At 37.5% G+C, this 72,089-nt stretch overlaps 2 protein-coding genes across 4 annotated transcripts; both read left to right on the forward strand.

Annotated features, from left to right (window-relative positions):
• Nucleotides 1-11,301: 11,301 nt before the first annotated feature.
• On the forward strand, nt 11,302-34,569 carry AADAT (aminoadipate aminotransferase). Of its 2 annotated transcripts, none has more exons than XM_087724587.1 (14): nt 11,302-11,483; nt 13,817-13,937; nt 15,049-15,217; nt 17,522-17,654; nt 18,397-18,471; nt 22,681-22,890; nt 25,136-25,201; nt 25,910-25,992; nt 26,437-26,533; nt 27,318-27,379; nt 28,893-28,957; nt 32,366-32,472; nt 32,578-32,679; nt 33,732-34,569. In XM_087724587.1, exons 2-14 carry the CDS (start codon nt 13,871-13,873, stop codon nt 33,771-33,773), a joined length of 1,278 nt encoding a protein of 425 aa, XP_087580713.1. In that variant the 5' UTR covers nt 11,302-11,483; nt 13,817-13,870; the 3' UTR covers nt 33,774-34,569. The 2 variants fall into 2 exon arrangements, with proteins under 2 accessions (XP_087580713.1, XP_087580714.1); XM_087724588.1 differs by lacking the exon at nt 11,302-11,483 and adding an exon at nt 11,773-12,070.
• Nucleotides 34,570-43,788: 9,219 nt separating this feature from the next.
• Nucleotides 43,789-58,460, forward strand: MFAP3L (microfibril associated protein 3 like). Of its 2 annotated transcripts, none has more exons than XM_014066645.2 (3): nt 43,789-43,999; nt 50,972-51,364; nt 55,587-58,460. In XM_014066645.2, the coding sequence occupies exons 2-3, from the start codon at nt 51,094-51,096 to the stop codon at nt 56,447-56,449; spliced, it is 1,134 nt and encodes a 377-aa protein (XP_013922120.2). In that variant the 5' UTR covers nt 43,789-43,999; nt 50,972-51,093; the 3' UTR covers nt 56,450-58,460. The 2 variants fall into 2 exon arrangements, with proteins under 2 accessions (XP_013922120.2, XP_013922118.2); XM_014066643.2 differs by having other exon boundaries at nt 43,793-43,999; nt 55,584-58,460.
• The last annotated feature ends 13,629 nt before the right edge of the window (nt 58,461-72,089 follow it).

Raw genomic sequence — 72,089 nt, forward strand, 5'->3', positions numbered from 1 at the left:
TTGATTAATAGCAAATATGCTAGAGCCAAATTTGTTTAGGATGAATTCCAAATAAATTGCTAATTGTGCTACCTCAGCTTGGTTTGATATCTTTACAGCCATTATTCAGCCTTTCCATTATCATAGAGCAGACACACCACACCAAGGAGTCCAGGTAATTGGTACTCAAGGAAATTGTCATATCATACTGATTAAATTCAAACTATTTTATGTTAATGTTTTATTAAATGCACCTGTCCAAAACACATTTTTGATCTCTGGTGTATGTATAATATTTTATTGATAAAAGCTTTTCTGACAGCAAAATTTCTATTTTGAATGCTGAGGAAGTTGAAGACTACAAAGCACCCTCTTCAACAAAATGTTATCTAAATGTGTTGGACTACAAGCCTCATCTTTCATGAGCTGGCTGAAAATATTGTAGGTTCTAGACCTACAACATCTGAAGTACCAGATGCTATACCCAGCTTGGACACAAAAGATTTAGATGCCAAGGAATCTGTTCTTGATGCATCAGATGAAATCAGTCTTGGGAAGTAGCAAGCAATCACCTGAGGCTGGTTTTGCCAGCAACTACCTGGAACAGCTGGGCCCAGATTCAGATGACAGGAAACTAGGCAACTGCCTGGTCCACTTTCTGTACCAAGCCCAGCAGATGCACTGAACGGTTCTATCAGGTGATGGCTCCATAGAAGACCATTACTACCCAGCCAATAATCTTTCTGAAATTCACTCTGAACCCTGAGGCAGCTGGCATGAACAACTAGACTATTGACTATGATTGGATTTGTCAATGCTATTGATGTACACTCTCTTCAGAAAGAGAGATTATGGATAAGAAATTCAAATAACGAAATATATAAATCAGAGTATGGACCTTAAAAAGTTTGCAAAGATATAAAGATATGGAGAACCATAGTGAAAAGCATTGGCATTTAGCTGTATTACATTTACTTTTATTGCCTCCTGCTGTGAACTATTTTTCTTATTAATTCTTATACCTTTTTCACTCTGCATAATATTGATTACTCCAAAATGAAACAGCATGATCAGTATGTATATAGCACTTGATCAGATCTTAACAGTAAGTAATTTATTGATATAGCAGAGATGTTACTTGTGCATGGCAGATGGGTCGTGCTTTTTATATAAAGTTGTGCTTTCTACAAGAAAATTAAAATTAGTAGTCATCTTATTATAAGCAAGCATAAATATATCTTTGAAAATATCTTTGTTTTCTCCCTGCATATATACCATTAGATCATTAGATAAATAGATAAAGAGCTCTAGAGGTAGTGATGACCAAAAATATCAAGTCATACTGGATGTAAATAAAATATTTTGAATGCCATATGCAGAGATGGGTTCCTACCAGTTTGCACCTATTCGGTAGAACCGGTTTGACAAATCTACCGAACCGGTTAGAAGAGGTTCTACCAGTGGACCCGGAAAGCAGGCCACACCTACAGAAGAGGTTCCAAAAATTTTTGAAATCCACCACTGGTCCTTGGATATGATTATTCTACACTATCCTGCTCATATTTATAAAACTCAGTGCCTCTGTGAAAGGTAAGGATGACTACTGCATTTGTGGTGCAATCAGAACATTGTGTGTGTTGAAGTTGTTTTAACGCAAACCAAAGATGCCTTTTAAAAAACAAGTTTACATCATATTCTTATGCATGCCAGTGCTGTGTATGAGGTAATTTAAGGTGGTTCTGACAAGTGTCATTGGCATCTTCATATCCGGTCACATGGGTCGCAAGCAACTCCCATTCGGTCACATGGGCAAGCTACTCCCATAAAGGAGGCCACACCCACAGAGTAGGTTCGAACAATTTTTGAAACCCACCACTGACCATATGTATATCTGTGGGATTACATTCCCTTATGAAGCAAACCTGAACCAGCAAAGAAAGATTGCTAATTTCAATTTGCACTCCACCTAACCTAATTATTTCTTAAAAAATACTTTAATTAAAAAAATAAGTAGGAACCTGGCATGCTTCAAAGTAAAGCATCAGCCTCTAGTATCATATTTACTTGCAACTCTTTCTAGTACTCAAAAGGTCTTTCCAGAATGATTATAAGCAATCTACAAAGCTAGTTCATCTTCTGGTAAATGGATAATTTGTGATGATATGTGCAATTGCCATTTGTTCTCTAAATTCCAGATGTGCTCCCAGTCTAAAAAATAATGGCCTACTTCTACCTTAGTAGGACATGTCAACCCAAACATTATCACTTGTCAATCCTAGTTTATAAACTTAAGTCAACTGTTGGTTAGTCAACAAACAATTGTATAGGTAGAAAATATGTAGATCCAGCTGCTTGCATCCTAATAAACAGAGTGAAATGTAGTGTAATTCCAGGGAGACATAGGTTGAAGATCACCTTAGTTGTGGAAACTCACTGGATGACTCTCTTAACCCAATCTTTCTCAGAGATTTGCCAGTGTGGGTAAACAGAAATAGTACTGCGTAGGAAATAAATGCAGAATATAAATCTAATAAATTCAATTTATTTGGTCTAAAGTTCAAATAATTTTGTTACGTAGTTTAGTGCCCACATACTTCTAATGCTCTTTCAACTTCCTGAGTCTCACTCAGTCACTGGTTTCATAATATATCATATTGTTGAATGTTCCTTATTTCCAAATAATGAGAATTTATGAGACCTTCAGTGCTATCGAATTTACGTTAATGAAAAATTATAACAGCTTCAATGCGATTGTGTTGGGTTTTCTTTTGTCAAACCATTGAAAACACTGGAATTTGTCTGAGCACACAGGGAGCAATTAACTGTGCCTCCAGCACATTTCAGATTCCCTGAGAACAATTTGGGCAGTTATTCTTCCTGAAATGGTATTCTTGCTCCAAGTCCAGCTCACTTCAGTTAAAAATGCTCCTATCTGTCTCTCTCATGGCCTCTAACCAAATGCATCTTTCTCTCTATCATCCTTGCTGTGCAAGTGAAAACATTTTCTCCTGTAAAAGCTGATGGGTATCTTATTTCCAAAAACCTGATTGTTTCTCTGTTATTGTTCTTCATCTCCACTAAAAAAAAATTAACTGATCATCCCTGATGGTTAAATAATAGTCACTGTAACAAAGAACTGTTTCAGCCAGGATGCATTATATTCTGCAGCTGTGTTCAATTTTGTCCTCACTGTTCATATTCAAGAAAAACCATTAATATAAGAATAGTGTTAATGCACATTAGAAACATAAGGAAGGTCCTTCATTTATAGTTGTGAATAGTTATGTGCATTTAGTGATAATTTAAGTTACAATGGCACTGAAAAAAGGGGACTTAGATAGGTCTTCGTACTGTGGGAAGTTATCATCCAGCCCTCTCCCAGAAAAATGAAATATCCTAGGAAATATTGAAAAGGCAGAATATTTGTCTGGATATGAAAAGAGATAAACATGTTTTAAAAGACAGTATAGTTGCCTGTAGCTTCCTGCCCATCCCCACTGTTAATGGGCCATTAAGACAGCCAGGCTAGTCCACTTTACATAATAAAGACTTCACCAGCAACTACAGAAAGGCATGATAATATTGAAACTTTACTCAACTGACCACATGGCATCTGAGAACTCATCCATACCTGGATTCAAAACACAGCCTAGAGAGTAGCCCCTGCATGGTCCCATGGGAGTCTGACAACCAATCAGAATACATTTCTTACACAGGAACAGGAAACAGAGAGGTGGGACTAAACAGGTTATAAGAAGCCTAGCAAGCCCCTCCTTCAGCCTTCTCTTCTTCTCCACCAACACTGAAGCATATGATCACCTTTTCTGTTCAGGGCTCAAGCCATGTGGCCCTGTACACCAATAAACCATCTTTCCAAGCAGCCTCCATGTCTCCAGTGTCTTTTTCCCCACTTGGAGCTGAACCCAGAAGGACATTTCTTTCATCAGTACTTATAACCATCATCTCCATACCCACAGTAATCAAAATTGGGGAGCTTGACAACCAGCATGTACTTAAAACAGTTACAGCCTTCTGGAATCCTATGATCACCATTTGTAGCCTTCCCAGTCAGCTCCCAACAAGCAAAGTTAATGGGGAAAACAATTTGCTTAACAAGTGGAAGATTCATGTAACAATTGTCATGTTTCTCTTTTAATTAAGGCAAAAAAGGCATAAAAGTAGGTGCAATTCACATAACCATCTCCTTGGTTAGCTATAGAAATTCTGGTCCCAATTACAGAGTTAAGTTGAGAACTACTTGTATAAGCCTCAACCTCACTCCCGAAGCTCAGTAAAGTTTGGCTTCAAAGACACAATTTATTTCTACACTTTTTTCCTTACTTAATAATGGAAGGAATGCTTATTAATATAACATAACCATAAGGAAGAATCTTGAGGCTGTTCTGAATTTAGAAAATGCTCTAAAAGAATACCCCATTGTCAAATCGGCCTCCCTCAGCAACCAAGAAAGAAACAACTTCATTTTGCAGAATTAAGAGTACTTTTACTGGTTATGAAAAGATAGCTGTCAGCATTCCAAATATCATGCAGAATTAAATCAGAGTCCAAGGCAGAGCTATCCTTAAGGTTCCAATTTAATAAGAAAGACATGTTGGCATCATGCTGTGGAATCCCAATACTGGAAATGACATCAGAATTCCACCCAGTTAAAAGTTCATGATCTTGTCCCCACACCCACAATCCATCACATGGTCCAATCTTCTTCTTCCACGCTGGCATCTGCACCCAGCTGCTTCCAGTCAGGTGTACTGGTGCGGAGACAAAGGATGACCTTGGCTTCTAGTAAAGAATGAAAACAATACATTCCACACTCCTACTCCTTCTATTCCCCCCTCCCATTGACTATACTAATGAAACAGCATAATGAAATAAGAGAAAATGTGGCAGGCCAAAATTCTAAAAGGAATATAATTTCAGCCTGACAATAGCAGCTAAGCAAAGCAAGGTTTGAGGTAAAAGCACACGAAATCATACATATCAATATTTGTCCAACCCCCTCCCCCTGGTAACCCTCATCCCATTGTCCAATCTGCAAATCCCTCAGGTGTCATGTGGGTTTCATCTCCAAGGACCATCATCAGGTTGGTATGCAAGACGGTTAGCCTTGACCAACTCTAAACACCAGTCTTAAGCAGTAAGATGGTGAGAACAAAACTCCCTTTTTACAATCTCTCCTGTACCAAATCTTCCCCTCCCAAATACCAGGCCCCCCTCCCCGTTTCAATGGCAGCTAAAAGCAAACAGTGAAGCAGAGGCTGACACCCGTCTACCATAGGAGGAGACCAGGTGTCCCCAACCCTCGCACTGTGCCGCACTACCAACCTGCAGCCTGTTTGAAAGTGGGCAACGCGAGGAGTGGGCAAGCGCACATGCATGCTGTCAGCATTCCAGATAGCATCCAAAATTAAATCGGAGTCCAAGGCAAAGTACTGCTCAAAGTTCCAATTTATTAAGAACCCTATGCTGGCACATCTGGGAAAACCCAAATCCGGCGCTTCTCAGTTTTCCCCACCCAAATTAAAGTTCATGATCTTGCCCCCACACATGGTCCAATCTTCCACTGCCATGCTGGCAGTTCCACCCATCCAGTTCTGGTCAGGTTCTGAGGTGCCATGACAAAGGATGACTTTGGCAATCTGGAAAGGAATTTTATTTTGACTACATAACATTCTACTCCGTACTATCCTCCCTCCCAATTCCCCACTATAGAAACACCATAGTAGAATAATAGAAGTGTGGCAGGCCAAAGATCTAAAAGGAACATGGCTGCAGGCCTGACACATACAATGCTCCATTCACATAGAATAGAGCTTCGTGCATGAGCACAAGTGCCCTCCACTTATGTTCGCTCTGCTCGTGTGAGTGGACCTTTGCACATAAGTGCAAGTGCCTGCTGCTCATACAAGTGGAGCTTTGCACATGAGCGCAAGTATCCTCTGCTCTCGTGCACAGCTCTATTCACATGAGTGGAGCCGTGCACTGCACTGTTTGCACAAATGGAACTATGCACCCGTGTGTGTGTGTGCACCCGCCACTCACACACAACCCCTGCACGAAGCTGCTAAACTGGAAAGGTTGGGAACCACTGCCAATGTTATAGAATGCAAACCAAGAGTAAAAAAAAAAACCTTCCCAAGAACAGTTGTGGATCAGTTGTAGCTGAGCTTTTGATCATATTCCCAGTATTATAGATCATTAATAGTATTTAATTCCCCAACAACTTCCCAAAATCAAAACTGGGGAAAAGAAAATCTATGCAAATCTACAGCAAAAAGGTGTTTTTTATATTTTTTTAAGATAAACCATAGAAGAAAAGACTATCATATCAGGAAAGAAGAGTAGAGAGGTTGCCTGTACAGTTCCTAATAATAAAATGTCAATCCTTTTCAATATTAAAGATGCCAAACTTTTGCTTAAATTTATATTTTAAAAGGCCAAATTATGATGAAGATTGGCTGCATTTTTTTTTCCTTTTCTTAAAAAAATGGAAGTATGTAATTCAATGTGCTAGAGCACAGGACACGATAATAATAATTGGGTCTTTGCTAGAGTTCATAGAACACAATGTAGATAATCTCTCTCTCTCTCTTTATTCAATCATCCATTCCCAAATCATGATGGTTTATGCAGGCAAGTTCCTATGAATTGTAATCTACCATCCTGGTCCACTTAGTAGGTAGATTTTTTTTTTAACTTCACAAAGCTGAGAATAAGTGATCATTAAACCATTCTGATGCCAAAGACAGAAAGATACCATCCTACATCAGCATTTTCTAATGAAACCTTAGTCAAAAATAAATACAATTCAGTCAAGATGATTATTTAGGAATAAAGTTTTTAAAGCCTTATTTTCTATAACTCACAAAGTGATTTATTTCCTATAAACCCCTGGGTTAATTCAGAGTATATCAATAATTTCTAAACTGTTGTTATTCAAGGGATGATTTCAAGCTTTTTTTAGTATTCTATTTATGTAGTCTTTTATTTAAAGGAAGGGGGTTACTTAGCTATACATGGTGCCTTTGTGGTGTGATCATTATTTCTACTTGATCACAAAATGTCATCTATGTACTTTTGTAAATGTAAATTAGGAAGAAAATACAATTCCAAGCAGGACTGTATTAGCTTATAGCATTTTACAGTAATTATTTCACTCCAGGCAGTTTGTGCAGCTGGAAAAAATGAGTCCCACTTGAACCATTACCAATGTGAATTTTACTGAAAGAGTTAATTTCAGTCAGGACCCATTAACAGTTAGTAAAATTATAAACTAAGTGTAGAAAGTTACATGATTTAGTTAACTTACAAGTGCACATTATATGCAATGTTAACTTTGATATAACAAAAAAGTTAATAGTAGGAAAATATACTTTTATATTGTTGGAAGAAATGTCCTTCTGGGTTCAGTTCCAAGTGTGGAAAAAGAAACTGGAAATGTTGCAGAAAATGACAGGCTTTAGATTTCTCAGGATACAGGAAAAGTTTATTTGACAGCCAGGTTCAGAAAGTTAGCACAATGGCTAGCATTGCAAATTCTGAACAACCTTCATTATCGAACCACACCTTCTTATACATTCTCAAAGGCAGCGTAACTTGGAAACACTTAACTCATTTCTTAGTGGTTACCTTGAGGAGAAAGCCTTATAAGGAGATGGGGGTCTTACTTCTCCTTTTGTTATGGAGTACGTGTCATTAACGAGCTTTAATTGAACCTTGGACTTTTGACATGGGTTTTGACATAGGGACATCGGCTAGAACATCTTGTGGTTAGGCACTGGCTTCCTGTTCTTTTGCAAGCTCCAACTCTGTCTATGTGGCTTTTCATATAGAAGTAAAGGGTCCCTGAGAGGCTGTCCAGCCTGACCCAGTAGGTTTCACACTTAATGTCCAAATCTCACTTTATGTCCTACTGTAGAAACATGGAGGCTGCTTGGAAAGATGGTTTAATCATGAACAGGATCATATGACTTGAGCTCCTGAACAGTTGCAGGATTTGGGTTTGGCTAGTCTAGAGAAAAGAAGGACTAGGGGTGACATGATGGGACTGGAGGCTAAAACATATGATAATAATACAAATTGTATTGTATTGTATTGTATTGTATTGTATTGTATTGTATTGTATTGTATTGTATTGTATTGTATTGTATTGTATTGTATTGTATTGTATTGTATTGTATTGTATTATTGTATTGTATTGTATTGTATTGTATTGTATTGTATTGTATTGTATTGTATTGTATTGTATTGTATTATTGTATTGTTGATAAAAAGCCCTGAAATGGCATTGGTACTAAATCCTAAAAGTTGCTTTGGGAAAGCTCTTTGATAAAGTAATAGTGTATACCATCATTTCTTCTCACATCAAAACAAAACTCAAGATGACAATTCATAATTAGAGGAAACATATAATCATATACATATTGTGAGCCCTTGGGCTGCCATTTAGGGGGGAGCCTGTTCATCGCCACACCTGCTCAGCCATGCTTACATGCCACTAACACTGCTACGTTGATGTTGACTCTCTGATGTCGGCGGAGCCTGTAGCTGCATGCGGCTCTGCATGGCTTCCCTCACTATTCTACAGGCATGCCTCCTGGACAACAGCTGCACTTCAGACCCTTCTCTGACATAATTCTTCTACTCGGGTGCACCTACCTACTCAGAAGTAACTCTTCTACTCTGGTGCAACTGCCTACTCTACAGTAACTCTTCTACCTTTGTATCATAGTCATTTAGGGCTGGTTATCTCTATCTAATATTACGTGATAACGAGCACTAAATGACTAGGATACAAGGTAAGCAAATCCAAGTCAGTTCTAACCAAGTTAACACCATCACTCATATATATCTCATTACCACATCCAGTTCCACCCAACCACCAGCACCGATCCTTGTGACCCACAGCTACCCTCAGCCACACACCCACTCAGTGTCATTATAACCTCCTTCCTGGTCAGCTTCATCCAAGCAGAAGTTACATCAGAGTAGGTAGTTGCACCCAAGTAGAAGAGTAAGCATGGCCGAGTGGGTGTGGCTATGGACGGGCTCCCCCCACCCGAGGGCTGAAACCAGTGGTGGTTTACAACTGGTACGTACCGGTACAGGCGTACCGGTGCCTGCCGGGAGCACCAAGTACCATTCCAGTACGGTGCTCCAGAGGGACAGCCCGCCCGCCCACACTCCTTACTGATATTTGAGCTCTTTGGGGCTTCCACACATGCACGGAGCGTACATGGCCTGCGTGTAACACTCTGCCGGGAAGCTGGACCATCGCGGAGGGATCGCGGAGGGATCACAGAGCATTGCAGGCAGTAAGTATGCATGTGCGTGCTGCGCACGTGTGCACGTGTTCATGTGGTGGACGCCGGGCCCCATTGTACTGTACCAGTTGCAACAAGATCCGGAACCCACCACTGGCTGATGCATACTAGGCATTCCTATTGTTATCCTTCTAAGTTTCATTTGCTTCAAAGTGGTTTATAAGAAGTCAAGCCTACCATTTTTAAATTCAACTGATATTCAGTTGATGAGAGATTAAAGCAATATCTTTCTTAAAGAATTCACAAACAGCATTGTGGTAAGAATAAAACTGGTTAAGGAGGAATATGTATTGTCTTGTAGACATAGCAAGATGCCATAAAAATAGTAATTATTCAACAACATGTTGCATAACATTTAAACACATGTGGCTATATTTAATATTGCCCTATATAGACTCATTGAAATCAATGGGACTAGATAAAGTAAGGCCCCACTGATTTTAATGGGTTTGATGCAGTGTCCTGCATAAAGACAGCATGATGTAGTAGTTAAAATGCTGCAGAAGGAAAGGAGAGACAGGTTCTAGTCATCCTGTGGTCATAGGTCAGCTGATAAATCTTAGGCCACTTTTTTGGCCACTAGGGTGCATTGCAAGGCTTTTGAGATGTAGGCACGATTCACTTCTTGGCCACTAGGGTGCGTTGCAAGACTTTGGAGATGTGGGTGCATTTAACTTTTTGGCTACTAGGGTACATTGCATGAGTTTGGCTTGAAATACTGGGTTCTATTTTGTAGAGGAGCCACCAGAGGACTCTGTTTGTGACTAATGTCTGGAGTAACTGGCAATGGCGCTTTTCCTTGTTGAGGATTGTAAGCCAGCCCTCCGATTCTGCATTCCCCTAAGGGCTTATTTTCCTTTGATTGGGATTTCAACTTGGACTGTACTAGCTTCACAACCTTCTAAAGGTTATCCCTGTTATTTTCTGCAACACTTTCTTTGAGGTTTATAAAGCTGACTCCCAGTTTGGGGGTTCCGGTTCCCATTTGGGCTGTGTTAGCTTTCTACTCTTAGAGGGATTTGCCTTTTAGACTTAGTTTTCAAACAAGAGTCAATGAAGCAGCTAGTGACTTTTTGCTATTTGGAATTTGTGGCCTTGCTTCTTTAGCATTCCAAAGCAAAGGTCCTACTTCCTGTGCCTGGCTTTTCATATGCAAATTGACCTAGCCAGGCTGGAGGAGCTGCTTGTATAATGCAAATTCTGCTTCCATGGAAACTTTTCCATGAGGCAATTTCAGTTAAGTTCCCATGGAGTTTCTTTTAAGTTTGCAAAGCAAAGGAATCAAAACCTTTAGTTTTAGTTTCAAGCAGTTCTCTTATTTTGCGAGATCCAAACATGTTTTGCGGATGCAAACATGCTTTACTAACTGCTTATCAGAGGAGAAACAAAGAGTCTAGCCCAGTGTTTCTCAACCTTGGCAACTTGAAGATGTCCGGACTTCAACTCCCAGAATTCCCCAGCCAGCATTCGCTGGCTGGGGAATTCTGGGAGTTGAAGTCCAGACATCTTTAAGTTGCCAAGGTTGAGAAACACTGGTCTAGCCTATAAGCATTCTTCCACAAATGAAAACAAGCTTTTCAGAGCAGAGTGAGCCAGCTAGGTTGCAGAGGCTGCTTTTCTCATGCACCTCTTGGCCCCCTTTTAGCACATTTTCTTAATCACAACAAAGTCCTTCACCGCAGGAGAGTTAATCAGCCTTTCCCAATGAAACGGGGTGGTCCTCTGCTCCATGAAGGTGTGGGGGAAATCCCAGCAGCTGTTCTCAGTTAAAATGCAAATAGAGTTTGGGATTCAATTACACCATCTTTTTACTGTTCTCCCCGAGCTTCCAAGGTTCAAAGATGACCTGCACGCAGGCAGAATGCCCCAGCTGCCAATCAGAAACACGGATGTGATCACATGTCATGGAACTACATTTCCCATAAGGCAGTCTCTGCCTACATTTCCCAGGAGGTAGTTTCTTAAAGGAGACAGCTCTTAATTCCTACACTATTTACTGTTTATACTGCTGGGGCAGCACAGTTTGCCTGGCTCATGGTTTTTTGTGTTGCCTTCTTTAAAGGAAACGTGGTGGGCAGAATAGAGCAGCGTGGCTTTGCTCAATTTTCCTCGTCCTTCCTGTTTCCAGATAAGCGGCATCACAAATTGCGGTTGGAGTCACAGGTAGGGAAAACCTAAAGCTATGCTTTCTGCCCACGAACGGTGCCCCAATAGTTCTCTCTCGTTTTCTAGAACAGTGTTTTTCAACCACTGTGCCGCGGCACACTAGTGTGCCGTGACATAGTGTAAGGTGTGCCGTGGGAAAATTACTTTATATATAGTCAATATAGGCACAGAGTTAAAAAAATTTAACATTTTCTAATGGTGGTGTGCCTCGTGATTTTTTTCATGAAAAAAGTGTGCCTTTGCACAAAAAAGGTTGAAAAACACTGTTCTAGAATAAGCTTCTATTCCTGTGTGGCTGGGGAGAGAATGAGAGAGCACGAGGTGGAAAGTGATTAAAGAGAAACATTCAGCACCTGTTCAAGAAAACAAGCATTCAGGGTACATATCAGAGAGAATTCTTCCTCGCTGGTGCTTGGTCCACCTTATATGGATTACTGTGTTTAAAAAGCTGAACAACCACTAGATGGCAGCATAGAGATACAGAAAATATTCTTTGCCAGTTTATAGTAGTCATCCGGAAGTTTCAGAGTAGATGTGGCAGATACAGATGCCTGGAATAAATAACCAAACAAAATCCACATAAGGTATAATTGGCCGAATGTTGCCTAATATCTTCATACAAACCCAATCATTCTAATTTGTGGGCAGGGAGCCAGTTTGGTCTGGTGGCTAAGTAAGGTACTAGTTTAGAAACTAGTAGGCATGAAAGCCTACTCTCAACCTGAACAATAGGAAGACAATATGTGGTTAGTTCTAACAATGTTAGAACAATATGTGGTTAGTTCTAGTTGAAGGTATCTCTTATGAGTTATACAGCTGAATTTTTTTCAGAATAGTGGTGCTCTCAAATATATTTCTAGACAAATTGTAATAGGAAGAAGAAAAAATAATTGAAATTATATTCCTCATATATAATTCCTGAGAAGTGTGTAGTAAAAATATCTAGTCTATCAGTGGGCTTACATGTCATTTATTGTAGTTGTTAATATAAGAGGGGTTGTTGCTTATTGGAAAAATACATTTCATATATAGAATAGAATTCTTTATTAGTCAAGTGCGATCAGACGCATAAGGAATTTGTTTCCAGTACATAAGCTTTCCGTGTACGTAAAACAATAGTGATAGATTATTATCATAGTCATTGTAAAAGTAATTGTAAAAATAGATCATAAAACATTAGATACAACACTTAGTGATAGTCATGGATACTAAATAAGCAATCAACATAAATCATACCAGGGTACTAATTGATTTAAATCATAAGATACAAGCAACAAGTTAGAGTCATAAAAAAATAAGGTGATAGAGAATAGGGAAGATGAGAATAATGATGATAAAACTGTCTTTCTAGATAGTTTGATAGTGTTGTGGGAATTAGTTGTTTAGCAGAGTGATGGCATGTGGAGGGGGAGAATTGTCCTTATGTCTAGTTGTTCTGACATGCAGTGCCCTATAGCATTGTTTTGCAGGTAAAAATTGAAACTGTTTATGTCCAGGATGTGAGGCGTCTGTAAATATTTTCACAGCCCCCTTTTTGGTTCGTGCAGTATATAGGTTCTCAATGGAAGGCAGGTTGGTAGCAATTGGTTTTTTTTCTGCAGTTCTAATTATCCGTTGAAGTCTTTTGTTTGTCTTAATTGGTTGCAGTGCCAATCTAGACAGTTATGGAGGTGCAGATGACAGACTCAATAATTCCTCTGTAGAACTGTATCAACAGCTCCTTGGGCAACCTGAGCTTCGTGAGTTGGCTCAGGAAGAACATTCTTTGTTGTGCTTTTTTGATGATGTATTTGATGTTAGATATCCATTTTAAGCCTTGAGATGTTACAGAACCTAGAAACTCCAGTTTTGAAAATATGGGTAAAAAACAAGATTTTTAACTAAATGGACATTTTTTTTAAAAAAAATCAGAATAGTTGGACAATGTCTTTTGTTTGGCAGTTCTAGAAAATCCTAGGTATCCTTAAAAAGAGCCAAAATAGTGAACAGAAAATGGTGGTAACGTAAATAACAGGCTTTCAACTCTATGACAAACAGCATGAAAATTATCATTAATTTTAATATTTCATATTGTATATCTTACATTGAATGTTTACTATTTCATGCTCTGTATCTTTGCCTTGAATATTTGGTAACATTTTTTCCAAAATTATATCTTAACAGGAATGTTTTTTTGAAGAAATTTTTTTTGAACAAATAAAGCTTAAGTAATGAATGATAGATGCGACCCATTCTCTTTTGAATGTTACATTTCTTTAAATGCTTGTTGCAGGTAATAGGATTTTATACCATACATTTTGTGTGCTTATGTTTATTTGTCTTGATTTTAGCTCTTATTATCCAGTTTATTTTGAAGATTGACTTTGCTACTTGGTGCATTAAGCATGAATTATTCACGATTCATTACTGCAGTAAGTGCAGCAAGGAAAGCATCTCCAATAAGAGTCCTCAGTAAGTATATATTTTGCAATTAATTCTTCAGACTTTCCTCAAATTCTAATTAGGGATTGTCATAGACATGATTATTAAGAAAACATGATATATGGAGATGGACACTTCTGGGATTTCTAAACTGTTGTGATTTCCCCACACACACAAACACAAAATAGCTGACCTAAGAGAACTTCCCATTCAGAAGAAAGAGTGCTATAGTATCTTTGGCCACTTATTTCCAAGAAGACAAGTGAGGGGATAACAATGCTCAGAAATTACATAGGAAACAATTATTTGAGCTTCAAGTCTTCTTGGAGTTTTTTGTTCCAAAATTTGTTTCATATAAAGTGCAGAGATTTATTATTTCTGAAAATGTGTCATGGAAGATGGTACTTTGCACAATATCAGCTTTCTAGATAAATTAGTAAATAAATATTTTTTTAAAATTCTTTCAAAAATCCACAAAAAAATCAGGAGGATGCTAATGTACTGCATCCAGGCAAACTTCATAATCTCCCAGAAGCCTGGCTGACATACAATCAATTCCATCAGATAATGAATGAAGGCCTGGATCACAAATGGTTGATCTCATGATAGAGCCAAGGTGGCGCAGTGGTTAAATGCAGCACTGCAGGCTACTGCTAGATCAGCAGTTCAGCGGTTCAAATCTCACCGGCTCAGGGTTGACTCAGCCTTCCATCCTTCTGAGGTGGGTAAAATGAGGACCCAGATTGTTGGGGGCAATATGCTGACTCTCTGTAAACCGCTTAGAGAGGGCTGAAAGCCCTATGAAGCGGTATATAAGTCTACTGCTATTGCTATTGCTATCTTCCAGTCACCCAAATGAGAGTGGGGCCAGCCAAAACTGTTGTAACATTCCTCTTCTGATATGTTTCAACAATGTTCACAAAATCATTCATTTAGTGCAGAAAACTAGGCAGCTATTTTAAAAAATGTCCACACTGGCTACCAGATTTGGCAAAAATCTAGATGACACCTAGGAGACAACAAAGCATTGGGGGATTTTGTTGCGATTTCATAATAGTCTAGATTTTTGCAACTCAGACAGGTAGTACTAATCATATCAGGTATGATTTAAGTTTTGTTTTTGTGTATTCTTTTACTCTAGCTGAATTGATGCAGCAATCTCCCACATCGTTAATTTCTCTGGCTGGAGGAGCACCAAATTCCAACACATTTCCTTTCAAAAGTGCTACCATTATCATTAAAGATGAAACAAGAGTTGAAATCAAGGAAGAGCTGATGAGGAGAGCTCTCCAGTATTCTGCTTCAGCGGGGTATTTTAATGGCAAATAAAAGTGGTGATTTTGAAACCACAAACTCCATAAAAAAAACTTCCAAATGTGGGGGCAGGAGAAATAGTCTCCTTTATCTACTGCAGAGCTTTCTTTCCATTGTTGACCTCCCTGAAAATGTTTAGTGTAGGTAAGATAAGGAAATAGGGCAAGAATGGATACTTTACTTATCCAGAAAGCGGTTCCACCACAAAACCACGGTAGACAAAAGCGCGCTCGATGAAAGCGCATACGTGACATCATCACAGCGCGATGAAAACATCCCGCTGTGAGCGGTAAATTTAAAATTAAAGCGAAAACCTTACCCTAACCCCCCCAAACCTAACCCTAAACCTAACCCTAAACCTAACCCTTAACCTAACCCTAAACCTAACCCTTAACCTAACGCTAAACCTAACACTAACCCTTAACCTAATGCTAAACCTAACCCTAACGCTTAACGTAACCCTAACCCTTAACCTAACCCTAACCCTAACCCTTACCTTTATGTGAATCGGCTTGCTTTAATTTTATTTTAATTTCAATTTAATTTTTTTTTAATTTTTTTCGTCGCGCTGCTGATGACATCAGGTACGCGCTTTCATCGAGCGCGCTTTTGTCTACCGCGGTTTTGACGGGTCACACCAGAAAGCAGCAGATTGTCTTGACAAAACTGCATTCTCTTGGAGTAACAGGTCTACAACTTGGGGAATCCTTTTAAACCAAAGTGGAAAATGTAGCTAGGGGGGGTCTTTGTCCAGCATAAGCTAGTACACCAGTTGCAGATGCCTTTAGAATGGGAGATTTTAATGATAATCATTATAATTAGAATAGTCTATTTCATCAAATGTGATTAGACACACAAGCAATTTGTCTCCAGTGCAGAAGCTCTGTGTACATGCAAAGCAACAGAATAATAGTAATCATAATAATACCAATAAGAGGGTGTAGTAAAAAATATAAGGAGAATAATAATGCTACAGCCATACAACATGGGTAAATGTACATAGACATTAGATAGTACTGTGAGAATTAGATGTTCAGCAGAGTGATTGCACAAGGGAAGAAACTGTCCCTGTGTCTAGTTGTTTGACATTGTTCCGACCACTCGATATAGAGATATTCTATGGAAGGCAGGCTGGCTGCAATTGTTCTTTCTGCAGTCCTAACTATCTGCTTGTGTTTGGTTGCTATATCAAACCAGACAAGTATAAAAGTACAAATGACAACTCAATAATTTCTCTGTAAAAATGTATCAACAGCTCCTAGAGCAGTCTGAACTTCCTGGGCTAACACAGGAAGACCATTCTTTGTTGTGGTTTTTTTAATAATGGTTCTAATGGTAGGTGTCTATTTCAAATCCTGGGAGATTATAGAACCCCCAAACCTGAAGGATTCTGCTGTTGATACTGTGCTATTGAATATAGTAAGAGGTGGTAGAATAAGAGGGCGCCTCCTAAAGTACAGTCTCATCTCATTTATTCTCTTGTCAATTCAAACATGAACAGTTGAAACCTACTCTGATTGAATTTGCTCTTGAAGACAACGCAGGTGATACAAATGCAATGGCCTATATGGTAGCAGGTGAAAATCAGTATGGCAGAGCTACACCAATATTACAGAAGTTGCATTAGTTATGAGAATTACTTGGGTTCAGGGTATATGTAGGGCATTCTACGCATGCTATTTGATCTGTTCTGAAGGCAATGCTCCAGCTTCTTCTCCCTGAGCAAATCAGGGTAGAATGGCTCCAAAGAGCTTAAAGACTTTTTAAATTTGTCCCCATAGAACATTCTCCTGAAATCCATAGTGCCCCTGTAGACTCATTTTTCAAAGAGCAACTAAGACTTGATTCTTTCAAGGAACATTTGGAAATTAAGAGATGCATTGTTGGATTGGATTGGATTGTTTTTAGCCATCAGACTTTTACTGTCACTAAATAGTGATAATGAAGGTAATGGTAATGACAACTGCAAGGGTAAGTCTAAGCTAGGATGTATTTTAAGTAAACAGCAAAAGCTGGTGTGATAGAACAGAATGTTTAACCAAGATCTAAAGGAAGGTATTTGTTCAGATTAGTGACTACATAATAAAAGAATTAAAAGGTAGATTAGATATGTCTAAGAAATGCAAAAAGAATGGTTAAACAGAATGTTTAACCAAGATCTAAAGGAAGGTATTTGTTCAGATTAGTGACTACATAATAAAAGAATTAAAAGGTAGATTAGATATGTCTAAGAAATGCAAAAAGAATGAAAATCTTACGAAGAAATGCATAATACACCTTACTAATGTAGTCATGTTTAGCATTCCAGAACTGTTGTCCTGGTTGAAGGATATGCAGAAGACTATTCATAACCCTCCAACGGTTGACTACAGTCCTAAGGAAGGACAAATGGAAATGTGTATCACTACTGGAAGCCAAGAAGGGCTATGTAAAGTAAGAAAAATGAACTATAATGTACAGTGAGTACAGTGAGCATAATTATATAACTTCTGTGAATCTTTAAAAAGTTGCAATGGCCTTGGCTTTCAAATATGTAGGATTTGTAGGGATTATACAACACATCAAATTGCTTATCCTTGCAGCTGGGTTGTCTTTAGTTCCAGATTATCCTATTTTCTTCTTCCTATTACAGGTATCACTAGTATTTACTACAAACTTTACAAACATATCTCTGTTTAATCTCTTCCTTCTCAGCTCACATATTAATGAATGAGTAGTAAGAAGCGATACTTAGGTAAAGCAGTTGTCGATCCTACTTATTTCAATGAGATCTTCCCTTAGAGAGAGGTGCCTTTTCACAAACTTGTGCAGAAGATAAAAGTTTATTACATGTAATCCCATAAAAAAATTAAAATATGAAGTAAGCAGTTGTATAGATAAACTATGAAGCCATTTACCAGATACATTTACATCCTTAAAGAACCAAAAATGAATTGCAATGGAACAATGTTTTAAAGTTCTTTAACTTTGGTATGTACATAATTGGTTTTGGTTTTTAAACAATTTACTGCAATAAACAAAGTTTTATTTCCTCTTTATGCTTCCCCTTCCCCTTGTATTATGTATTACTGTATACTAACCTTTTTTTAAACTTTTTGTGATTTAAAAATCTCTGTTATTATCAAAGGTCATATTTGTCTGCAGCAGGAAAAATTACTGTCCTGTATATTTTTAGGTGTTTGAAATGCTTATTAATCCTGGAGATAACATTCTTTTGGATGCCCCAACTTATCCTGGGACATTAGCTGCTGTAAGTATTCCACAGATCTGGAAGACTGTGATGGTAAAAACATATAATTTTGCTTCTACATATTTAGGTCTGGCTTCCATTTATACCAGGCCATTTCTTAGATTTTTGCTGAACTAGGAAAGAAGGGGGAGAAATTATTTCCAGTAAATTGATTTCCAAATTACCGGTAATTTAATTTGCATTTCCTGAACTAACCTTAAAATGGTGAATAATTATCCTTCAGTTTTGTAGCTTTTCCTATTCTATAACATGATTTTCCAAAAAAAAAACCTATGAAGAGGTTTGTAATTTGGTAAACCATTTAGTAATAGGAAAGTGCATGCAAAAATTAGAAAAAGTTGAAAATATATTTCTTGCAGTGTTTTTTCATTATACAATTCAAATAAAATGTAAAATTCATTTATAACTTAATAAATGGATGGCTACTTGGTATAGAAAAAGAAAAAAATTCTTTAAACTTTTGCTGTGATTGTTTACACATTTTATTTTTCTTTAATCACTCCATTAATATTATTGAAATTATGATTTATTGCTAGATATATGAGACAGATGTCATTTCTTTTATTGAGGTAAATCATTCATGTTTCACCCGGTCAGAGATGAGAGGAAGATAATAACAGCCTTCCCTAATACTTCTACCACTACTTCCAATCAGTATAGCTACATTTTAACTGAGAAGCCTGGGAATTGTAGTCTCAGCATACTGGTAGCATACCAGACTGGGAGAAATGGAACTAGGAGCCTTCCTATACATTTCAAAGGAACAAATTTGAATGTTTGTGCATCTGTATCCAATCCTGATTCTCTAATGATCTCATACAGTGCAGATAATGTTATAATTTACATAATGACATCTTTAATACATGCTTAAATATATCATATAATATTAAATATGATGTAGGAAACCCATTTAACATATTATAGTAGCATATATGATGTAACCAGGTCACATTGACATTGCATACAAATAAAAACAGGGAGACTTCAGCTGCAATGCCACAACTTCCGTCTTGTTTTGAACTGCCCCTGCAGACATCATTATGTGCATATAATGTAATTCTCAAAATTAAAAAGCTGACCTGTTCCATATAAACAATGTCCTGCATAATGAATATCACCACACAGACTTCAGTTCCCAGAATTCATACTCAGCAATCTCAACATATTTGGAGAAGGCCAAATATGTCTTATTTGGATAAGATTAAAGTAAACTAACTTCATATAACCTTTGCCTAACCAGATTCCACACTACAGGGCGGGGCATAACCTTTTCCTAGGGGGTCACAGCAACACTTGTAATAACAACACAAATAATTCATACACCATTCGAAAGCCCATCAAAAACTGAGTTTATTGACACGATTTAATAGTCAGTATGACCACCATTAGCCCTTCGAACAGCATTCAAACGAGGTGGATAAGAACACAACAAATCTTCAAACAGTTCCGTTCGATTTTCCAGATTTTTCAACACAGTTTCCAAATTCATTCTCAAAGTTTCAACCGAATATCGATTTTGACCTTGCTCCTGAATCATCAGAGCTTCCACTTCATCCTTAATTATGGCCCCAATGTTCTCTGCCGGATTGAGATCTGGCGAATTTCCCGGCCAGACGTCATTGCCCCAAAATTCGACATTGTTTTCCTTTAACAATTGCTGAGTCGCATTTGCACGCATGCAAGGAGCTTTGTCATGAAGAAAGACAGCCTCACCAACCACCAAGACATTGTCTGGATCACTGAGAAATGGAATGACATTCTCCAATAAAATTTTCTCACGGAAATAACTGCCATCCCAGGATTCCCCTTTATCCTTCAAAACCCAATGCAGTTTCTTGGCTGTGAAAATGACGAAAATCCCGATGCAAGTCGGATTGCGAACGATTTGTCGATATCGTTCATGTTTGGCGATGTCGTCGACGTCTTTAGCCCAAATTCGATCGTTCTGGAAATTCGGTTTTCGAATGGCATAAACGAAGAATTCGTCAGATGGCGCCAAATGAAGAAAATCTTCCTCGGTCCATTCAGACAATCAATCGCACAACCAAAGCCGATCTTGAACGTGTGTTTGAGTTTTCAATGGTTTGCAAATGACGTGGAATGGCTTCAAACCTTCTCGTTCTCGATATCGGCCGATTGTCCTTTGATCAACTCGTTTTCCACGAATTTGAAGGATTTCTTGGGCCACTTTTCGGTTTCCTTTTCGTTGTTTGCGACTGCCAGTTGCAATGATGGCTTTGCTTTCTTGGGACAGTTGCAGAGGACGCCCTTCTCCAAATTTTGTGAAACATTCTTGGGCTGTTTTGTTCCAATTATCAGTAACCCAATCCGGATGACGTTTCAATTTGTTTGCAATCCATTTTCGATTGATAAACGTCGCTCCAGCATCGCGAGCCTCTCGAAAGGCAATGCATATTATTCTGTCAATGATCCTTTGTTCTTCCGAATCGAATTTTCCAGCCATTCTTAAAGCAAATTTAACATTTAATAGCTCATTCAATTCAGTTTTTTATGGGCTTTAAAATGAGGTGTCGCGGAAGTTGTAAACTGCTGTCGATCTTGCTGTGACCCCCTAGGAAAAGGTTATGCCCCGCCCTGTATATTGTCTTGCCACATATCTTGTGAACCACCCTTTAGAAACCCAACAGAAAAAAAAGACAAATCGCAATAGGAAAAATATATATCAGAGTTGAGCAATTTTTCTAATGTTTTAAGATGATGATAATGATTATTATTATACAATTGTATCACAGCGGCCAGTTGTTTCGCCGGATTTGGCATTGATTACTAGTGGGGCCCACTCAGGAGCCTAGGACGTCATAATGTATTTTCGTAATATGCGTGCAGATCCAAGCAGTGCGGTTTTTTGCATTTGACTGATGGTGATTTTGTCAATTTTTAACTGTTTTAAATGTAATTCCAGTGCTTTTGGAATAGCACCCAGTGTGCCAATTACCACTGGAATTACCACTGCTGGTTTGTGCCATAGTCGTTGAATTTCAATTTTTAAGTCCTGGTATTTCACAATTTTTTCATATTCCTTCTCGTCGACCCTGCTATCACCTGGTATTGCGATGTCTATGATTGTAACCTTATTTTTCTCAACCAGTGTGATATCTGGTGTATTATGCGCCAGTATTTTGTCTGTTTGTATGCAAAAATCTCACAAGATCTTGACCATCTGATTTTCGGTGACTTTTTCAGGCTTATGTTCCCACCAGTTTGTTACTGTTTTAATATTATAATTTTTGCACAAATTCCAATGGATCATTTGTGCTATTGAATTGTGCCGCAATTTATAATCAGTCTGCGCGATTTTTTTACAGTTTCAACAGTTTCATCAGCTTCTTTGCAAAGTCTGCATTTGGCATCATCAGAGGATTTTTCGATTTTGGCCTTAATGGCATTTGTGCGGATAGCTTGTTCTTGCGCAGCCAGGATTAGTGACTCTGTTTCTTTCTTTAATGTACCTATTGTTAACCATAACCAAGTTTGTTCACTGTCCACTTTATCTTTTATTTTTTCCAGAAATTGGTCATGCAGTGCTTTGTTCTGCCAACTCTCCATTCTTGATTTTATCACATCTTTTCTGTATTCTTGTTTCATCTGTTGGGCCTTCAGTAGATTTTTGTTCTTTACTTCGATTAATAGATGTTATTGACTTTCTTTAAACGATCAGCCAGTGCATGTTTTTCTTCTTCAACTGTTTGCTTCACTTGTAATAATCCTCTGCCACCTGATTTTCGGGGCAGGTATGAGTATATCAGTATCAGTATCACTATGTGGATGTAAACTGTAGTGCATTGTCATTAGTTTCCTGGTTTTTCAGTCCAAAAGGTCCAAATCAGCTTGTGTCCAGTTAACTATACCAGCTGTGTATCTTATAACTGGTATTGCCCAGGTATTTATGGCCTTGATTATATTTCCACCATTCAATTTAGATTTCAAAATTTTCCTAACTCTGTTGGTGTACTCTCGCCTGACAATAGTTGTTTTTTGTTGTTATTATTATTATTATTATTATTATTATTATTATTAGTAGTAGTAGTAGTAGTAGTAGTCACAAGATGACCAATGATATATAAGAATGGATGATTTAGTTTACAGGAATATGAGCACGTTATAGCAAGTTTAGACATTAATTTATCAAAAGCTGAATAGAATGCATATGTACAATAAATGCTTGTGTCTCTTCTTTTATTAAAATAGCTTAGACCGCTAGGTTGTAACATCATAAATGTGCCCAGTGACCAGCATGGTATGATTCCAAAAGCTTTGAAAGAAGTTCTTTCCAGATGGAATCCCGAAGATGTAAAAAAGCTCAAGAATGATACCCCAAAATTTCTATATACAATTCCTAATGGTGGCAATCCAACAGGAGCCTCATTGACAACAGAACGCAAGAAAGAGATCTATCAGGTATAATCATTCAATAAATGACGTGGTCTCTATACACATTTTTATATCATTTAATCTTGTAATGGCAAAATCAGGGTCTGCCTTTCTACTTACGTAAAAGCATGAGACGATGCCTTTTTCCCAGAAAAGAAAGGTTTATTATTATTATTATTGAATGCATTCAAGAGACCAGTAGATTTCCACCTAACTGATCTGATCTTAGGTACATTTTGACAGAGGTTTTATACCTTTGAAATGGTTATTACAAATCATATAGACGTCATATAGGCGTGCACTAATCCAGGTCATAACTTCTCACCTAAGTCAGCACAAAGTTATTTCGGGTGAATTACAAATATTTAAGGAAAATTACAATACATGATTCCCAAACCACAATAGGGAAGTAAAGTGAAACTAAAAGAGAAGTGAATCTTGGTTACTCATGCAGAAAAAGGAAAAAGTCAGAACGCCACTCAGAGATATTGCTAAAAATATGGTTAACCTATAGCTTGTTTACAAGGTGAACTTTGCCTTTTCATAAGCTGTGTTCTATGACTAAGATACTGTGGTTACTTGCCCACCCAGTTTCCCCTACTTGCGAAAACCTGGCTTCCTGTGTTTCAAGCAGAAAGAAATATGTTCCTCATTCTTGTTCGTTAGGTGAAAGAGCATAAGCAGAGTTTTGATTTTTGAAGTTTTAGAATTAGACAAGTAGCCTGATTAAGTATTTAGGGGTTCACTGGTGGACCCCATGCTGTTTCAATCTAAGATGCAAGTAAACGTCAGTCTAAAATAAATGACTGTTTATTATCATGGGAAAGGCTTGCTCAGAATGTCAGAATAATAATATGCAAACAAAAAAATACAATTCAAAAAGTAATCTGTGATGTAGGTATATGGTAGATATAAAATAATGTTTCCTTGCTTATTTGTGTATTCAATGAGAGAACAAATGTATTCCATAAGATTACTTATTTTTCCAATTTATATTTTTTAAAACCTGGGATTAAATATTTGATAATTAAACATGTAATTGAAATATGATATTGATTACCCTTTTGGGCTCATATCTATATCTATCTATATTTACGTCTGTCTGTATATATACCAATATATATCTACAGTATATATATCATATCGATCTAGATATATAATTCTTATATATACAGATCCACATTAATTTTTGGGGGGGAAATTAACATTCATATGCTTTTTTGTTTGTGTTAATTGGTTCTTTCAATGAAACAATTCTATCTGATTTCAAAGGTTGAAGTTGTGAATGAGAATACTTTTTAAATCAGGCCTGGGAAATCTGTAGTTCTAGATCTTTTTTCCAATCCTTCACAGTAGTTAGGATTATCAGGGATTAAAGAGTTCATCTGGACAATCATCAAAAAACCCACAGCATCAATTTTGCCATAAATCCGTCCATAGTATTTCTATTGTTCAATCATATTTCCTACTATTAATTTGAATTTACTTCTTTTTTTTCTAATATTTATACAATTACTTTTTTCAGAATTAGCTAGGTTGAACTGTTCTTAATCAAATTGTATTTGAATTTACATTTGTTTTCTAACTTGTGCAATAATGTGCTTTGCCATTAGTGGGAATCTCTATGGGATAATTCGTAATTCATAATTTAATGAGCTTATATGCCGCCCAATCCCGGAGGACTCCGGGCGGCTTACAAATACGAGATAAAATAAAATAACAAATAGGGGAAAGAAACAAAGACAGTTTAAAAAAACACAACATACATTTGGCTTAACTGGGGGTTGGACCTGATTTAAAAATCAGCAACCCCAGGCCTGTCGGAACAGCCAGGTTTTGGTGGCTTTTTGGAAGGCCACGAGAGTGGGAAGGGTCCGGATCTCTGCTGGTAGCTTGTTCCACAGAGCCGGAGCAGCTGCAGAAAAGGGTCTCCCCCGAGTGGTCGCCAGCCGGCATTGTCCGGTCAACGGCACCCGGAGGAGGCCTAGCCTGTAGGTTCTTATCGGACGTTGGGAGGTATGTAGCAGGAGGCGGTCTCTCAGATATCCATCCATGGGGATTCCCATTGTATGCCTTGACTGAGGTTCTGGGAACAATGTTGATTTCAGTAAGAAAATTGAAACAGACTTCAGAATTTCCCCAACCGAAAATAACTGATTATTTAACAATAGAGCAGAGCTAATTGGTAACCATAATATATCATTGTGAAATAATTGTTTTATTTTATTATTTTGTCTGTGTGTATGAATATAGGTGTATATATTTCTTTCAGCTTGCAAGACAATATGATTTCCTTATAATAGAAGATGATCCATATTATTTCCTTCAATTTAACAAGGTGACTTTTTGTCAATTGTTTTTGAATCAGAAGGCACAGCAAAGAATGTATGAATTTGAATTCTTTGGATACAAATTTATAAATCGTGTTACAATTTGTCACTACTATTTCCACAGTCAGTAGAATATTTTGTCCATTAATTATGATGCTGTTTTCAAAGCTACAGACATGAAGGCATACCATAGACTTCTTGTACATATGCATTTCAAGCCACAACAGTATACATAAGAGAGTATCATTATGTTTATAGACTTATATGCTGAGCAATATCACAGTTTTTATCAGTTATTAAAAATATGAGTAGCATACCTGTGATTTCATCTACACACATTTCAATTTAAGGAAAAAAACACTAGTCCAAAACATTCTGTTTAGAATTTTTGTATCTTAATAATATATTACGGTCAAGAGGAATCATTAATGATGGTAATTCTCCATTGCCAAATATGCCACTTCTTGTACATACCTGGTTATACTTTAAATAATTGATGGATGTTACAGAATAAATTTGGGACAGATATTGAGATGGACAGGAATATAATGGGAAATCCTGATACCTGAATGGAAATGTTGGATGTAGCCCAGTTTTGATGCATGAATATGTTTCATAATGCATGTACACTGTTTTTTAAAACTTTTTCATAACATATGAGCCACCATGTGCAAGTATTAGTTACTAACAGCAAACCTTTACTTTCTTTCCCAAAGCCTTGGGCACCAACTTTTCTTTCAATGGACATAGATGGGAGAGTAATCAGGACTGACTCCTTTTCTAAGATCCTGTCATCCGGGTAAATTCAATTGCACCATAGCTGGACATAGAATTGCCTGGCCAAGCACACACTTGAAAATCCCTAAAGCTACTGGTATACATTTAATTTGAAAAAAAAAAAGATATTTTTATTGTAGTCTTCCTTGAAATTGACTTATATGGTTTAACAGTCAAGTGCTGTTCCATGTATACATCTTCTGCTCTTCAATTTTCATGACACTAATCTTTTTCCTGAAACAGTATCAGATATTTCCTTTGTCTTAATTGTTCCATAATACTTAGATTCCTACTTCATTAACTTTTATAAAATTGGTTTGTTTTTCTCTTTCTGATACTTTCATAATTCCCTTTTGTTGCCTCAAAATCACTATGAATATTAGGATATATATTGTCTTCCACAATTTTGGACATGGCATTTTATGGGTAGGTAAAGTATTTTAAGTATATTTTTATTTTTGCACAGGCTACGAATTGGATTTCTAACTGGTCCCAAGCCATTAATTGATAGAGTTATTCTACATATACAGGTTTCCACAATGCACACCAGTACCTTCACCCAAGTAAGAATTATCATTTTTCTAACTAAATATAAAAATATACTATCTTAACTTTTAGACACAAACATCAATATAACATCCACGTATTTACAGAATTGTTTAAAACTGAACATACTAAAAAAAGCTCTTCATTGTTTATAATTCCTCCATACTATATATTATGTATGATTAGCATAGTTTTAATAAAAAATAATTTTTTCATAAGGAAAAAAATACCAACAGGATGAAAAGCTAGGCCATTTTAAAAAGAAAATATTCTGTCACTGATTCTGTTTAATAGCATGTTAAAATACTTTATAACTCGTTTACAGTGGTGAGCATTTGAAAAATCTTATATAGTATTAGATTTTCTGCAGTGAGCCCTTTCTCTGTTCCACTTCTGTAGCTGTATTAATAATGCTGTGAACAAGCCTGAATTAAGCAATGCTTTGAACATCACCCCAAAGTACACAACACCAAACTACTATTACTTACTATTGTTAATACTATGGTATTAACAGAATAGTATCGGTGCCTAGCATATCTATTTATAAAAATGATTGTAGAGTTTCAAATCTTACAAGGTTGCACTTGTGCATAGATTTTTTTAATTCTTTGACTCAATCTTAACTCCTAACAATTTCCTGAACATGGACCTGCAGTAGATTTTTTTAAGACTAATCATCCTGTTCATAGGATTGTGTTACATGGTCTTTTTTTGTTTATTAAGCCATTTTAGGGGTTTTTTTTTACTGGTGTCTGTTGATGAGCAAATAACATATTGACTGTAGCCCCACTATTTCTATAGCTTATAATAGCCCAGCTTCTTCAACAATGGGGACTGAAGGGTTTCCTGGACCACATAGACAGGTAAATTATATTTAGTATATTTCAGTTTTGGCATATTTTATGTTTTCTTTAATTACTATGCTCTTGTATATATTTTAAATATATGTTTTAATATTACTATCACAAATAGTCCTACATATACACACACACATATTCTGTACATAAAGACATTTATATAATGACCACAATAATATATGCAATTTATTGTGCTGAAATCCATCCATTTGAATGTATAGAATTCAGATTTAATTGCCTGAGAGCTACCTATTGAAATACTTGCTAGAAATTCTGGACATTGTGATCTAAAATATCTGATAATGCAGCAAGTGATGCTAACTTCTAATTTAAAATATTTAGAATAAAATTTCTATTTCTAACAGTATCAAAAAATTACTTACTGTACATGTTTTGCAGGACTCTGCATTTTATATCCTGGCTTTTGGAAATTGTAGAAATAAATAAATTACAAATTGGGGAAACTGGAAAAATTGCAAGCAAAATTGGTATCTCTGGAGAGTTTACATCAAATGGATAAGTTCACAAGAAATTAATATAAAGTGGCTAAAATGTATCACCGCACTGGCGTCAGTTGCAATCTGTCCTGTACATTTGAAAGGAGCAGGCGAAAAAAGGAATGCTTTTTCATGAACTCTGTTCAGAGACCAACTCTGTTTAAATTCCTGCTACCAAAGTGTTTCCATTGATAATGGTTACTAGAACTGTGAATTAAGCTTCTATGTAATTTGTTGAGGCTTTTTTCATCCTATCTCATATTGTTTTCCTTTTGGGTCACAGTTTCAGTTGTAGCTTGCATATGTTATTTTATATAAGAATGCCATAGTCCACATTATTTGGACATCCTCTCCCACCAGGTATACAATCTATAAATATCTTTTTGTGCCAGAAAAGAGCTAAGAGACAGAAATATATTCAGATTTGTGCTACAGTCACTGAAAATTGAAATCCAATACTTCACATTTATATCATCATTGTCATCTGAACAATAAATGATCCTAATAATGATATACAGATTTTGTTTGTTCTTTAATGATTCTGATATCTGTGTATCGTTATTAGGAATGATGCATCCAAGTGCACCCAAATCAATATAGTTTGAATGCATCACAGATATATACAAAACAACCATGAAGAGGAAGGCCATGTAATGTTCTTTGCATGCTGATTATATATACAGTATTTCTTCTGGCAGATTTTTATTTAACAATTGCTTGTAGTAACAAAAAATTGTCTTAATGTTGGAGAATATCTACAAATTGTCATTTAAGGCACAGAAGTCTTTAAAACCAATTTTTCGTTCTATAAAGTCCACAAAGTCTTCTCTAAACCAGGGAGTTGACAATCTGTGGACTTCAAGTCAGAATTTCCCAGCCAGCCATGCTGAGTCTTCAAGTTGCCATGGTTGGCGTCCCCTCTCCTAAATTACCTTCCTTGTTTTCAGCATCAGAACTGTTAATTTCGAAGTGTTTCTTTGTCATGATGCTTTTCTCTTTTTCTTTTTCTCATCTTCTGCTAGTGTGGTGGATTTTTATAAACAACAGCGAGATGTGATGCTTAATGCAGCAGACAAATGGCTAAAAGGTTGGAGTCAATAATGAACAATTGATCTATTTCTATATGACTGAAATATAATACAAAAAAGATTATTAAAAAGGGAAATGTACAACTTTTTGTCTTGAGAAATGTGTGAAAAATTAATGTAGGGTTATTTAAAAAATCAATTTTATTTAAATAAGCAATTATAGTGGGCAATGTAAAGTAACTCTTATAACATAGCAATTTCAGTTAAATACATCATTTTTTTTCCTTCTGAAGGTTGTTCAGTGCTCATTGATGAATTGCCTGTGCAAATATAATATGGTCCTTTTCCTTTAGCATTTCATTCCTGTATTTCATTCCTGCTACTGCTGTGCTCCTACAAGTGTTCCAGATAATATACATATAGTTGTTGTTCCTTTTAGTAAAGAAGCTCCTCTATCAGACATAACTTCATTTACTGGCATCATTACTAGCCAATAAAACTCAGCACAATCCTTGGATATAGATATATAGATATGGCTATATGGTTATATACATTTGTCAAATCCGTAATCCTTCCCACATGTTATTACATTCTACTAATGGTGGTGCTAATTGTTCACAACCACTTATTCAATAAATTGTGTATAGATAATACTAAGTTTATGAAAACTGTTAGGACAGAATTCCCATTGCTAAGCAAGATCTATTTTGCTGCAGTTGTTAAGTGAATCCAGCTTTTCTTATTTACTTTGCTTGTTGGAAATCAGCTGGAAAAATCACAAATCATGATAACATGACCCCAGAAGGCTGCAACTGTCATAAATAAATGCCAGTTGCCAAGCACCAGAATTTTGATCATGTGACCATGGGGATGCTGCAACTGTTATAAGTGTGAAGCCTAGTTGCAAGCCACTTTTTTCAGTTCCATTGTAACCGAACAGTCACTAAACAAATACAAGACTACCTGTATTGGAGCTAACCATTATAACTAATATGATAGCTATTTCACCAGACACAACCTGATGGATGTCTTTGTATCACCCTCACTAGATAGACCAGACTAGGGATTCAACCCCACAGAAAGGCTAAAACTGGCTTCATTAGTAACACTTATACAAACAGAATTTTGAAAATCTGATTTTGCTCCATAAAGACCATCTTCCTTATTCTCTGGTACCAGCCTAAAGCTCACTCATATATGCAGAGGTTTACTCAAAAGGAAATCCTATTTTCTTCATTTGAACAGATTTTTCAATATAGCCACGTTGTGAAGAAAATAAGTTGCATTTATTTTATCAGCAGTTAATTAACATGAAAACATGCATATACCATACATATACTGTAGTGTTTGGTCTGTACCCAGCCAGGATTTTGTAGTTTACATCAATCAATCAATCAGTCAATCAGAATAGAGTTGGAAGAGACCTTGGAGGTCTTCTGTCCAACCCCCAGCTGAAGCTGGACATCCTATACTATTTCAGACAAGTGACTGTCCAGGCTCCTTTTAAAAACTTCCAGTAATGAAGCCACAACTTCTGAAGACAAACTGTTCACTGATTAATTGTTTTCACTGTTCACTGTTTTCACTGGAACTTACTCCTTAATCCCCAGTTGCTTCTCTACTTGATTAATTTCCATCTATTGTTCCTTGTCCTGGCCTCTGGGGCTTTGGAACATAAGTTGACCCCCTCTTTGTGGCAGCTTCTCAAATATTAGGAAAACAGAATAACAGAGTTGGGAGGGACCTTGGAGTCTTCTAGTCCAACCCCCTGCTTAGGCAGGAAACCCTACACCACTTCAGACAAATGGTTATCCAATATCTTCTTTAAAAATTCCAGTTTTGGAGCGTTCACAACTTCTGGAGGCAAGTTGTTCCACTGATTAATTGTTCTATCTGCCAGGAAATTTCTCCATAGTTCTAGGTTGCTTCTCCTTGATTAATTTCCATCCATTGCTTCTTATCCTGCCCTCAGGGGCCCTCTTCTTTGTGGCAGCTTCTGAGATATTGGAACACAGCTATCATGTCACTCCTAGTCCTTCTTTTCATCAAACTAGACATACCCAGTTCCTGCAACCATTCTTCATATGTTTTAGCCTCCAGTCCCATCATGTCACCCCTAGTCCTTCTTTTCTCTAGACTAGCCAAACCCAAATCCTGCAACTGTTCTTCATATGTTTTAGTCTCCAAGGTTTTAATCATCTTAGTTTCTCTTCTTTGCACTTTTTCCAAAGTCTCAACATCTTTTTTGTAATGTGACCAAAAGCAGATGCAATATTCTAGGTGGGGCCTTACTAAGGCTTTATAAAGTAGTACTAACGCTTCACATGATTTTGAGTCTATGCCTCTGTTAATGCAACCAAGGAGTGTATTAGCTTTTTTGGCTGCTGCTGCACATTTGAGTCTTTAATGCGTCTTGGGTCTGTTTTTATATCTCCTACTTTTTAACTGGGTTTTCCATCCTTTCCATCAATCTCTACTTCATTGTGTTTTTTATTTCTTTTCTTCTTCTTTCTCTTTACTCCCTACCTTCTTATATGATTGGTTATCTAGTGTTTTTTGCTTGGAATTAGGTCTTGAAGATTTCCCCACCCCCCATCCTCAATTTTAGCCCTTTGGATAAGATGAGCCAGTCATTTTCTGAATACATTATTTCCAGTTCTTGTGAGGCTGTCTCCATCCCCTAGCCCTTTCATGTAGGTAATGCAGACCACGATCTAGGAAACAGAAGTTCTGTAGATGACACCAGTTTTTAAGCCAGTGGTTTGTTTCTACAATCCTTTGTTCCCTCATTGGATGTTGCCCTTTTTGTTGGAAGTATAGATGAAAATACCACTTGTGCACCTAATTCTTTAATTTTCTTCCCTAGCCGTTCATAATCACTTGTTATTGTTTTAGAATTCATTGTTGTGTTATTGGACCCCATGTGTAGGAGAAGAAAGTGGTGGTAATCCGTGGGGCTGATTATCTTAGTAAGGTACTCAGTTACATCTTTGATTTTTGCTCCAGGGAGACCTCCCCGGATTGACTATTCAGTCTGCAGACTATAGTTTCTGTTCCCTGAGAAATTGAATCTCTTTTCAATATTTGCTTCCCCCCACCCCCACTAGAGAAGTAAACTATTCTTCCTGTCACAGGAATGCTGGGTTGTATCTCTTTTTTAGAAACTATTGATGAGTTTTCCTAGTCCTGTTCTTTCTCATAGTGTAACTCATAGGACAAAAGCAGCTAAGGAGAAAGCCTTTTCACTTCAGCTTTATCTTAAAAGGAGAAACTTTTGCTACTCTGATAAGAGATCTGAGTTTACTTTCCGCCCATTCACGGGGTAAAGAAGTCAGCACATGCAGTTACGTTTTAAATCATGACTTATACTTCAGTGCGTTTCTAAAGTAATTTCTTAAATTAGTTGATTATAGGCATGCATGTGTTTTTCTGTTTTTCATTCTCCCATTTCATTTCTCTCATTTAAGGTCTGGCAGACTGGCATGTCCCTGCTGCTGGGATGTTTCTATGGATTAAGATTAAGGGAGTTCCTGATACCCAAGAACTGATCATGAAAAAAGCTTTGGAGAAACAGGTATGAAAAATAAATACTGAACCTAAAATAAAATGGGGAGGAAGGGCTAATAAAAATTTTAACAGTTTCTAAGCTTATGACTGACTGAGAAAGGTTCTACTTTAGGTGTTGCTGGTCCCTGGATGTTCATTTAACATTAACAGTTCTGATCCCAGTTCTTATGTCAGAGCCTCCTTCTCTCTCTCTTCTCCAAGTCAGATTGATCAGGTGAGTGAAGTTTGCCTTTTCATAAGACTCACAGTCATTATTATTATTATGTTATAGTTGATAAACCATGTTCTATTCAATTACAGTCTTTCCGTCTTTCTGTTTCGGCTGAATTTGGGCTAACAAATTTGATTCTTTCATGTATGTTACATTACTTTTCATGTGTACGTTGAAAGGATGATTTAGTTATTTGCTGTAAAAATTTTAAGGACTAGAAAGTTAATTCAGTCTTATAGAGTAGGGTATTGATATAGGCAGTCATAGAATCCTGCTTTTATGTAATATTAGAATGATCTCCATGTAACAATGGAATATTGCTATTAATTTCTGTATATGTAGATATATCCATGAAATATTGTAGGCATTTGCAGATATTTAGTTATCAAGTCAATTTGCCAGGAATAGTACGAATATAGTTAATGTAGGATTTTTTAAAAAAGATTTCTACTCAAATTTATGAATAGTGCCAATGCATAGAAGAATGATTTCTCTTCATCTAAACCTTAATTCCATTTACACAACAAAAAATATATTTAAGAGAAATATATGTATAGACATTACATGAAACAATTCAATGCACATTCAATGTAGAACCTTGTGGCATTGATCATGAGAAATATGGTAAATGGAAAAAATATTGGGTAACATATGGATCATCTATGTAGTTATTTCATATCTTGGAATTCCAACTTATGTTTCTGCATTTGTATTGATGAAACTACATTGGAAAATAATCAATTTCTTTTACATGCACACCTAGTGCACTCCTTGATATAATACGGTTCCAAACATTTATTGGTTTTATTTTGTTATTATAATAATTCATAATAGTATTCATTATAATTATATACCCACTATTATTTTTAGGGTTAAACAATGTTGTACAAAATAGTAAGCTAAATGGATGAGATAAAAGGAAATAAAGCTAAATCTAGTTTACAATATCATCAGCGTTCACTACATCTTTCAAACTTTTGTTTTTGCAAACTAATCTTATTTTTAACCACATCTTTTTACTGACTCATGTCATATAAATAGTGTTATTTTTACAGGGTTTCCGAAGATTGGCTGACCTCATTAAAGAAGCTGCATGATTTTATTAAATGAAAAATCTCCAAGAAGCTAGAAGATTTCAAGATAAAACAACTTAAAAAAAATATGTTCCTCCAGCTGTAAAGAGTATACAATGATACAGAACATATGTGATAAAGAATGTTATGCTCTTTTAAAATGTACATTAACATCTCAAAACATTGTATGAATAAGTGCAAAAACTTACCTATTAAATTAGGTTGCCACAAAACTTTACTCAGGGTGAAATCACCAAAGTTTTAAATACTTTTCAGATTTCATGGGGATTCTCTTGTTTTGTCTTAGTATTCTCCCTGAAACTTTATACAGCACATCTCAAAATCAAGCTTATTTGTGTGGAATTGATTTAATTTCTGTTTCTTTTAATAATGTTCTGTATCTTCTAATACTCATCATGGTTCATTCAGAAAATCTTTAAAACTACTCTATATGTTGTATTAATATATTATTTGAAGTTTTCTGCAAATGGAAACTTAGAACTCAAGGAAACCAATTTTTACAGATAAGAATGAGCAGAATTTTAGAATAGATTCTCTAATATGAGCAACTTTATTTTTGGCTCATTTAAATTAAATATTCCATTCTATAATGGTGTGTATCGCTTATAAATTAAAGGCCATATTTGATGTTATTATAGTGATTCTTTCACAGCAATGTTTTCCATGGAAATCCTGATTTCCTATAGTTAAAATTTTGAATTAAGAAAGCACATCTTCTTCATTTCAATGTGTAAAATTCCAATGTGTAAAATATATTTTATATGGATATTTTATATTATTTATAAAAATGATATTTATATTTTACTGAATTTTCTTCTACACACTCAACTATAAGATTCTCATCCTCTAATTTTAAAAAAAAACACCTACATTAAATAACATTGTGCCTATTTCTTCTGAGAGTAGATAGCTTTTTTTCACAAAACATATTTTAAATACTCAATAATTGAATTATAGAAGTCAAGTCATATAATACTTATGAGAAGAGAAATACTTCCTCTGCCTGGTTATTGGCCAAGCAAAACTCGCCTACTTGAAGAGCCGAGAAAAGTCAAAAATTCTTTTGCACCAGTGCATTTATTTGTCATATTTTTAGTACTTTAAAATAGAAATGCTGATACTCTTGTAAGAAATGTCCATCTGGGTTCAGTTCCAAGTGGGAAGAAAGACACTGGAAACATGGAGACTGTTTGGAAAGATGGTTTAATGGTGGACAGAACCACATGGTATGAGGTTCTGGGTAGCTGACTACATAGAATGGAGAGTGAGATATATTTATACCCTCTGTTGGGCTTCGCACTTGCTTTCTGTTCCTGTGGCAAGAAATGTATCCTGGTTTTCAGACTCCCATGGGGCCATACAGGGGTAACTTTGTAGGTTGTCTTGAGTCCCCGGCTTGGTTGAATCTTGTTGGGTGATTACATTAATTTTCTCAGGTGTCCTGGTGGGATGGATAAAGGGCTGATCCTATTATATCCTGAGGGTGAAGGTCTTTTGTGTTGTAGATAAGCTGGTCCAGTCTTTCTGGGGTTATTAACAAATGTGGGGCTACTTTCCAAGAGCATGTTTCTCCTTTTCTCATGCAGGGAGGTATAATATTGTTTTTAATTTTCATAGAATATTTCATTCTTCTAGGAGAGGGGTGGATACTAACTTTCTATACTCTCATGAGGATTCTTTTTTAACTATTATGCTTTCTTCTCTAGGCTTAACTAATTGATAATTCCTAAAGACGGAATATTGCTATAGATTAAAAATAAGCAGATAATATGGTGGTATTGAAGAAGAAAAGATAATTTCTTCTCCAAGTTACTTCTGTTATTCAGTATGCCAGTAGAGCTCACTCTATCATAACTAGCATCAATTGACCTATTCATGTTAATGGCTGCAGTCAACTTCACAATCACTTAAATCCTCTGGCATTAAGCCATTCCTGGGTGCAACATGATACAAAAAGGTGTAAGTTCTCTGATGTCTTAGAAATCCTGCATTGCAAGACAAGATTGCCAGGCACCAACAGCTGCCAGATGGGTGTAAACATCTGCAAGATGGCAGACAAAGTATTCCAATTAAATTCCTGTCCTTTTTTGTGTGTGCATGATACTAAAACATACAAGTGAAGTGACACTTAGATTACAATACTATGCCCAGTACCACCACACACATGGACCTTGCTGCTCCAAAGCAAGCCACACACACACAAGAGAGAGGAATTGTGTCTGAGTAAGCAAGTATTGACTCCTGGTAACTGCCGGGATTAATTTTTGCAGCTTTCTTGACCACATTTTGAGGTTTACCTTGGCATTTACCTAGGATGGAGTGAACAAAACTAGTTCAAGGTCACTCTGCTGGTTATGCTCCTTACCATCTATTTAACATTTCAAGGCTCTTCATAACTATCAGCAACTAGCATTTGTTCTGAATTGAAAGCAATTTCATTTGCATTTCTATTGTATATGAATCTATCATTCCCTCAGCTTGTCCTTGCAAAAAAAAAATGGATTGAAGAGACTATTGAAACTAAGTTAAAAATCTGTTAAATGGGACTAAAATAAATTTTATGACCCAATCAAAAACTATTATGAAACGTGGTATCAAAATCAATCAAATTGATTTTATTGGAGACACTACTTTCTGTACTCTCTATCCTAAAGCTAAACAAGTTAAAACTTACGTACATGCTCCCCTCCCCTAATATAACAGACAATAGTGAGTCTGTAGTGACTTTTCACAGGTTAGCAAGACTGTTCCAGAGTATGCAATGGGAGAGAGAGTTAATTTCAGTCATTCAGATGAGGGTTTTTTAACAAATAAAACAATAATAGCGTTTATTTATACACGGTTTGATTTTTTTAAACTTTTTTTCTAGGCTTTATGTATTTACTATGTTTTAGGATCATGGATTTTTAGGTGACACCCTTTTATATGAACAGAATTCAGGCCTACCACATCTGTCTAATTGCTTTAATGCAGGCCTGTCAAACTGGCCACCCATGGGCTGGATACGGCCTGCACAGGCCACGCCTACCCCAGTTTCGCAAAGGCAAATAACATCCTGATATTTCACAATACAGCCTGCAATGCAATTGGGTTTGATACTCCTTATTTAATAACTTTTGCTTTAACTAAAAATAGATTGCCATATTTAATGTTTCAGGTGGCAATTCTATTTACAAAACTCCATTCTAGAAAATTCCTTGGCAGGGAAAATTCATTCTAGCCATTTTGCCTTTGAACTTCCAGCCAAAACCAAGCTTTTTCCATATGACAATATTATTTGCAACCTCTTTTATCCAGGTTATGCAAAGCCACTTTCCCTAATAAGTCTTTCTACTTAGCTGCAACTTCTCCTCCCAAGTCTTCACCCACTAACTGCTTCTTTATTTATACTAAAATGGGACGTGCAAAAATGGGATACAAAGTGCAGGGGGGTGGGTGGAGAGAAGCAATTCAACATGTGGAGTCTAACCAGTTGCACAACCAATGGAAGGTTAATCTCAATTCTCTTTGGAACTATTGCTTCCTGAGTACCTTCTTAAATGCTCCTTTAGTATGTACTAATTAGAGGCATGTGAAAATGGGATGCAAAGCACGGACAGATAAAACATCCAAATTGAGGCAGACTTCTGGAATAAAATCCTCCCCATTCTTGCTGAGATGCCCCAAATAAGGGATGTTTTTCCTGGTGATGCATTGAATTGTGACTGTTGAAAAGCCAGAGAAGAAAATCAATTCATTCTATACCAAGGAGAAAATTTACCAAACGGGACCAGATTATTGGCAATCACTTGGAACAGAACCAAGAGAGGCAGGATGCAATATTGGCAATACTGATAGTGACATTTATGTAAGCATTGTTTCATGAGGATTCCAGGATAGATTTTTCTTGGAAATATCTTCATAAGTCAGTGGTATAGTTACTTACTTTCACTTGGTTTGTTTCTGTTACATTTTATTATCTTTCATGTGAAATTATTACATTTCTCTCAATTATAATGTCAGGGTTCCAAATAACATCCAAAATTAAATCAGATTCCAAGGCAAAGTATTGCTCAAAGTTCCAATTTATTAAGAGGGTTAACCCTAACTTGCAGAATTCCCACCGAATGGGTAAGATATTCTGGAAGTTGAAGTCCACATATCTTAAAGTTGCCAAACAGCAATTTGAAAAACACCAATTTAAATAAAAAAATTCTTTAAAAATTATATAAAAGTTAGAGAATTAATGTTATCTGTCCTAATGGTCTGTGAATCTAAGTCTAATTGGTTCACTGAAGAAAATGGTTATTTGTCACATTTGCTTCCAACAAAGTGCTTCATGAGTGTATCATTTATTTAAACTGGTTTGCTTATCCTATTCAAAACAACCAGCCTTTACCTGTCATTTTCTTGCCATGGATTTTGTCAGATTATATGAAATAGAATGAAAATATTATTCTATTTTATGATAATACTGAATTAAAGAATGTTTGCATTTTAAATGCATCTTTTTTTCTAAGGATCCAACAAATTGGAAGAAGCTGAGTAAGAAATGGATATCAACTCTGAAGCAAACCTGGCTGAAACCATCTTGTGCTGCCTCATAGTTGCCATGAAGCCTGAGAGGGAGAAGAGAGGGAGGAAGTAGATAGCCCAGCTGACAGTCGAAAGTTTTATATTATTATCTTATTCTACTATACCAAAGAGAGTCAGAAGTCAACACATTTTCTTTCTTTTTTCCTTCTTTTCTACAATCTTCCTTCTCTTTTCACTTCCCTGTTTTTGTATTTTTTTTTATTTTATATTATAAACTAATAAAAAAGGAGAGAGAAAAAGAATTACGTACATTAGGGACAGCAGAGTCATGATGCTGCCATTTTTGAAGAAATGGCTAAACAACTACAAACTGGAATTTACAAAAAAAAACAACCTTTCATTTGAACTATTGTAAAATGGTACTTCTATTCAGTAAATAATTAATCGGATCCCAACTTTCTGAGGTTTCATTATGCCATTGTTTTTTCTAAATTTAATTGTACTGTGATCAGATTTTTTTTTTTTGTTATTTAGATGATGTAAATGTTTTTTTTCAAAGCATGCTGACTGTACAATTTTGAAAAGCTTGTATTTTATTTGTCAAGTTTCATTACAGTATTAAAAGGGACTTTCACAATTATATACAATAGCTTCACCGGCAGATGGCAGAACAACTTCATTAAACAAGTTTCTATAATCAATGCCAGTCAATTGCCATTCTTAATAATTAGTACATTTCAAAAAACGTTTTCATGAAGTTGTCCTGCCACCTCGTGGTGAAAATATATATTTGATGTATAATTGTTTATTAAAACTATTTAATAAGGATCTTACGAAAGTGTAAACTGATATGATTTTGACCATATAACAGGTGGATTGCTGCCGGTTTGGCCCGGATCAGGTGAAGTGGTAGTAGCGGCAGTGAGAGGCTCTGCCCATCCGCCCAGACGCTTCTGTGCATGCGCAGAAGCGTCGTGCATGAGCAAACCTGTAGGAAAAAAATTAGAAACCCACCACTGCTGTATAATTATATGTTGTTTTGAATAAACTGCCTCAAACAATGTCCAAACAGCTTTAATATCAGTTCTGATAATTGCTGGCACAGACAAAACAAAATAAAGCAAAAATATATTCTAGTATTTGCATGGGGTTTTTAAAATGCAGTGGGGGGAAATGAAATAATTAATGACTTTCTTCAGTTTCTTAATGTTTCTCATAATAATATATAAGCATCTCAATTGTACATGAAAGAGAAGGATAAAATAGAATCAATCTTTGTTGTATTACTATGCTTCCAGTGATCTGCAGCATGGATTTATTGAGATGCCTAAAATAAATAAGTAAAGCCCTCAGATAAGGATATAAATCTTAAAATATGATAGAATAATTAGGTCCAGGGGAGATATTTAGGAAAAGGCTAAAGGGAATAAGAAAATCTGGGGAAAAACATGGCTGGATCCAAACTGCAACTTAGGGGTAAATGTGCAGTGGAATCATGCACTACTTCAGCTGTTTGTTTGTTTTTATTCCTATAGAGCAGGACTTCCTCCACAGGGAAGACCTGGTTAGCTCCAAACTCCAACCATTATTTTCATACAAAATATTTTTGTGAAACCAAAAATGCACTGAATGTATATGCACTATTTTTCCTACTAATTTAGTATCCACCCGCCTTGGAATCCTTACTTAATTGTCACTGACTGTTTTGCCAAATGGCATCATGCCTCTCTTGGGTTTCTTCCAAGTCTGGAATCTGGTCCTTTCCCCCTTGGTATTGACTGTGTGTTGGTTTTCTCCTTTGGCTTTTCTACAGCCTCAACTCAATGCATCACCCGCCAGCAGGAAAAACACCCCTTATTTAGGATATCTCAGCAGGAGTGGGGAGGATTTGACTCCAGGAGTCTACCTCAATTTCATTGGCTTGTCAGTCTCCCCTTTGCATCCCATTTTTTCCTCTCCAAATTAGTATAAAATAATGAAGCTTTTAGAAAGATGGCACTCAGGAAGAAATAGCTCCAAAGAGAATTGAGATTAATGTTCCATTGATTCTGCAACTAGTTATATGCTATAGCAGGGATGTCAAAATCAAGGGTGCTTAAAATTGGCCCATGGGGCTGGCCTGGAAATAGCAACGGGATGGCCCACAGTGTCTCTGCCATCCAAAACAGGGTATGTGCACCCCCATGCCCCATTTTGGCCGGCAGGGTGTTGGAGGAAGTGGTCAAGGCCAAAAATAGGGCATGGTGGGGCTGTGCACAGGTCCCCCATGCCTGGTTTAGGCTGGCAGGATGCTGGAGGCCATCCGGGCCAAAAACATGGCAACAGGTCCCCCATGCCTGATTTTGGCCACCAGGATGCTTTACGAGGCTGTCAAGGCCAAAAACCGGGCACAGGAGGAGTATGGGATCCCCAGCCCCACCCGTTTTGGCCAGCAGGGTGCTGCAGGAGGCTGTTCAGGCTGAAAATGGGGAGCAGGATGCCACGTAAGTTCCCCATGCTCCATTTTCAGCCTGGATGGCCTTCCAGGCTGCAAATGGTGCACAGGGAACGCCCATGGCATCCCATGCCCTGTTTTGGCTGGCAGGGTGCTTCAGGAAGCCATCCTGACTGAAAACAAGGCAAGGGGAGAATGTGCAGGGCCCCCACCCCCCACACCCAGTTTTGGCTGGCAGGGTACATCCTAAAATGGGGCAAAAAGTCACAACTGTCTCACTTAGCAACAGAAATTTTGGGTTCCACCACAAAACCGCGTTCGACTAAAGCGCGCTCGACGAAACCGCGTAGCTGATGTCATCACAGCACGACAACAGCGCGGAGAAAAAAGCACGCTGTAAACGCTAAACCTAAAATTAACCCCTAAACCTAATCCTAAACCTAACCCTAAACCTAACCCTTAACCTAACCCTAAACCTAACCCTTAACCTAACGCTAAACCTAACCCTTAACCTAACGCTAAACCTAATCCTAACCCTTAACCTAACCCTAAACCTAACCCTAACCCTTAACCTAACCCTAAACCTAACCCTAACCCTTAACCTAACCCTAAACCTAATCCTAAACCTAACCCTAAACCTAACCCTAAACCTAACCCTTACCTTAACTTGAATCGGCTTGCTTTCAAAGCGCTATTTAAAGCGCCCTTCTTTCTCCGCGCTCGCTGTTGTCGCCCTGATGATGACGTCAGCGACGCGGTTTAATCGGGCGCGCTTTAGTCGAGCGCGGTTTTGTCGTGCCACGAAATTTTGAACTCAATTGTGTTTGTAAGTCAAGGACTACCTATAAAATGACTGATAGAGAATAGAATAAAAGGACATATGAACATATCTGGGGAAACAACAGTTCAGAATCAATAATAACAGTGGTGAGGTAATAAGATAACAACTGTGCACCAAGAAATGTATATGATGATAAAATAGATTAGTTAACAATAAAATGATGTTTGCAACAATGTACCCAACGTTCAAAACAACTGAATACTTTTATTCTGTAATATGATACATCTCAGTATTGGAACAGTAATTCTTAAACAAGAAATTCAGAAGTTAAATTACAATGATAATGGAGTTAAATGATTTTAGTTAGACAATATTTTAAAGTACTGATACAACATTCTTCATTAGGAAAATCTTTCAGGGCATCTCATTTAAAGATTGAAAAAAAATCTACCACACAAAAATAATATTTTGCACACAGAATTAAAAATAAAGCATTAAAAGGCTTTTAAAACCAATGATTATTAAAATTAACACAGTTAAATTTCATTTTAGAAAGCTTGGAACAAATTCAAATGTACTTTAAAAATACCATAACATTACACATTGAAGTGGAACTGTTCGCAGAGGACATAGTACAGGTGAGATGCCAAAACTAAGCAACTAAAAATAATGATGCATTGTATTAATTCAGCCCCTGGTGTTTACATGGGACATATTTAAATGTATTATGGCATATTAGGGGGGGGACGGGTACATGCACATGGGTGTGTGGCATGGAGGGGCTGTTGCGCAGGTGTGCACATGCTTTCGGCATGCGACAAGAAAAAGGTTAGCCATCACTGCCCTACAACATTTCTGACAAATGGCAGTCCAGTCTCTTCTTGTAAGCTTCCAGGGATGAAGCTCTCACCACTTCTGTAGGCAAGCTGTTCCATTGGTTGATTGTTCTCACTGTCAGGAAATTTCTCCTGACTGATCAAGGAGAGGTTGAATCTGTCCTTGATCAATTGCCATCCATCATTCCTTGTCTGGCTTTCGGATGCTTTAGAAAATAGCCTGATCCTCTCCTCTCTGTGGCAGCCCCTCTTTAAATTACTTAGCCTATGATGAAGATAATGAAGGTGAGGATAATGCACCAACAAGTCCTTGTCAACTCTTAGAGCTCACATATTTTTCCCTGACATCTATTCCTGACCGGGAGTTTCAGATCTTCTAATGGTGCACCCACAGCTACTGTAATTGAATCTATTCATCTGATCCTCAATTTCTTTTTTTTTTATTGAAAGTTTTAATAAAAGTTTTACAAATATATACCTCCCCTTCCCCCCAAACCCAATTCCCCCCCCCCAACCCCCTAGAGCAAATACAGGGTATAAACATCAACATCCATATTCTAAAATAAGCTAACAGATTTTAACATCATCCCTCACTTGTACTTTAATTCCCCTTTTGTAAAGCTAACTTTAAGCAAATTGTATCCTTCCTTGCTCATTCACTCATAAGATATCTGAAATTTCTTAGTCCCGTATTTATTCTGAATATAGTCAATCCATCTTCTCCATTCCAGCTTGTATTTCTCATCTGAATGGTCCTTAAAATATGCTGATATTTTAGCCATCTCTGCTAAGTTTGTTACTTTTAGTGTCCATTCTTGAATAGTAGGTAATTTTTCCTTCTTCCAGTACTGCGCCACCAATAGTCTTGCTATCTGGTCCTCAATTTCAATATAGATTTACTTTGACCTTTTTTTCTCTAATCCCTTCTCTCCAGCTTTGAGTATTATAGCAAATGATAAACTTCGGACAGAAACTCAACACCGCATACCCGATTTACTCTTAATTGTGAAGAACTAAAATATTGGAAGCAACAGAACGATCACTGAAGCAAATGGAAAAGATAGGCGCAAACTCGCCTCTGCTGCATATAAAGCAAATGCGTAACAGCCGAATGACCCTATACAGGTACATTTTAAAATGCCTCTATCTTATCTTATGATCCATCTAGTAATAGCGCGGCGCTGCATATTAGATGCCCTCTCCTCTGCGCCCTATCGGAGGGGAAAGAAAATTCCCCAGGGGTTAAGCCTCCCCCGCCTTCTTCACTCCCGTATCTAAACACTGATGTGACCTTCGTTGGGTACGGAAAAAAAGAAGCAAAGGACAACTCACGAGCAGTTCCACAGCAGCCTGGCTCAACAGCGAGCATGCTCAGTGCCTCTCTGACCTACTTGTGCAAGCGGAGTCCGGGCAGCTCAGGCTGCAGCTTTGCTGGGAGCGCGCGGAAGAAAAGCGCAAGCCAGCAGGGACTGCGGCGGCAGCGGCAGAAACACGAGTAAAGGGGTGCAACACCCTGAGGTCCCCGGGAAAGCAAAGTCCTCCTGCACCTGCTGGGGCTGCAAAACCCGAAATTACCTGGAAGTAGCTTTCAAATTTGCCTAAGCGGCAGCTCTAAGGAAAGCTGTGGACAAGAAGACTCAACGGCCAACGAAGCTGCCTCTCGGTAAACATTTCTGTCCGGTTTATCTCCATCCCTACTAGGAATCGCCGAACGCCCTGGCATTGGGCAATGCAGACAAGGCGCCCCACGCTAGGAGGAGGGGTTCAAGACAGTCAGGAGGGAGAAAGAGAGCCTTCGCCTCTTTTTCAACTATCCCTGATAGATTCGACCAGCAAAGGTAGTGGTGGGTGGCAACAAGAGAGGTATAAAGGGCGATATTGCAGAGAAAGGTAGCGATGGCTCTTTGGTGGCTTCTTGTGTAGCAACTTCTGCGGGCGCAGCGCCCAAATCCATGGCTTGTGTTAAAGAAGAACTGAGGCGGTTTGCGCGTTTGGAATTTGGTCAGCGTTTAAACCATTAGGCATAAGTTATCTATTATTTTCCTTTTGTTCTGCCCACTTTCCTAGAGCGAAGTTTGGCTGGCCTCATCTGACTCTTGACTAGACTTGTGAGGCGTTTTGCTTTCAGAGACTTAATGAGAATGGAAAATGAGAAGAAAAATATCCGGGGCTGGCATAGGAACACATGAGTTGATACTTCTGTGAAAAGATTATAAGACAAGAACCCTGTTAGTCTGTAGGAAAGGGCTGCAGAGGATGGGCAAAATATTTTCTCCTTAATCTTAGCCATATACTGTGTCTAAAGAAAACTTGTTTCCCATCCAGAAAGCTTGAGGAGAGGAGGTACTTGCTTCCATCTATTGCAGAGCTACAATCCCCCAAAATCTGAAATAGTTTGTGAATGTTAGGAGTTGTAGTTCAACAACATCTGAAGTGCAAGAGATTCTATGTGGCTGTTTTAGGATAATAAAAATGCCAATAGAAGTTCAGGTTTGAACTTGGGATCCTTGCCTCTCTCTGGGTTTTGTAGTTTTCTTGCAGACCTTTCATTACCAAACTAGGTAACGTCATCAGAGCTAGAGGGATTACGATTCAGAGATCACCAAGAACCCCACAATATTAAAAGTAGAATGCAATGGGACTCTAAAGACAGGCAGATCAGCAACTGAGAGACTGCTTTAGATTGGACTTCTTTTCTATTGATAGACATGGGAAAGGAGGGAGCGTCTCAACTTCTGCTGACCCACTCTGGCTCTGACGCTTTCCAGGAGAACAAAGCTTTAGATTGCCTTGTCCTTGCTACTTGTTGTTTTGGGAAAGGGTCTCCAGTTTAACAGTCCTAGAGCTTGCAGAAACAGGGCCATGGGGTGATATCTATGCTGGAATTAAATACATGGAAAAAATAATAGCAAGTGTATTTGAACTGGTGTCAGTGTTTTCACTTGGGGAAAAAACTGAATAAATATGATAACTATTGAGGTTGGCCAGGTATCCATACTTATTGAGACCAAGGCAAATTTATTTGATTAAGTGCAGGTAATCATTGACGTACCACCACAATTGGGATCAGAATTTCTTTTGATAAGCACGGCAGTTAAGTGAGTCATGCCTCATTTTATGACCTTTTTCTCATGATCGTTAAGCAAATCTCTGTAGTTGTTAAATGAATGATGTGGTCATTAAGTGAATTCCCCCATTAAGTGATTTTACTTGTCTAAACCAGCTGGGAAGGTCACAAATGGGGATCATTTGTGGTGACCCTGGGATGCTGCAACCGTTGTAAATACACACCCATTAGCAAGTACCCAAATTTTGATCATGTGATTGTGTAGATGGTGCTATAGCCATAAGTGTGAGGAATATTTGTATGTTACTTTTTTCAGTGCCATTATAACTTTGAACAGTATCTAAATGAATGATTGTAAGTTGAGGACTACCTGTATGGAAGAAAAATAAGTGCAAATAAGGCCAGTCACACATCCCTCAGTATCAAGTATGAAAGCGTACCTAAAAGCACATTATGCTTCACAATTTTGCTCTTTGTTTTACCACTGTACATTTGCCCTGGTACAATTGGTTGCCAAAAACTGTAGGTGGCTAAAACTTGTTTCACAACTAAAAGAGACAGCTGGCATTCTTAGCACAATTTAGTAAGAGCAGAATGTCATTCGCCTGACTACGCTCAGTAGGTTGTATATTTATTTTGAGATGATTAATCAATTTTCATTCTTTTTTAAAAAAAGATTTTTATTAACAAACATGTAAAATACACACACACAAAAGTTAGACGTACACAGGGGTAGGTTTCAACCGGTTCGCGGCGGTCCCTGCAAACCGGTTGGTCGGCGAACCCGGAAGTAAGTAACTTCCAGGAACGGCGAAGGGCGCACCCGCCCGCCCACAATCCTTACCCGGTTTTGACAAGTTCTGCGCTTCCACGCATGCGCGAGACGCATACAGCGCCTGCGCGATCCTTCAGGAGCAGCTGGAGCATTGCACAGACGCTAGTATGCATGCGTGCACCGCGCGCGTGCACGAGGACGACGCCGGCCCCGTTTCAACCAAACCGGTTGGAACGGGGCGAGAAACCCACCCCTGGACGTACACCACATTTATACAATACAGTACGAACAGGAACTTCCTGTTTTTTATAATAGCAATCATCAATCAATACCGCTCACCTTATATTATTTCCCCTTCTATTGTATTTCATTTAGATTTCACCATTCTTAACCCTCTTATTTTACTCATAACTATTATTTTTGAGTTTTGTTATATTCTTTCATTGATTTTTGTTTCTTTCCTCCATCCACCTATACCATGTATCCCATATCTGGTAGAATTCTGATTCTTCCTTTCCCTGGATTTCCTTAGTTAGTTTATCCATTTCGGCACAATCCATAATCTTTCTTATTATTTCATCTTCGCTTGAGGTTAATTTGTTTTTCCATTTCTGGCCGTAATTATATTTCTGCCGCCGTAATTATATGTAGTATTAAATACTGGATTTTATTTTTGTATTTCACAGACATAATTCCTAATTTTAAAAAAAACTATAAGAATTTCCATTCTTATATTTGCCTTACTTCATAAACATTGTGCCTTGGATCCTTCTCAGAAAGTTTCTCCGCACATGCTGCTTCTTCTCCTTGCAAGCACCTGTTTCTCCTAGATAGGAGAATAATTGCTCCTGAGATTATGGGACTGGACTAGGATAGGAGAGTTGTTTAGGAAAGGGAAACAAAGCTTAATATCCATGAAATTTCCTAAATTAACTTATCTTGGAAACCAAGCTGTCATAATAAATAATTGTAATGTAAATAAGAGTAAAATGACATCTAAAGGGGGAAGCCTTAATGTAATACACAGTAAAGTTCTCAAAATATATATATTTTTAAATGGGATTTGATGATAAACCTCAAAGCAGGGTTCTGGAGCAAAAGTATTTAAGGAAAGAGTTTCAGAAAAGAGAAACAACTGCACAGTTCTATACATGGAAAATTGATTTAGGGTATTTCCCATCCTTTTGTTCCTGGTATTTTATTTAAACTGGACTTTCAAAGTTTGAACCTGGGAACTTAAACTTTCCTACAGGTAAAAGTTGTGGGTGCTCCATCACTGGAGGTTTTAAAGAAGAGATTGGACAGCCATTTGTCTGGAATGATATAGGGTCTCCCCCTTTTATAGGGGGTTGGACTAGAAGACTTTCAAGGTCCCTTCCGATTCTGTTATCTGAAGATTGGGAAAAGCTGTTCCAGTTACTATGTCTTATCAAATTTAAAATGCTCAAATGATTAAAAAACATTAAAAAGCATAATTTCTCTCCAATACTTTAGTGGCAAAACACATGCAGAGATTCCATTATGCCACCTAAACCTCTGCAGAACCTCAGAATGGTCTGCCTAGCATGCCAAGGACATACTTAAGAGTAGCATTATATTATATTAAAGAGTATAAAGAGCGCCCTAACCAGAATTAGAGAAAAAAGGCTTCCATGCTGAGTGTGGCTTGCTTGGAGAAAGAAGTGAGCTTTGACTGATCTTTGTGTAGAAATGAAGCATTGAAAACAGATGAAGCAAAAAGCTGGGGGTGGGGAGAACGGGGAAGAAGATAGGAAGTATTCTATTAATAGGCTGATTTTCCCCTACTTTCTGTACAATAAGAAGGATTTAAGTGCTTTGATTATTTTATATGTATGTGTGACTCAGACACTGCTGCTGAGAAGAAAAAGCTGCACTCACAATCATCATAGTCTTGGGTATTCCTGTGAGTTAAACAAATATCTAATAAAGAGATACAGCTGTTTCCAGCTTTGTACACTAAACCTGGAAACGTGGTTTGCTTGTCTAACCCTAACCCTAAACATGAGTGTGAATAAATCCAGATGATTTATGCAGTTATAGTATTGACAAAACCTATAAGACATTTATAAAAAAAAGTATAACAAATCAGTTAAATTGGCATAAAATAAGGTTTTAGTCAAATAAAATTGAAACAAAAACATTTCACTTTTCTTGCATACAGTTGTTCCTGTTTAACACAAATTTCATAAACAACCCTTTTTCAAAGATCTCCCTATACAGATATTTAACAGATTAACAGAGTTGGAAGAGACCTTATAGGTCAAATTTCTCCACATGCTCCAGGTTTTCTGGTTGTCTGACATCTTAACAAAACAACATATTATACTATGATTTTTATTTCTAAGACTGCCTCTGACTCCCAATGAACGCCATAAATCCAGTGCTTTATTTGGAAGTATCTCACCTGTCCAGAACAGTACAGAACCAGATGGAGCAGATGATAAACTATTCTGGATCATCCATATTGGATTAAAAAATGTCCATCAGCATTAAAGGACAGAGAAGCAATATAGGTTCTCCTCGATTTACAACCACAATTGAGCCCAAAATGTCTGTTGCTAAGTCAAGACATTTTTAGGTAAATTTTGCCCCATTTTATGATCTGTCTTGCCATATTTGTTAAGTGACTCACCTCAGTTGTTAATTTAGTAACAGAGTTGTTAAGTGAATCTGGTTTCCTTGTTGATTTTCGTTGTCAGAAGGTTGCAAAAGGAGATTACATAACCCTAGGACCAGAGGTGGGTTGCTCCCAGTACACACCAGTACGGGCGTACCATTAGCGGAAATTGGCCAGCCGTTTGCAGACTGGTAGCAGCAGCAGCCTGGCCATGCCCCTGTACCAGTATGGTCCCCTGGCCTGCCTCCATTTGCTCCCCCCGCCAGCCTGGTCGCGGCTCACTTGCTCTCTCATCCTGCCCACCCACTTCCCTTGCCCATCCAGCTGGTGGCAGTGGCAGCGGCGCCAGTCATGGCTGAGAGCTTTCTTTACCAGCCAGCTGCCGAAAAGTTCTCCCTTTTAAAAGCCTCCAGTGATGGAGCATTAGGATCCAAACCACACTTTAACCAACCAACCAACCAACTGGGCCTTAGTTTGGAACCAGAAGAAGAAAGAACCAGTGAATGGCTGCGCCCAGGCGGGAGGGATGTTGGGAGGGCTGTGGGGGTAGGAGTTTGAAGGTCTCTGAGTGAGTGCTGGGCAAACAGGTTACGTTTGTGGACTGGTAGCAGGAGCAGCAGCCTGGCCATGCTCCTGTACCAGTACAGACCCCTGGCCTGCTTCCACGCGCTCCCCCCGCCAGGCCCTGGGATGTTCAGCAGCCCACGTGCTGCTGCCATGTGACTGCTCTGGGGGTGCACAGCGTCCGGCTGGAGCGGTGGGGCTGCCCCAGAAGGTTTCCGCCAACCAGGAACGATTGCCAGGAGAAAGCCAACTGCAGCCGGCAATGGGACGCAAAGGAGCAGCTGTCCAACAGAGCCGGGAGGATCACAAGGTCGGTGGGGGGCAGGGAGGTTGCACGGACAAATTTTCACCAACTGGAACGGATGTGTGTGTGTATGTAAGAGAGGGTGGGAGACAGAGAGAAGGAAGGAAGGAGAGAGAGAAAGAAAGAAAGAAAGAAAGAAAGAAAGAAAGAAAGAAAGAAAGAAAGAAAGAAAGAAAGAAAGAAAGAAAACATTTTGAAACCCACCACTGCCCAGGACACTGCAATTGTCATAAATATGAGTCAGTTGCCAAGCTTCTGAATTTTGATCACATGACCATGGGGATGCTGCAATCATTATAAGTGTGAAAAACTGTCATAAGTCACTTTTTTCTGTGCCTTTATAACTTTGAATGGTCACTAAAGAACTATTGTAAATTGAGGACAGTTCAAGGAAAGAAATACTATTAAGGTCATCTAAACAGGCCATTGGATTTTCTAGCCAATAAACCCTGCCAACTGAGATCTCTTTAACTGGCAAAGACACACACCAAACCAGGGATATTTTATATGCAAAGCAGGACTTTAACTTTGAATTAATGTTCCCTGCCCTATTCTCTCATATGCCTTCACTGAGAATTATGCTGACTAACAAGCCACTTACTCTTACTTTTAAACAACAGAAGTGGGGTGACACTGAGTTCTTTTTGTACGATTGTCAACTGCAAACTATGTAAGGATAGTCTTTGAAATATATGCAATATTTAACTCATTTCCAATGGAAAGTGCTTTGTTTAAATAGATGTTTGCTAAAATGTTGTCCAAATAAAAAACCATGTAAAGATTCTATTTGAAATACATGCTAAACCCTTAGTTACATTGTGTCATGTATACAAAATGTTTGCCTTCGTATTATATGTATATTATTGCTTTTTTTCATCTAGCATAACCTGAGGCATTTTTAGAGATGCATTTTGGGATAAATAGATTAGTTAAGAACATTAATTTCTGTTTCATTAATCCTTATTCCTATACGATGATAGTGATATGAACTCACCCCACCCCAAAAAATACATTTTTGTTTTGCTTATATATCAGAAACAGTTTCTGATATTTTTTAAAATTAAAATCACTGAACAAAACAGTGTTTTTATGTCATTGAAATTATATCAAACAATACACAAAGAAAAAAAAACAATATCAGGAGTTGTGATAGCAGTAAGATTGAAGTTAAACTTTTGAAACAATGACTTCTGAGATAGATTATTAGTTTAAATCAAAATTGCTTTAACTACTTCTGCTACATCTATTTGTATTTTTTTTATTGCTATAACTTGTTTTATTTTGCAGGTCTAGATTTTGTTTGCTTTTGAAATTTGATGGATCAAATTTGATGGGCTACTGCAACCTGGTATGTTTCCCAGTTCCAGGTCCACTAACTCTAATTGGCAGATATATTTGAACAGGCGAAGATGTTCAAGAGCCACCTTTTTATGTACTACTGGACCATCTTTCATGTTTTCAATTTATTAGCAGTATGGACAACTGCTGAAGATGTCATTAATAGCACTTTAAATCACACAGACCTGCTGGCAGGATCTGTACCTATGGTAATCTACAGTCTTGACCATATTATAGTCAAGGAAGGTTATAGTGCCTTGATTGACTGCAACGTTCAAGGTTATCCAGAACCAGAGTACAAGTGGTACAGCTCAAATGGCCATTTGGTGAAAGAAGATGGAGGTACAGTTTTCAGATGTTTTTCTATGCATCCTATGCAAACATACTGTCTTCATGTTATATTGTCTTAAAAGCACCAACGGTTGTAAATTTGTTTTTCTCTATTTACTCAAGATAAATGAGTAAAAGGTAAATAAATGCAAAGTATTAATTATACTTGATAGATTGAGGCAACTACCAATTCTACCCAGCAGAAAGATTCTTTTTCTAAACTTAATGTGGATATTTTACAGAATGCTGATGGAGCTGAGAAACTTGTATCTATAACTACATGTAAGATATGTATATGTTCATTAACCATTTATAGTCATAAATCATAAATCTACATACCACGAGTGACTTATACCACACCACACTTGTCAACTCACTCAGATTAGGGCCAGTCTTTAATCCCAATCATGTTGATTCTGGCTATTGCTGTTACTTCTCTTGCTTTTTTAAAAACAATTCATCTGTGATGTCATGATTAGTAACAGAGTTTAACTTCCTAATGCACACCACATCTTCAGAAACATCATTTTTTGTTAAGGGAAGAATTATAGCCATCCTACCCATTGCAGTGTTGATCCTGATTATTCTACCCATATTCCATTGCACTTGGAAAGAGGACATGTGGAAGAAAAACATTCTTGTAGATTCCTGCTCATGGACTCATGGGAAGTAGCTGGCAGGATTAATAGCACACGATTTGCTGTAACTGCTATATCCATTTCTTCAAAAGTCAAACAAGGAACTATCTGGAATTTGGAAAATCAGATATTACAAAAAAGCATATGAGCTTTTGAGTGCTTTGCTTCAGTTGGAATGATACTGCTGGATTCTTCAGAACATCCCAAATCTAGATAATTTGCTGGGATGGTTTGCTTTAAGCATCAGTATACATCAAGTGGGAGTAATGGTGAGAAATCATGCCTATCACAACACAATATGAATTGGAGATTATCTTTGGTTGTATGGATATGTAGGGAGTGTTAGCATTCCGAGTAGCACATCCACCAAAAGCAGAACTCCAAGGCAGGTAGATTCTTCAAAGAACAGGTTTATTGGCTACATCATATCACACCACTAGTGAAAACCAATTCTAAAAGTTCCCATGGTTTTTCCCTTAACTTAAAAGAACAATTAATTCCCGCCCCAGTTGTCCCGGTCACATTGTCCAATGACAGACTGCTTGGTCACTCCACTCCTCCTTCAACTGCTATCTGTTGGGATGACCTTGGTTCCCACAAGAAAACTTTTTGTTTTGACTGGTATCCAGTCTATCTACTCCCCCGCCCCCTCATAGCAACTATGAAGCAGCAAAACATGGCTTCAGCCACGTTCACTTCAGAGTTGACAGGAAGATTTTTTTGTGAAAATGACAGCCCCACAGCGCCCCCCCCCCTGAAGCAAATGTTCTTTGCCCACTATCCTTTCTTAGATTGGCAGAAAATTATTCCAGCATGCATTTAACTGTACTGAATGCCATTTCCTGTTTAGCCTCTGTGGTATGTCTTCTGAGTCACATTCAGTGATCATGCCCCAAATATGCAAGGTATGTTAATAAAACAATTGTTTGATTTCCCCAGTTCAACCCCTTCCCCTGCCCGGGGAGATGCAGAAATATGGTTCCCAACAGGTGGTCCGCCTTTCTTTACTATTTTGCCAAACATACAGAATGGCCTTTTTCCAAGCTATTTCTTCCCTTCCTTGAAATGTTTATCAAGGCAAGGAGAAACCAAAGATGCAAATTTCATCCAAGACTTTGAATGATAATAAAACATTGATCAGCAGTTCAGCCTTGTTTTGACAACGGAATTGGCATTCTTTTTCAAAATTCCAGTTCTGATACTCTAAACCAAAACAAGCCAGAAGAACAACTGAACAGTCAAGCTAGTGAGCTGCATGTCTTCAAAATCAGGGTTGCAGGGTTTTGAGAAAACCGGTTCTCCTGTGTACAGAGTTGTGCCTCTGTCTCTATTAGCTATTCTGCAGGCTTCAGGGAACTGCAGGTATGGGAGCAATTGGCATCTGTATCCAGTATTTCTTCAGCCAAAGAAAGAGCCAGACCCAGGGAGAGGACACGCATGTACAGCTTAAAAGGGTTAACCTTAAGTGTACAATGCATTAGAGCAGTGTTTCTCAACCTTGGCAACTTGAAGATGTCTGGACCTCAACTCCCAGAATTCCCCAGCCAGCATTCACAGCCCTTGAAGAGCATTCGGAGACTTCAGCTTGTCCAGAATGCAGCTGCGTGAGCGATCGTGGGTGCACCTCGGTTCACCCACGTAACACCTATCCTCCGCGAGCTGCACTGGCTGCCTATTGGTCTTCGGATACGCTTCAAGGCGCTAGTCGTCACTGATAAAGCCCTTCATGGTATTGGACCTGGGTACTTGAGAGACCGCCTGCTGCCAATTACCTCCAATAGACCGATCAGATCCCACAGATTAGGCCTCCTCCGAATTCCATCCGCCGGCCAATGCCAACTGGCGACTACCCGGAGGAGAGCCTTCTCTGTGGCTGCTCCGACCCTCTGGAACGAGCTCCCCGTGGAGATTCGAACCCTCACCACCCTCCATGCCTTCCGCAAAGCCCTTAAAACCTGGCTGTTCCGACAGGCCTGGGGCTAAAGAGCTTTTGCCCCCCCCCCCAAATGGTATGGTTGTTGTGTGCTTTTAAATTGTATATTGTTCTGTTTGTCTTTTTTATCCCTTATCTGTATCCCCTTCCCTGACTTGGATTGTGAGCTGCCCTGAGTCCCCTTCGGGGAAAAGGGTGGCATATAAATGCAATAAGTTCAATTCAATTCAATTCAAGTTGCCAAGGTTGAGAAACACTGCATTAGAGTCTGCTGTGGACAAAAGAGGCTGCAAAGTCACCCAGTTTTAGGTACTTGAAACTACCATGTGTGTCTGCTAGCTTAAAGTGGGAAACACTATTTGGCTATTTGTTCATGGGCTTAAGGTGAGGTACAGGCAACCTCAATAAATGTAGCAAAATAAAATGGTTGCAGGACATATTCGTATTTGAGTTAGTTACAAGTGAGGAAAAGCAGAAAGACTGGCCTTCTTGTTTAGGCATGCCCCTCAATTGCTTTTCTGATATAGTTCTCCTAGCCCAGTTCTCTTTGGCCTTGGAAGTTTTCAACAAGTATACAAGCTAAATAGTATATAAAAATAGAAAAAGCTTCATCCAGAAAGTTAAATATGTGACATATGCAGCCAAAACTAGGAAAGATTCTAATCTAAAATTACGAAGAGCTGCTCTCAGAGCTGTGACCAATACATAACAAAATGGACGAATAGTGAGATAATCCCTTGGGTACTCCAAGCATTAGAAATAAAATTCCGAGGTTTACTTGTGTCAGGTAGCTATGAGACTCAAAATAGACAATAGGGGTTTAGGCAACCAAGTAATCTGACCTGTTATACTAGAAGGAAATCTCTTGCTTAAACATTAAATAGCTCATTCCTCAAAACTCTTCCGTCTTGTTATACCTGTATTGTTACAAAATAAATTTAAGCATCTTTGTGAAATATATGTGCAATAAAATACTGATTTAATTGGACAAGTCCAGAAATACATCAAAGTTCTTTTTTACATGTCCTTAATTTATAGGAACAGATTACTTTTTTGCTTATATTCCAATCATTTGCAATCTCTTGCCTGCACAAAAGTAACCATAATATTTCTTGGGATTATATTAGTTTAAAATCATTGGAAATGTGTGCAAGATAATTACAGAATGATTTAAGGGATAATTTTGCTTGGGAACATACACAGTTTTACAATCTAGCGATATCATAGAGAGCCAAGGTGGCGCAGTGGTTAAATGCAGCACTGCAGGCTACTGCTAGATCAGCAGGTCAGCGGTTCAAATCTCACCGGCTCAGGGTTGACTCAGCCTTCCATCCTTCCGAGGTGGGTAAAATGAGGACCCAGATTGTTGGGGGCAATATGCTGACTCTCTGTAAACCGCTTAGAGAGGCCTGAAAGGCCTATGAAGCGGTATATAAGTCTACTGCTATTGCTATCATAGGGCATTCTATGGCAATCTTGGACAAGCAGATCTAATTAATGGCCAAGACTTCAAGTTCCTTAACAGCAGTTATTCCAGAATATTGTAGATGCATTATAAGATGTCTTTGAATCAATTACTTGAATGTATTGTGATATTTCCTAAATGATGATGAGAAAAAATATGGATACATTTTACTAATTAATTCTGGCTTCTTTCCAGCAGGAAAATGGATTCTCAATAGCGGGCAACTAAATATTACCAGTGTGTTATTTGAAGATCGAGGAAAATACACATGTGTTGCTGCTAACATCTATGGCAAAGTGAATAATACTGTCACCCTGAGGGTTGTATTTACCGCTGGAGACATGGGGATCTACTACATGATTGTATGTCTTGTAGCATTTACCATTGTTTTGATCTTAAATATTACGAGACTATGCATGATGAGTAGCCACTTGAAAAAGACTGAGAAAGCGATCAATGATTTTTTTCGGACAGAAGGAGCTGAAAAACTGCAAAAAGCTTTTGAGATTGCTAAGCGCATCCCGATAATCACCTCAGCAAAAACTCTTGAGCTTGCCAAAGTAACCCAGTTTAAGACAATGGAGTTTGCCCGCTACATTGAGGAACTAGCTAGAAGTGTTCCCCTACCCCCTCTTATAATGAATTGTAGGACTATCATGGAAGAAATCATGGAAGTAGTCGGATTAGAGGAACAAGGCCATAAATTTGTAAGGCAATCAGCCGTGGGGCAAGGGATCATGGACCCTGATGAAATGTACGTGGTTTCCAGTCCCCTAAAGCGTAGTGATTCTCTTGCCGCTGATTCAGATGCATCTTCTTTGCATGAACCACCACTCAAGATTGCTATAAAAGTCTCAGTTCATCAGTTAACTAAGAAGGACTCTATTGATCACCTCACACACGATAGTATAGATGTAGAAATCAAAGAAGAGAAAGAAGTTGCTCAGGTACAGACGGAACCTAGTGACCTGGGCTTGGACCCTTCAACTGAACTCAGCTCAACTGAGACAATTGTGGGAAGTGGCAAGGACACATGTACTATTTATGAAACCCATTTATGATCATTTATCAGCAAATGTGTACTGATAAAAATAGTATAAAATGAAGTGGCAGAGTTGATAAGCCTTATTTGAACACCATAATAACAAAAACATCTCTATGGATTTCTTGATACATTCTTCCTCATTATATACTGTGCAGTATATTTAGCTGGGACACCTGATATAATTTCTATGACACTAATATTTAATTACTTTTTTGATCCAGGGAAATTTTAATTAACATTGTTTTAGCTCACAAAACACCTCAGAACGTGGATTAGGATTCTGCTGCTTCCAAGAACATCTAGAAATTGTGTTTATCACTTAGAAATAAGATCTTAAAATTCTCACTCAGAACATTCAATTTCAGAGCAGAGATGTTGAAGTCAGGGGAGCTCTTGGTAACATCTTTATTAGCAATATACTATAATACCTAATGCTACATTACATAAACCCCAAAAAATCTGTATTTTTCATTTTGTTCTATCAATTACACCCTTGTGTACTTTCCTAAATTCAAATATTGAACATGAAAAACATTTTTGTAGCCAAACTAAAGCATTGTCCTACATTTAATTCATCTGATAGTTTATATTTAAAACAGTATATCTTTGGGTTTTTAAAATTTAATAGAAGAAAGTAATGATTTTCTTCACAAACTGGATAATTGGCTACTTTCTTTCGCAAGACAATAACTGGTCTCTAGGCAGAAAGTCTCAAGATAGTTACCCATTATCCCAATTACAAGCACAAAATGTGAGTCACCAAAACTCTACATCACTGAGTTGAAGGCCTGCCTACAAGCAAAGATAGGAAAGAAAAAGAATTAAAGCACATCAAGGAAGCCCTCAGAACCTGTGGCTATCCCAAGTAGGCCTTCATCAAATCTCAAAAAAGACCCTACAGGAGCTCCTTTATAACAGACAATTAAGAGAACAGTAAACGAAGCAACATTGTCATTGCATACATTTCAGAAATATCGGAAAAGCTCAGGAGGATCTTCAACCAACACAACATACACTTCAAATGCAAAAATACTCTAAGGCAGAAGTTTGTCTACCCCCAAGGATAAAACACCCAAACACAAACTTAGCAAATGTTATATGCAGTGAACCATGTGCAGATATGTACATTGGGGAAACAAAACAACTATTTCATAAACGCATGGCACGTTATAGGGAGAACAAACCCATCAGGCTTCAGCAGTCCATCTGCATTTAGAAGACAAAATGACTTTTGAAGACAGCAAAGTCCGCATTTTGGATAGAGGACCTCTGGTTTGAAAGAGGGGTCAAAGAGGCCATCTATGTCAAAATTGAACAGCCCTCTCTCAACAGAGGGGGAGAGAGATGGCATCATCTATCTACAGTCTACAACACAGTCCTTTCAACAGTTCCAAGAAGGCTCCACACCCATTTGCACCATTCAGTTGACCATGATGACACATAAACTTCAGGTGGCCTTAACGACTCTCTAAAAGAGTGCAAATGACCAGCTGTCTGCAAGGAGTATAAGTCCTTCCATTCCCTATCATCCAGTCACAGTTGAAAAAGGTTCTTGGTTGAGAAATGAAACATCTTCAAAGAAAAACCAGAAAGTCCTATTGCTTCTTGAAAAACCACCTTTGGGACAACCATGGCCTGGATGATTGAGAATCCCCATAGACATTTAATTCAAATTGTATTAAGCAAGCAGAATTAAGCAAGCAGAATTATTCTTCAGAATATCCATGCCATATGATGATGATATGCAAAAAAGGAAACTGATCCGTATGCATCAGATATATATATTTTTTATAGCTGTAAACTAGACCAAGCAATCACAAGGAGACGACAGTGGTTCAAAGAGGTGTGCGTGTGCATGTGTGTGGACACACATACACAGCTGCTGTAGTATATCGCATTACACTTTATCTACTACTCTTCATGTGGCATACCAAATAAGGGGAACTCTGACCACATTTGCATCTGATCATCCTAATTTCTGCAGGAATCTCATTTCAATATAATAAAATGTGACTTTGTATTGCTATTATTATTATGATAGAATATGCAATGAAAAGCTATAGGAAAATTTGCTTCTGTATGTCAACAAGAAACTGAAGATCTGCATAAAAAGCTGCCCTGAATGATGGCTCTCAACTAGTAATATCTGCATCTGATGAAATAGCTTCACTGCATGAATAGGTGTTTACAAGTTACATAGCTGTAACTCTGCAATTACAATTACAAGTTACATAGCTGTAACTCTGGGATGACAGTGATTGGGTTTGTGCCTTACTCATTATAATATATAATTTAGATTCAGAAATTTGCTAGGATACGGGCAGGCAACTTAGTGCTGCAGTAATAAGCAATAATTGCTAGTGTACAGGGAGACATCTCATTAAAACTCCACCAGGTATTATTTCCCAGGCATCCCCACAAAACAGGTTTTCTGACATCTTTATATAGCAATTCAATTATTAATAGGCTTTACTATGAGCTTATGTAACCATGTTTGTGATTCTTAAATGTTCATGTTTTTATTGTGGTTGAAGGGATTACTCTCCCTTTAAAAACAGAAGCATGCCCTGGCTGGATTAAACCAAAGGCCACCTAATTCTTGCAGTAGCCCATTCAATGACACATTCAATGAGCCCATTCCAGTCTCCTTCTCTACTCTTTTACCTTACCAACTGGTATTTAGAGTGCCTTGATGCTTCAGAATCTAAACCACCATATGGTACACTTATTCTGAAAAGGAGCAGAGTGACTGAATTTATCTAATCCCATTAGATTTGAATTTACTTCATTTATATAGGCTAAAAACATTCTTATAATTTCCTCCTCATTTCTACCCATTTTTGTTGTAAATCATTTAAGATTGACTAAATATAAGGGGACACAGGGTAGAAAAACTGAGACTTACTCTCTCTTCTTTTTGCCTGTTCTTAAGTATTCCTACCTGAAAGACCCACATTTCTTGAAAATCATTCAAAAAATAAGTAATTACCAAGCATGAATGAACAAATCAAACAAATAACTACCATAGCTTTTGAAAAATAAGGAATCAGAATAAGAATATTATTTATTGGCCAAGTATGATTGGACACACAAGGAATTTGTCTCAGGTGCATTAGCTCTCAGTGTGCATACAAACAACAAAGTGGTAAATCATAGATTATAAATCATAAGATACAAACAAGTGATAAATCACAATATACCAATAGAAGAGGGTAATAGGAAAGATGAGAAGGATAATAGCAGTACAGCCCTACTACATGGGTAAATATATTTAGGCATAAGGCAGTGCTGTGGGAATTTAATAGAGTGATGGCGTGAAGGAAGGAACTGTCTCTGTGTCTTAGTTGTTTTGGCATGCAGTGCCCTATAGCGGTGTCCTGAGGGAAGAAGTTGAAACAGTTTGTGTCCAAGATGTGAGGGCTCTGTAGAGATTTTCTCAGCCCTCTTTCTGATAGTATACAGGTCCTCAATTGAAGGCAGGCTGGTTGCAATTGTAACATGTAAATTTTTAGATATCTATTTCTATTCTTCAGGAGTATAAAAGATTAAAAGAGAAAGATTAAAAATATATTTTAAAAGAACCTTTTCACTTATCATCCACAGAGAAAACCTTACTCCAATAAATACAAAGAAGTAAATCTAAAATACATTGCATGAGGAAGGTCTCTGTTGATTTAGAATACTAATTGAAAAAAAGACACGGATGTTTCCCAGGTAATTAAAATTAGTTTACTGCAAAAAAAAAAAAGAGAGAGAGCTAAGCATTGGGGATGGAGAGTGTCACCTTTGATTTAATTCATTGATGCTCTCATGTATACATCATTTTAGCTTCATCTTCTGCAGTATTATATTTCTTCACCAACTTCAAGTCTGTTTTTACACTGAATTTAATGGAATTTACTTTTCGTAGAAGAGTTTACTTACGTATCATCTCTTCAAATGCTATACTCATGTCAGTGGACAAAAGTTAGTTATGAATAGGAAACCAGAAGGGGAAAAGAATAGATTTCTCTGCATATTCAAAATTCCCCCTTTCAACCCAGCAACTGAAAAGGGAAGTCCACTATATAGTTATATAACAAAACCATGTTCTTCTACAACATCAGCAGAATAGAAAAAACATTGCAATTGTAAACATAAATTAGCTTCATATTTGATTTAATTTTATAGAAGATTTGTTTTTCTCTTGGCTCAACCATTTCTGGAATGTATCCCACATATATCACCCCTAATTGCAGTGTTATGTGAAAATACTGTATTTAAAATATTTGTATTCCACTTTTGTGCTATAAAAGATCTAAACTTCTCATAAAATAAATTATTAAGCATTCATCATACAGTATTTAAGTAACAGTATATTTAAAAAGAAATATTAAAAAAGAAACATCAAAAATTCATTGAACCCTACCAGCAATAGCGGTGGCAACAAAGTCAATCACTAAGGTCAAATAATTTTCAGGTTACAATTTTACAACATGAAATAACCAAAGACTGGTTTCTGTATAGCTAACAGAGGAAACACTAATTATTCTCATGATTTGAGCAGATTCATGAGAAAATAGGTATCCTTTGGACAAAGTTAAGGGATTTAAAGATCGTAAATCAATTCTAGTTATTTCAGCTATTTTTCAGTGCAGAATTTATAAAATAAAGCAGTAAAGCAAATCCATGCTTCTTACACCTTTTGATTTCACTGCATTTAAGTTACATAATCTGAAACTTACTTATCAAATTTCTTTACCACACATCTCACCTTACTTTGGGCAGTTTGCAAATACTCTACAGTATTTTAAATTCACAATTTTCCCCAAAGATAGTTGTTTTATTATAATCTTACCTTGAATAAATACAGAAGCAATGAAATATAGCAAGCTAAAAATAAAAGTGGAATTCTACATTAAATATTTCTATGCACTACCAATTTCCATGAGAGTTCAAACTGTTGAAAGCAATAAGGATATGTTCACAACTTCAAAAGAATTTAGGTATTCTAAAAGGGAGCAGAAATGGTATTTCTGGTCCATATATGAAGCACACATACAAAATGTTAAAATCTCATTTTTGAAGGATATCAGGCACCACACATTTTTCACATCATTGTATATCTATTCATGGCTATCATTATGTAATACATATTCCTTGTGTGGTGGACTTCACCATTTCCTTTGTCAAACTACTTCATGATTGGGATATTTTTCTGCTGGAGTCTGTCTTGTAAACTAAGATATTGTTCCAATTGCATTTTGAGTCAATAGGAAACAGGTTTTGACATCCTTCAGGTGTCTGAATAGCAATCTTATGTTCCTATTGTCATATTTTTCAAAGGTTAAACATGCTTAGTTATCTCAGTCTATCTTGATAAGATTTAATTTTTATTTCTAGATGATTCTGGATTTTTCTTCCCTTAATTTTCCATATCTTTCATAAAATATTATCCCCCAAATTGGAACAGTAATTGTTGAGCTGTGACTGAAGGAGAATATATTGGAACTCCTAATTCAGGCATGGAGTCTAAAATTACATATGTTGTGCTGAATTGCTGGCTCATATATGCCTTGCAGTCAGTTACAGTGCCAGCCAGCCCAATTTGCTAATTGGAATGAGGCACTTGTCAAATACTTTGCTGAAGTCCAACTATATTATGTCCAGAATGTTCTCCTGATTGAATAAAGAAAATACTTATTCAGAAATTGAAATAAGATTAGTTTTCAAGAGTTTTGTGAAATTTGAAAATGAATTAATTTCATAGGGTATAAACTTTTATAGACTGGAGCCTCTATCTTTAAAAAACTGGGGATATGCGAGAACTGAAGCTAGCAAGACCAGAAACAATGGACAAGAAAGAAGACCATTGTCAATACTCTGAGCAAATAGCTTCAATATCCAAGGCTGAAGAAAAAGGGGGAGCAGTTTATTATTGCATATGATTGGCAAGAGATACTAGATATAAAGGAACTCTGGAGTTGAATAAATATGTTTAGATTCAGCTGCAATTGTTAATATTTGGTAATATACGAGCTGCTTTCTCATTATGAAAACAATTTGAACTTTTTTCATTCAATATTTTACAACCAAGCTTATGAGAGCAAGATCTTCTACGTAAATATCAATTTATTGCACTGCTCTGGCAAGATGTAAAGTATACAAAATACAGTGGCATTAAATAGCAATTAAATAAAAACTTAAACATATGCAAAATTAATCAAATGGAAATGAAAGTTATTTCTTTGGTCTCTGTGTGTGTACATAAACATTTGCTGGCTTCCAGATAGGGCCACAGAATTCTAAAATGTAATATTGGAAGCCAAAGAAGATGTGCCTTCCTTGGCTCCACAATAAAAAAAATACACAAGTCATGGTTTAAATTTTGTTAATGGATAAGTTATGGACAGAGTATGTAATTTGGGGATATCTCAATCAATGCAATAGATACATCCATGAAATGTTAGACTTCAGATGGTCTTACCCTGTTTTCCACTTTCTTGGCCAGTGATTTCTGCAGTATAAACTTATTAATTCATGGATCTTTTTCATCCCTCTTAAGCCCTTTTAGAAAAGCTTTCTTTGTATTTTGGAAACATCTCAATTTAAGGTATGTCAGTATTTCTAAACAGTTAATTATTGATTGATTTGTCTGAAATTTATTAGTCATTCTATTCATTAGTATTTCCATCCTTAGGTACTAAAATGAAATCATCAGGGTTTTTTTTTCTTGAATTACATCACCAATATCATTACCTACATCACAATCAAATGTAATAATTGTTACAGTATTTCCTGATTTGAATTTAGAGAATTCATTGTTTAGCTTTATCTAGTTTAGATTCACAGAAAGTAGAATTTCTGCATTTAGTAACTGCAGAAAAACTGAATGGATTGCTATTCATTAACAGTCAACTATATAACATAAATACTATGGAAAACACTATGTTTTAATATTAAGAATTGTTCATCCTAGGTTTTGTAGTTTGTAGCAATAAACTACATATTATGTTAAAAAGAGTCACCTTGACCAGCTACTTGACCAGCTATTTTATATGACAGTAAAGGAATTCAACTTTTTTTTTTAGGGGGGAAATCATCAAGTCTAGGAACTACTACTCATGTGGCCATGATTTAAACCATGATTTTTGAGGAATTCATAATTGGATGGATTCATACATATCTATCAGAGGTGTGTTCTGGTTTGACTGAATAGATAGTAACTTGTGGACTGGGTCGCTGAAACCGGTAGCGACCCAGGCCTGCCATGTCCCTGAACCAGTTATCAGCTGTAGGCGCCACCATCTTGCTTAAATTTTTATCGTATTGGCTGGACACTCCCACCAGCTCTGACGCTCGCCCTGCCTCATCTTCACCATGTGGGTCCACAAAACTGCCTCCTCCTACTTACATACAGGTAAGCAGCATTCGTGCTAGCCTAGATCCCCCCTCCCCGCTGGCTGCAAACCGGGTTCCACCTGGTCAGCTGGACAGCCGGCCAGGAAAGTGGCAAGTGAGTGGGCGAGCAGCCGGAACCAGCCTGGCCTCCAACACTCCGTTTGGCAGATATGGCGACGGCAAGCGGTAAGGGAAACGAGCCCTGGGCTGGCATCCCTTCCTCCTTCCTCCAAGAGCTGCAGCAACAAGGAAAGTGAGGCAAAATGGAAGGTGCCCTGCCGGCAGAGGCTCCGGGTGGAAGGTGAGGGGCCCTCCCCCAAGCCTGCTCTCAGAGAAAGGAGGCAGGAATGCTGGCTCCGGGCTCACTTCCCTTGCCGCTCACCACCACCCACCCGCTCACTCGCCGCTTTCTTAGGAAGGGTCTTGAGAGGCTTAGCTGAACCATCCCAGAGCTGCCCAGAGGCTTCCCTTCTGGGAAACCCAACCCATCGCTCTCACGAGGCTCAGCCCGGGTCTGCCAGGGCTTTTAGGCGTGGACCTTGCCCACCGGGCAGCCTTTTCAGGAGCATTGCAACTCAGCTTCGCGTCTCCTGGCTCTCTTAAGTTAGGAAGCAGTGCTTTGCCCCCAGGATGCCACAGAAGCCCAGGCTTGGACACTTTGTTGGGGCTGGCTTGGCAGCAGGAAGACCCCCGGTGCCCATTCCTTCAAGCAGGGGTCCCTTCAAACCACCCCACCAACCTGGGGACGCTCCTGGCTCTGCTGGGCGGCCGCTCCTTCGCGCCCCATTGCCGGCTGCAGTTGGCCCTTCAATGGGCCTGCTTTTTCCTGGCGCCCCTTTCTGGCTGGGAGAACCTCCAGGGCAGCCCCGTCACTCTGGCCACATCCAGGCAGGTACTGGATCAGTCAGCATCCTGTGCACCACCGCCATGTAACCGCTCTGGCCAGGGCAGGTGGGGAGAGGCTGGTGGGTGAGGGGCGCAGCTTCCCTTTCAGCCTGCCGTGCTTGGCCCGCTCAGCTCCTGGGGATACTTTCCAAGTCGGCTGCCAATTTATAAGCAGAAATTAACCATCTTCTTTTAAACATTCCATTTCAATGGGAATTTAAGAAATTTTAGAAAAATTCTAATTGAAATGGAACGTTTAAAAGAAGATGGTTAATTTCTGTTTATAAAGGTCACATGACGGAGGTGCATGGGCTACTTACCCATGTTAGAGGCACTAAAATAACCAAGATGATATAAGATCTCCTGCTGCAGCAGGGGGTTGGACTAGATAACCTCTGAGGTCCGTTCCAGCCCTGGATACTGTGCTGTTTCAAAGCATCCTTTGAAGCTGTGTCTAGTATCAGTTTTGTGGTCCTTTCTTCCTCTCCTTTTTATCTCTCTCCCTCCCTCCCTCCTTCCATCCATATCACACTCATTTTCCCTTCCCATTTTCTCCCTTTCCTCCCTCCCTTCCACTATTGATTAGCTTAGCCTGAGCAAGGATAGCTAGCCGCACTTTCAATAAGCTCTCAACTCCATGACAGAGGTCTGCAAACTTGGCAACTTTAAGACTTGTGGACTTCAACTCCCAGAATTCTCCAGCCAGCAGAGCTGAATTCTGGGAGTTGAAGGAAAAGAATAATAGAATAACAGAGTTGGAAGGGACAACTTACTTATGGAAAAAATTGGGGGAAAATGTAAAAAATTGTGTTATTCTTTTCTCAATTATCAACATGTTTGGCATTTAAAGCACTATGCAAATGAATGGCATAACACATATTATACAAACAAGATGTATGAGAACTTAACATTTTAAATGCTCCGTTGAGAATAAATAAAAAGCAATTCTTGGAAGCAGTATGAACAACTGTCAGAAAACAACAACTGATTTTCATCTTGGGTGATTTATGATCAGATACACATGCATAGAATAGGAAGGCAATTCTTAGGAGGTTTTTATTTTCTAATAACTCTTATGACATTCGATAAAGGCATCTTTAAAAATCAGATACCAAACTGTTTAAACCTACTGATCTCTGATATGCTTCTTAGAGACTAATCCAATTAAGTTTCTTTTTATTATAAGTGGAACCAGTTTTTGTTACATAAGAATATAAAGCATAAATTGCTTTATGCAAAAATAATATTAGATCAGAAGCTGAATAGTGTTGAAAATTATATTGTTGCAGTGCTTTCATAGAGTAATAGTACACATAAACACTTAAGTTAAATATTCAGCACTGGATTTATACACTTTACTAAATTGTATCTTAGCTTGTTTGGATTTGGCGTAATGTAAACTCAACCACTACATGTTTTAGAATTTGATAGATAGCTTGGTATGTTGTGCAGGTCCAATCATTTTATTGTCAGAGCTTAATAAATCATGAATTGACATAACATAAGAACAGATTTCTCTCTTTGCTGCAGTCTTCTCTGACCTGGGATATTTCTGATGTGAGAATTACTAAGGCAGAGATTATGCTGTCATCTCATGTAGAGTCAATGCATTAAGCCTGCCCTGCCCTTCGCCTCTGCTTTTGATATGCACACTCAGGAAATATAATCCTAATTTTGAAACAACCCAAGGAAGTGGGACTGCCTTTTCTGGTAATGTTGGCAACACTAACATTTAGGCTTATCAGACAATAATGGCTTGAAAAGCACCTCCAGGTTGATAGTGTCTAATTATGCATCACTGTGTTGAATAATCTCACAAGAACATCCTTACTTCCTGGCATACTGGTTTTTCTGCTTATAAGAGACTTCTCTTTTATAGGTGAGGTTGCAATAGATACTAGGTATAAACTATTTTTCTTTTGTTTTTTGCTTACTTTTGTAGAACACAGAGGTCTTGGCCTTCCAAAGCCTTGTCACAACATCTCAAATGTTGCCAGCAGTGCTTGCCATTCAAACAAATGCTAAGCTGTAGCGTTAATAGGCATAGGAGATTCATGATGATCAAATTGCAGTCTGCCAGAAATTGCTACCCATCAGTTTAATTCCCTTCTGGCTTCATTTCAAAAAGTTACTTAAAACGTCTTAAACAAAATGTATACAACACTGAAAAGAGGTAGCAGTGTTATTTCCGCAGTGTAGTTCCTCCAAAGTTGAAGATCTGAAGAACTCAGGAAAGCTAGTTAGGACAATGATACAATACACAAACCTGGGACAAGCAAATAATGAGTTATAATTTCACCCTTATAACTCTACAAGATAAGTATATCCAGCATATTTTCTACAGATGGGTGAATGTATTCAGCAGAGATAAGCATCTGGTCCACAAAGAAGTGATAATTCCAAATTCCAAGAGCCAAGGTGGCGCATGGTTAGGGTGCAGTACTGCAGGCCACTTCAACTGACTGCTATCTGCAGTTCAGCGGTTCAAATCTCACCGGCTCAAGGTTGACTCAGCCTTCCATCCTTCCGAGGTGGGTGAAATGAGGACCCAGACTGTGGGGGCAATATGCTGACTCTGTAAACTGCTTAGAGACGGCTGAAAGCCCTATGAAGCGGTATATAAGTCTAACTGCTATTGCTATTGCTATTGCTATTGCTAACTTATCTCCAAGATGGTTTGTACTGAAGAAATATGGGACATATTGTCCAATGACATACACATGGTCATATGTGGGGTATTTGTGAAATTAGTTTATTATATAAGTCTCAATTTATTTTAGCAGGCTGACATAGTTGTATAACCTATTAAGTAAAGAATAGCAAACCTGAGTTGTATTTGCACCTGAATGGTATGGATTCATATATAGATACCATTTATATGCAATAATTACATTTTATGGACATTTAAGGAAACTAATATGTTTATCCTCATCCCACTACTAGGAAAACAGATTAGACCATGCATGCTATTGAAAATAATACAGCACACTAAAGGTGTGCATTGTGCATTCAAATTGCAATCATTCAGAATATGATTCCCAGAGTTCCTTCTAGCTTCAAGGAGCACCAATTAGCTTGAAGAAATTTCTGTAAGTGCCAAGGATCCTTTGGCATAGGAATTCCAAAGTTAAATTTTGCTGTTTTATTTTTGCTCACTCACAAACATAATAGAAATAGGATTAAGTCAGTTGTATTGTTATCTAAAATATTCAAATTAAAATTAATTAAAGTATCAGCAAATTTTTGTCCATTTTGTTGCTTACCGTATCTCATGATAAGCAATTTAGGCAAAATTCCACTAAAAAATAAGTCCAGAAACAGTTTACATTTACAAGTACCCATTGTTTTCATGCATCCTGTGCTTATTAGTATGGTTTTTACATCTATTTTTTAAAGTAAAATCCAGATAAGAGATCATGATGTGTTATTCACCTCCTACCACATCAATCTCTGTCCTCAACTTCAAAAGCACTTCCCTTCCTAGGATGGTTGGCATCAGTAGTGGGTTTCAAAAAAATTTGGAACCTCTTCTGTAGGTGTGGCCTGCTTTGTGGGAGTGGCTTGCTGGCCATGTGACAGGGTAGCAGTGGCTTTCCAGCCATGTGACTGGGTGGGAGTGGCTTGCCGGCCATGTGAACGAGTGGGAGTGGCTTGGCAGTCATGTGACTGGGTGGGAATGGCTTGGCAGTCATGTGACCAGGTGGAGTGGCCAAGACGATGTCACTGAATTCTTTGCCCCAATGGATGATCTACAAAAAGATATAAAAAAGGAAAATTATTATTTTGTGTACTTACTACTTAAATAAGATTAAAATAAGTACACAAAACAATAAAAGAGCTACTTACAGAAGGAAGATGACTGCCCTTGCCAGTTTTCAATATCACTGACTCCAATGAATGGCCTGCACAAAGAAGAGACACAGAAATGAACTCTTTCATTGCATGCACTGCATTAGAATGAAACCAGCACACAAAATAATAGAAAAAGAAGATTACTGTCCTTTTGTGTGTTGAAGTCACGCACCCAAAGGAAGACTTTAATTGCTTGCACTACTATATTAAGGATGAAACCAGCACACAAAGCAATAAAACAGCTACTTACATAGGAAAGATGACTGTCCTAGTGGTCACACTCTGTTGCCTCTTCATCCTGTTAAATAATACTAACTGCAGAAGAAATAAAACAATATTGAACTTGATTGTGGTTGTAAGCTGAGGACTACACTACAGGTAACAGAAGGGACCTCTGTTTTCACCCAACAATGTACAGTCTTTTCAGGAAGGATGTCCCCCAACGAACAGGAAAAATATAGCTTTTCATCTAAGAAGTTAGCTCAAGAATGAATGTCATAGGTAGATTCACAGAGCAATACAGATTTCTTTTTTATGAAATTTATTCCTCAGTTCAAAAAACAGGAATATATGAATTAGGTTCAGTACTTAGGACAGACCAAGTAGCTATTCAAGAGTTAATGGTGTCATGGTTAGAAGCAATGGTAAGGCAAGATATGGATTTAAAACCAGTAATATTGGGCATTTCAAAGGGAATACAATACATATTTAATTTTCCACATGTTAACAGCTGCTGGAATTGTGTTTGCACAACAATGGAAAAACAAAGATATGAAAATGAATAAATATTAGAATATGCAGGAACTATAAATTGGCAATTAAAATCAAGAAGGCTTTGAATATTTTTTCACATGGGATTTGTTTTGCTAACTAAGAGAAAAGAAATTAGAAATCTAAAAGTATGAAAGAAAACACCAATTATGTAAGGAAAGGTCACTAAAATGAATAAGGAAATATTATTAGTACTTTGATCATTATTAATGTGTAGATAACTGTGGGACATTACATACCCACACATACAAACTATGACACTGCCAGGAAAACACCAAAAAATAACAATTTTCCCCCAAAAGACTGCAGACGAAACCAGTTTTTTTCCCTAACCCCAAGGACAGGAAAGACAAAGCCACTGGAATAAAAACCATCAAGGCATTGTGAGAAATTATAAAGGACAGTGTCAGGAAGCTCACAAAACCAGCAACCACCTCACAATTACCTAAAGAACCAGGCATCGCACAGAAATGCACAAAATCTGGCAAAGCTGTCTTGCACCAACCTGGCCTGCCCATAGAAAAGCAGCCACTTTGAGACACATAAACCATGCACCAACCTGCACACTTAAAAGCAACATATTGCACTACAGATAAAACATTTGCAAAAAGGAATAACATTTCTTGTAATAAACATATTCTATAAACAATAAATAAAAATTTCCTAAAAATAATTTTTTTAAAAAGGTATTCTATAAATAATAAAAAGTCCTTAAAAACCATTTAAAAATATTCTATACACAATAAATTAAAATAAAACCATTAAAATATTATAAACACAATACTTTTAAATGTATTGTGGATAGAATATTTTTAAATCATTTTATTTACAAGTATTGAGTAGAATATTTTTAAATGATTTATTTTAATTTATTGTTGATAGAATATTTTTTTAAAATAGTCTAAGACAATTTAAAAAAAGATTCTACCAACAATAATTTAAAATAAAACCATTTTAAAGTATTCCACACACAATAATTTAAAATAAAACCATTTTAAAGTATTCTACACACAATAAATTAAAACAAACCATTTTTAAAAATTCTATACTCAATACTTTTAAATAAAATGATTTTAAAAAATTATATACACAATACCTTTAAAAGTATTGAGTATAGAATTTTTTTAATGGTTTATTTTAATTTATTGTTGATAGAATCTTTTTTTAAATAGTCTAAGACAATTTAAAAAATTCTATCAACAATAAAATAAATCATTTAAATAAAACAATTTAAAAAAAATTATATACACAATAAATAAAATATTCTTTAAAAAAAACATTAAAAGCATAAAAGAAAAAAAATGGGTCACTTACCAGCAGGCAGAATCAGCAGCTCTCCGATGCAATGGATGCAGCAGGGAGCAGGCAGGTGACGAGGCTGCAGGTAAGCTGGACTGAAGGGACAAGGGACAAACAGGTCAGCTAGACCCACTGCCTGGCAGCCTTAGCCAGCCAGGCGAGGCTGGGGACCGGAGGCATGGGGGGTAGCAGAAAACCCCCTTTCATCCATGCGCCAGCGGCCACCCCTTCATCCAGGCGGTGTACACCACCTGGCTGGCTGGGCTAGTTTAGTGCGGATGGGAGAGTGAGCGAGCTGTGACAGAACAGGCAGGGCGAGCGAGCGACAGGGCTGGGGCAGGCATTCCAGAACTTACTTCTGGGTCCATCGGTGGAACCTCTTCTAACCAGTACGGTAGATTTGACGAACCTCTTCTACCAAACCGGTTAGAACTGGCAGGAACCCACCTCTCGTTGGCATATAAATTGAAAAAGACGAAAGAAAAGAAATTGATACACCACTTAATGGATGATGAAGGAACTCTTCACCATCAAAACGATGACAAAAAGAAAGTGATTCAAAATTACTATGAGAAACTATATGATCAAGAAATCATTTCAGAAGATAAAATAAAACAATATTTATAAAAAGCGGAACTACCTAAAGTACCTGAAACAGTGAAAGCAATCCTAGATGAATGTATAACAATGATGGAATCAATAGAAGCAATTAAGAGACAAAAGAATGGCAAAACACCAGGTCCAGATGGACTACCAGCAAAACTATACAAAGACTTACGAAATACTTTTAAGTATTCCAGTGTTTGAAGTATCTAATGAATTATTGTTAGAAGCGAAAGTACCAAACTCATGGATGGAAGCATATATTACTCTCATTAAATCAATTTATACATCCAGATCAAAATGGTTTTCTACCTAAGAGATAAATTACACTATGCGGATAATTTTAAATACACTGTAGTATTATGAAGTGCATCCAGAGAAGCAAATGGCATTGATCTTCCTAGACACACAGAAAGCACTTGATAATATGAACTAGCAATTTATCCTGGCATAATTAAAAGATATCGACTTTGGGGAGAGATTTATTAATATGATTAAGGTGATATATTACAAGCAAACTGCAAAGGTGATGATAAATGGAGATATGACTGAGAAGTTTAGCATTAAGAAAGGTATAAGACAAGGATACCTCTTATCTCCCCTATTATTTATATTGACACTGGAAATATTAAATAGAAATATTGAACAAGATACAGAGATAAAAGGTATGGAAATAAAAAAGGAAAAGTATAAACTATAGGCATTTGCAGATGATTTAGTTTTTATTTTGGAAGATTCACAAGAAACAGGGCCTAAATTAATGAAAAAATAGAAGAATATGGTGAAGTGGCAGGACTGAAAATAAATAAAGAGAAAACTAAGATTTTAGTGAAAAATCTTACAGATAAACAGAAAAAATGAATTAA

The sequence above is a fragment of the Thamnophis sirtalis genome, unplaced genomic scaffold (assembly GCF_051295495.1).
Source record: "Thamnophis sirtalis isolate CommonGarterSnake01/CBP01778 unplaced genomic scaffold, rThaSir2_p1.2 scaffold_10, whole genome shotgun sequence".
In the NCBI taxonomy this organism is placed as follows: Eukaryota; Metazoa; Chordata; class Lepidosauria; order Squamata; family Natricidae; genus Thamnophis; species Thamnophis sirtalis.

What these genes read in the sequence shown, in the direction of transcription:
- AADAT (XM_087724587.1), top strand. Translation starts at nt 13,871, where the DNA reads ATGAATTATTCACGATTCATTACTGCAGTAAGTGCAGCAAGGAAAGCA. An exon ending in ATCCTGGGACATTAGCTGCT is followed by an intron (nt 18,472 to 22,680) that starts GTAAGTATTCCA and finishes TTATTAAAATAG; the next exon opens with CTTAGACCGCTAGGTTGTAA. An exon ending in TCTAAGATCCTGTCATCCGG is followed by an intron (nt 25,993 to 26,436) that starts GTAAATTCAATT and finishes ATTTTTGCACAG; the next exon opens with GCTACGAATTGGATTTCTAA.
- MFAP3L (XM_014066643.2), top strand. Translation starts at nt 51,094, where the DNA reads ATGTTCAAGAGCCACCTTTTTATGTACTACTGGACCATCTTTCATGTT. An exon ending in TTTGGTGAAAGAAGATGGAG is followed by an intron (nt 51,365 to 55,583) that starts GTACAGTTTTCA and finishes GCTTCTTTCCAG; the next exon opens with CAGGAAAATGGATTCTCAAT.